Below are 61,249 nucleotides of genomic sequence, written 5' to 3'. Positions count from 1 at the left end.
GAAAAACATACCATCACAGGGCAAAATTAAATATATTTTTACTATTCATGTTTTTTCTTACAAGTTAATGATCATTTACATTGTAACTGTGTTTATGCTTTCTAGATGTACGCTGTACATGTAGTTGATTGTGCAGGTCTACCGGTATTCTACCATGCCCCACCAAAGTGTTTAATTTGTGATTGCAACGTGTGCCCAACTGTCCATTAATTTTGTTGAATGAGTATCGCTTAGTCTTGTAGCACTATGTCATACATCTCTTCGACATCTGTCCAATGGCATTGCTGTTTCCTGCACAGGGCTACTACAAGGTTCTCGGCAAGGGTGTCCTTCCCAAGCAGCCGGTCATCGTCAAGGCCAAGTTCTTCAGCCGACTAGCTGAGGAGAAGATCAAGAAGGCGGGAGGATGCTGCGTGCTGGTGGCTTGATTGCATCTTTGTTGTCATGGGAACTTGTACATGGAGCACTCCATGTGATACACTCTCCACCGTGTTACACCTTGTGTTCAGATTTCTTTGAATTCCATAAACGACAGGCTTTGGCTTTTATCACCAGATTCGGATGTGGAATAAGGAATTTGTGGGACGACACAAAATAAAGAAGCAAACATCGCCAGCATTCCATTTGAGTGAAAACTTTGTATTTTGTCATATTTGTTATGTTATTTATGCAAATTGTTTGGATGAAATGAGATTGGTGAGGTGAAACTATGTGGGGATTAAATGTCCTGAACCATTACTGTAAAAGTGGTTTCTTTCGCGTACAGATACTTTCGCGGTTTCCATCGGTGCCGACTTTTTCGCGTGTGTTTAAATTCGCGGACGGCAAAATCTGTGAATTCACAGTCGGCAAAAACTGTTTTATTTTGCACATGAAAATCCAAACTATAATCCAGTTATTCATTTCTTTTATTTATCAAATATAAATTAAAATTAAAGCCAAAATATAGTTCTGGTATGCCAGCAAAATTGTAACATTTCGCTCCAAAATGTACACGTATGCCTGAAAAATGAGTGGAATAATGCTGTAGTAACAAGATATTTGCTGGGTAATGAGGAAAATGTGAAATATTAACCAAAAATGTTCGCATCTCCGAACTTACCCGATCGGGGTCAGGCTAACTCGGACTCGGGGACAACTCGCCCTCACTTTTATGACGGGGCCGAGTTGTCCCTCTGTATTTTACAGTGTTGTATTATGGAAGCGCTTTGCGTTCTGGCTGGTCGCAGTTATGGGCAGAGTTAATACAAGGCGTGTATCAAAGAACCTCTGGTGTGCCTACAAAAATGAACAAGCGCCTATGTATAGAATAATGGCAATTACAACTGCGTATAAATTGTCTGAAATAGGGCTGAGTTGTCCCTGAGACCGAAATAACCTGGATCCTTCTGGAATAAAAGTTGGTATACCGACTTTTATTTTTCATCTCAAAATACTCCGAAAGAACTCATCATCTTGGCAAATGGCGTCAGCCAGGCAAGTTTCTTATAGACTTTATCGATATATTGCAAGCAAATATGAAATGGTGCAAGACGGGTTCACAGACCCTTACCAGAACTTTGTTTTTACTTTAAATGCAGGTTTACCTGAAATCCCGTCTCTCGAGTACTTTATAACATGCTTGTACCTACATTGCGCGGTAGCGCTGTGTGTGTGTTGACCATCAATACACTCAACGCGTGGAATCTTCGTGAGTGCATGTGCGCAATAGCGTTGTAACAAGCGGCGAGTTCAGAACATTTCCTTGCATGGTTAATTTCACGTGACTTTTCAAAACATTTTCATGTGATGTTAAATTCGCGGTTCAATCTCAAAGCGCGAAAATAAAACCACCGCAAAAGAAACCACTTTTACAGTAATTTATGCAGTGTGTGTTTTATCAAATGGACTGAAGCTATGAATGCACTCGAATCGTTCTTGCTCTTTGTGTGTGTAGTGTGTGTGTGTGTGGGGGGGGGGGATGGTCAGCGTGTGTGTAAATAACACAGACATACCAACTGTTATGTTTTTATGTGAGATTAATGAGCCACTTCAATGGGTTTACAACCTGCTCTCTCCACATGTAATGTACTGTGAGATACAAGTGAATCTCCGGAGTATGAATGCAATCTATGGGGGCCATAACACTTGAAAATGCACTGGTCATTATTGTTACCATGGCGACAGAAAGGAACAACCAATCAATTGCAAGCTTTCAGACTTGTAGGGTGTGGCAACAACTTGCAAATCAGTCTTTTGAAACTTCACTATCAATTCATGAACCCTTCGTTTCCACACATTTTTCACACAAGAAGAGGAGGATCAAAGCTTCATTATTATTAGTTAAGAGATAAGAAAGGTCCAGACTTTGTGAAGTTTTGCATATTTTTATTAGAAAAGGACATTGGTTGCACAATATGAAATACATGTACAAAATAAAATTATCTGAGTTGATTTCAACTTACAAGTCTCCTATGGTATCACATGCTAAAAAAAAAAATATCAATGAAAATCATATTTCTATGCAATCAAACAAGCCTTTACCCCTTGAAGTCTTTGCTGCCATATTGCCACACACCAACAAATTGATTTGATGGACTAAGTTTTATGTGTGTGTGTGTGTGTGTGTGTGTGTGATTTTTTTATCAGAAATTTGAAATCTAGTGAAGATTGGTGTGTTGTCTGCAATTGCAACTGTGAGTAAAGTTTGATATTAAAGTTAATATAGTTTAAATTCTAAATTGTTTTTGTTGTTATGATGTAAGCGGGAAATCTAGCATTTTTCGTATTGCAGCACATAGAAAGAGTATGTAAATAGTAGCTGTGCTATAGAAATGACGTTATTACTTCATTGTATTATTTTTATTACATGTATTATTATTATTATTACCAATGAACTTGTTTCACCATGAAATTATCTCCTCTTATGTTCATAGTATGTGTTTGCCACAAATGATATCGCTTTGTGCTAAAAAAAAAAAATGACAATTTTAGATTTCATACTTCACACCATTTCTATCCATTTCTATGACACCTCTGTCTTCTTATGGATTATTTTTTTTATCCATATATTTGTATTTGTGTGTATATATATATATATATATATATATTATATTGCCACGATAGTTTGATATCATGCTGTGTTCATCTCTCTCTATATTATATATACACCTGTATATAAACATTGTAGTTGCAGTACTAGAAATAGCAATAATGAAGTCACAACAGAGGAATGCAGGGAATGCATTGATAGCCAATCTTGATTTAATGAAGAACCTGTGTATATATATATATATATATATATATATATATATATATATAATATATATATATATATATATATATAATATATATATATATATATAATATATATATATATATATATATATATATATATATATAAAGAGTTCGTTCGCAAAAACCGATAAGTCCATATTTGGCAAATGGAGATAGTTGTGATTAAGGTCAAGAAAAATAGAGAGAATAATAAGAACATCTTTGCTTCTTGTTACCATAACTTCAAAAATGTACCATTGTATGTAGTGACCAATCATTTAAAAGGTATTATTTTGTACTTTATGGCAGAGACCGTAATTCAAAAATGGACCTATTGGTTTTTCGTAATTAAAAAATGAACCTATCGGTTTTTGCGAACAAACTCTTCATATATATATATATATATATATATATATATAGAGAGAGAGAGAGAGAGAGAGAGAGAGAGAGAGGGAGAGATGAACAGAGCGTGATATGCATACTTGCAAACACTGTACACGTGCTCAGATTTATTGTGCAGGTAGGTGAATTGGCATGGATGATAAGACAGCAATTCATTCATTTCATTTTTATTATTTGATTGACCCAGTTACTAAACTGTGTGGCTGAAACATTATATGATAATGACACTAAGTCTTTCATATGCCATATGGGGGCCAGTTTAATTAGCCTACTTGGGAATTCCCTTAAAAAAAAAAGAGAAGAAGGCAGCACAATTCATGATCGAACAGTTTTTGTACACAGACAGTAACAAAGAGAAATGGATAAACAGTAACCGTTTGTGCTGAATGTCCATATCACCTATGCAATGTATATGTAATATATATATATATATATATATATATATATGATTATTTCTTTAGAGAATTGAATTCGAAAGTGAGAATCACGATTGTTTTGTTATTGTTACCATTATTATAAAAATCACCACCAGCACCACCACCATCATCATTACCAATACTGATTCATTTTCAGTTTTAAGGAGGCACAAGAATGTGTAATCGTTCACATGTTTAGTGTAGATACTGAGCGTGGCTACTCTTTCACACCACGACCTACTTATATCTCTGTATGTTAATCAAGCCACTGCAAGTGGCACCTGTGTTTGACGCATGTTGAACGGGTTCCTGTTTGTACACCCTGATTTCCATTCAATATTTGTACAGTATTTTTTTCTTCGACGTGTCTTTTAATGGGTACTGAGTACATGGTTAAAAGTCTCGTATTTGATAGTCAATACAGAGATTGCAAGAAATGTACCTTCACTCCCCCTTTACTCCCCCCCCCCCCCCCTCCCCTCCCTAACTGGACAAGGGCCACGGTCCTTTGGTTTTCATATAAAGGAACTCTAAAGTTTGTAATGAATTTGTATAATGAATTTGTGTCAACCAATGATTTTATTCAGTTATTTCTGCAACGTAACCATAATTATATATAAAAAAACAAACAAATGTGTAGTCTTTATAGTTGTCCACACACGTCTAAAATATAGACACAGGGCGTGGCTCCCCTTCCTCACCACGGCAAAAATTAAATCTAATATTTTATATCGGTCTTTTGAGCCATTTTTCCTGTTCGTATGGAGGGGTCAAATACTTCGACACTTTGACTCTCATGATCAACTTGTATTGGTTTTATTGTGGCTAAGGATCATGTAAGGCACAATGGCGTCGGTTGAGTTAAAAAAAATAACAAATAAAGAAAAAAAATAATTTAACACATTAGCCACGAAAAGAATGTATGTTTGTCACTACCTTCCAGGAACCATTAAAAAGCTACCATACAGGAAGATTTTATTTGCCCTGTTGGATTTATCTGACGGGCATCGCCCTTTGACTCGTAAAAAAGTTACGTAATCTTTGATCGAAAACGGTTGCCTTCAATTGCCAAGTCCACCATTACTGGGAATGGGAATGTCAAAGCACATTCCCATCCGGAGCTCTTTGGTTGACAGTTTTCCTTTTTCTTACAACTTATTGTTATTGAGCAAGAACATCTGAAGTCAACCAATTGTCAACTAAGCTTCCATATATTTTTCCTTTTTCGATATTTAACCGTAGAACTCAATTGTACCTTGTAACATCACTACAAATATATGTGTTGTTAATTACGTGTCTTGTGCGTAAACCAATGTCAGGGCGAGGTTTCCCCTCCACGCCTCCGCTATCTGTCCTCCTTGTTGATCCACTGTGACTCCCAACGCTGTGTGTAATGAATGATAGAACCATGGTTTGTTTCAACCATTTTTATTTCCTATTATATACATTCATATGTACATATATATATATATATATATATATTTTTGTTTTGATGGCGGTTATCAAGAAAGTTTAACGGGAAAAAATCATCATTTTAGGGATACACGGTTCAATTTTGCAAGGTTATGCTCATCCACCACCTGGTCATTCTCCACAGTATGGTGACAGTTTATAGTACCTCATTTTTTCACGTATAGATTGAAGCCAGACATTTCTACCCACATATTTCACTTCATAGTTTCAAAATGTTTTTGAACCCATAACTTTAAATTTTTAAAGAAAGTCACTAATCTCTTTTAATTTATAACTGGTAGATGGTTCTTTTAAACCTCCCACACTTTTTGGTATTGAACTCCGATTTTTTTTATCATTATTATTATTTTTAGTACAGCACATCCCTCACTGCTTTGGCAGATATTTATCCTCCTGTGAACTGTCCGGGAAAAAAAAAAAATCCCTTTGTTCTACGAATCACCTGTTGAAACTCCGAACCCATTGATAAGACGTCCGTATACATGTACAGTAAGCAGTTTCCATGAATGTATAATCGTTCACATGTTGTGTGTCGACACGAGGCGTGGCTGCTTTTTCGCGCCACGGCCGACTGATCTCCAATGGTAATTAAGCCACTGCAAGTAGCACCTGCGTTTGACGCATGTTAAACGGGTTGCTATTAACACCCTGATTTCCATTCAGTATTTGTACTGTTTTTTTTTCTCTGATACGTGTGTTAATGGGTGCATGGTTAAAAGTCCCACATTCAATAGCCAATACAGATGTTGCAAGAAATGTACCTTTACTGTTTACTCCCCTTTATTCCCCCCCCCCCCCCCCTGTATACGGGAAAGTCTCCCTGAACTTTAACTGGGCAAGTGTCACGGTCCTTGAATTCTCTGTCTGTACGTGTTTTAAAACACAACACCTTTATACTGAGTGGTCCGGCTATACCCTGGTGATCTGTTGTAATTGCGTACTAGTAATTATTGTAAGTGTGACCAAGATGGGTCTAATTGTACCAAATTTTGTATTGTATATTGAAACCCCACACACATTTGCACTTTGCACACACACCTGCACAGTAGTATGCACTTGCAAAATGCACATTAGCACCTATGCAGTTGTTGTCTCTCAAATCTCCGGTAATTTACATCTCTGTATTACGGAATGGCGTCGTCACATGTGAATACCCCCGATATTCCTGCTGACATTATGCCTATGCGCGACAGTAAATATTACACACCCCTTGAATTCAATGATATTGTATCGTATAGTTCAGATAATATTTCACTTCTTCATATAAACTCTAGGAGTTTGAATAAAAATTTTGAATATATGGAAAATCTTTTGCACTCTTTAAACAATTTTGAATTTTCTGTTATTGGAATAAGTGAAACTTGGTTACATCAAAACTCCCCAGATATCTTTAATTTACCCAATCATAAATTAGTTAGGGCTGATCGTCAAGGAAAAAGGGGTGGCGGTGTTGCGTTTTATATTGCGCAAAATTTACAGTTCAAAATCCGTTCTGAAATCACGTTAAGATATGCAGAAACGTTATTTATTGAAATTGAGAACCCAATCTCTAAAAACGTTATTATAGGTTTAATTTATCGACCTCCTGATCTGAATTGTGAATTATTTTGTGATGAATTGGATTTATATCTCCATAAGATAGGTAATGAAAGCAAACATGTTTTTATTTTTGGTGATTTCAACATTAACTTTTCCCCCACATCCGATAACAATAATTCCCTTAATTTTATGCATTTAATGTATTCATATGGTTTTATGTCGATTATCAATAAACCCACCAGGATAAATCCACACTCGTCAACTCAGATTGATAATATATTTTCGAATGTGTATAATAATACAATTATGGGGGGTATATTATGTTCTGAAGTTTCTGATCATTTACCAATATTTTCAATTTGTGAATGTAAAGTGGGTCGCAATAAATTACATGATAAAATATGGTACTATAAAGAGTCAAAACGTAATGTGGAATTATTGAAACAGAATTTATTTTTAGAGGAATGGACAGATATTTATAGTATTAACAATGTTAATTTGGTATATAAATGTTTTAATGATAAATTGTTGTATTATTATGAAAATAATATTCCTTTATGCAGAATAAAAAGTAACCGAAATAAACCAAGAAATCCTTGGATTACAAAAGGTATTTTGAAATCCATAAACACTCGTAATTTTTTGTATAAGTTACATATTCGTAACCCAACTGAATCTAATTTGAATATGTATAAAGTTTATCGAAATAAATTGACAAAATTGATTCGTTTATCCCGCAGATTATATTTTTCTGATAGAATGAAAAAGGTTTCTTCGAATATTAATGCAACATGGAAAATTATTAAAGAGGTCCTAGGTAAAAAGCCTGATTCTCCGCCAACGGATGATATCACATTAAACGGTATTAAAATAAATGATCCTAATATGTATGCTAATTCATTTAACTCATTTTTCGTTAATATCGGTCCGGAACTTGCTACTAAAATTAGCAATACTTCTGCTCATTTTACAGATTATCTTTTTGACCAAAATCAAGAGTCTATTTATTTTAACCCAACAAGTCCCAGTGAAATCATTAGTATCACTAAATCTTTAAATAGCTCTAAATCTTGTGGTTCTGATAAAATAAGTATGATGTTATTGAAAGAAATAGTTTATCCACTCGCAGAACCGTTAAGTTATATATTTAATCTTTCTTTATCACAAGGTATTTTCCCTGACCTGCTGAAAATAGCGAAAGTTAATCCTGTACATAAAAAAGATGATCCTCATGAAATTAGCAATTATCGTCCTATTTCTTTATTGCCTAGTATATCCAAAATCTTAGAAAAAATTGTTTATAATAGACTTCTTAAATTTATTAATAAGTATGATTTACTTATTCCCAATCAATATGGTTTCAGAAAAAAATTATTCAACTGATTTAGCACTAATACAAATTTATGACAAAATCACGAGTGCTTTTGCAAACAAAGAACATGTTGCAGGTATATTTTGCGATTTGAGTAAAGCATTCGATACTCTTGATCATTCTATTTTACTCACCAAACTTAGTCATTACGGTATTCGAGGACAAGCACTTTTATGGCTTAAAGATTATCTAACTAATAGAAGACAATATGTTATTTTTAATGGTTGTGAATCTGACCCCCTTTTAATTAAATGTGGTGTTCCTCAAGGCTCAATTTTAGGCCCATTATTATTCCTTCTTTATGTTAATGATATCATAAATACATCCTCTCTTCTCTCTTTTGTTCTATTTGCTGATGATACGAATATATTTTATTCTCATAAAGATCTTAAGATTTTAAATGACACTTTAAATATTGAAATTAGTAAAGTATCAAATTGGTTTAAGTCTAATAAACTTTCTTTGAATATAAAAAAGACTCATTTTATTCATTTCAAACTTCATTCTCATAATGAAGATACGTTGATACATATTAACATTGATGATATCCCATTAGAAAAGAAAATGAATTCAAAATTTCTAGGAGTATATATAGATGAAAGTTTGACTTGGAATGAGCATTTACATTATGTTACAACGTGTATTTCTAGAAATATAGGGATAATTTCCAAGCTGAAGTTCTTTCTTCCTCGTTCAACTTTATTTCTATTATATAATTCCTTAATTCTCCCATATATAAGTTATTGCAATGTTGTATGGGGCACTTGCGGCTCTACCAAAATAAATTCTATATTTAAATTACAAAAGAAAGTTATACGTATTTGTACAGGATCGCATTTTCTGGCTCATACTGATTCTTTATTTCATGAGCTTAAAACATTGAAGGTTTTTGATTTGAATATTATTCAAGTAGCAGTAATTATGTTCAAATATATACATCATCAACTTCCATCATCGTTTGATAACATGTTTAGGTTCAATACTTCTGTCCATTCGTACCCTACTCGTATATGTAGAAATTTCCACCTTTTGAATCCCAAATTATTAGTGACACACAAATCTATAAGACATTCGGGTCCGGATATTTGGAATAATCTCCCGGATAATATAAAGTCTTGTTCAAGTATTTATTCTTTGAAAGCTTCACTTAAACGATATTTGATACAATTATATTCTCCAAACCAATTGAGCTAACAAATATTTATAGTATAGATTGTCATCTTATTGTCAATCTCAATTTTCTTCCTACAACTGCATCTTGCACTCTCACCTGCAACTGCACTGCACTCACCTGATCACCTTCCTCCAAGAGAGTTATGTCGTTGGATAGTCATTTTATGAGGCCTCCATCCATTTCAAGCTTAATCGCTTATGATGGTGGTCTCCTGCATTCAATTATCTCTGCTGTTTACTGAAAAATACTGTATATTTTATTTTATGTTTCTGTGTATCTACATTGCTCAATGCAATCACCTATGTGAATCTATTTATGTACTGTTATCGATTTATTTCACTGCACTTGTTATTCTTTGTCTTTGTACTTTTTGAAGTTTGCATTCAAATTGCATCTGATTGAATGCAGAAATAAAAGCAAACAAACAAACATTATACAAAGACTGAGCTATCGGCTTTACGCAGCCTTATAACCACCTTCGAGTGTAAACATACAAGTATGTATTTCTTGCTTTATACGTCTTTTGTTTACTATACTTTTAAAGGTATGGTTTTGTTTTAGTTGAGATGGGGATTCAGGTTTTACCTTCTTGAGAGATAATCAGAAATCACTTCTATGAAACAATAATTCTAAGAAAAATTAGGCGTTTATTCGATTGACATTAGTTTTGAAATGGCTGAGATATCAAAAAAAAAAAAGAAAGAAGTAAAACAGAGTGGTCCTGATAAAAGATTGGACCCACCATTTATTACTGTATTAGGACCTCTTTGTTTTGGGATATCTCAGCCATTTCAAACCCGATTTTCATCAATATAAACTTTAAATTCCTCTTAGAATATTTTTATACTCTTTTAATATGGCATAAAAGTGGTTTTTAATTATCTCCCAAAAAGTTAACAAGTCACCTTGTCTCACGTAGGTATACAGGAATTTCTGGGAAGCATTTTCCTTCTTTTTCATGTTTCCTTCTAGGCCAACACCAGGATATTTAATTACTCAGTATTCAAAATCTCAACTCAATTTCGTATTTCAATATAACATTGCACTTTTGAAGGAGTTACTATACCATGGATACTGGCAAAACCACAATCACAACTCATCTCTATACAAAGGAGAACACTTAAAAAAAACCAACAACAACAACGATTGAACAGCTCCTGCGGTATACCTATTTGTTTGAGCTTAATTGTCATGAACCCATAATAGTTTGATTAATTGCTATTCCAGGTGATTAGCTCATTTCCTCTTTCAGAATTTGCTTTTTGCTGCTTGGTATAAATCTGAAATGCGAGTTCTAAAAGTGCGTTATAAGGACCTATATATAATGATATATATACAAACATGCCAACTTTAATACGAAGTTGTGTAGGTGCATTCATGAAACACAAACTGCCACAAATCCCGCGTTTTTCATAAACGCAGTACAGGCCTATTGGTTCGCATCTGTTTGTATAAGACATTATGAAATGACCCACCTTTGTAAACATTACTTTTGCTACACTATATCTTAACTATTAATTGTTGTGACTTTGTTAACGATGTTTGTTTGTTTGTTTGGTAAATAAAAATCTCATTTCATTTCATTTTTCATTTCATTTCATTTCATTTCATTTCATTTCTTTAATCAGAGTGCTTAAATACCCGTAGATTTCCTCCTTTCTTCTTTTCTTTCCAGTTCCAGCATCCCTATAAGTCTTGCGTCTTTTGACCCTGTGTATGCCACATTGATTTCTTTTCCACAGGTTTGTGCATGATATTTGCACACATTTGACTCATATTGCCACAGAAAGGGTTAAATTGACTCAGGTTGGTTAATCTACGACGGAATTGAAAAAAAAATCTAAAGGCTATAATAGGGCCTAACTAAAAGAATTTTCATGCAAGGGTATGTTTTCTCATTTAAAGCACTAATAAATTGCATTGATACAAAAGAAATCATATCATTAACTTCCCACATGAACACCAACACAATGCATCGACCGACACAACCACAAGCGCAAGAAAGTTCAAGTGTTCTGGTTTTGATAAAACAAAAGTAGGTTCAATGACCTTTTTTGTTTCTACAGATAAATAGCACCATATAAATGTTGTTTCATCATCATCATCATCATGGGCATCATCATTGTCATCATCCGGCACGAAGGCTACGTTCATCATCAGATGCATTCTTACTCCAAACACCCAGAGTAAAACATGGGTATGGTGATCGTGCTTTTTCCGTTATGGGACCAAAATTGTGGGATCAGTTACCTCTTCAGTTAAGGGAACTGTCATCTACAGAGTCATTCAAATCCAAACTTAAAACTTATCTGTTCCTTTCATACTGAGGACTGTAATTGCTGTATGTTATTAATATTGGATCAATATTGTATTTTTAATTGGTATACGTTGTATTCTTTATTTGGTATATATTTGTTTTTGTTTACCATTTTCTTATTTGTTGAAATGTTTGAATATGTATATGCATGTAAATATTTGATATCTTTTCATTTTTGAAGCGCCATGAGCACTGAAAAGTGGACCTGTGCGCTATACAAGTAGCCACTATTATTATTATTATTATTATTATCATCATCATCATCATCATCATCATTCATTCATTCATTTCTTTATTGGTCTATGTCAGACATAGAAATTTGGCTTCCATTGGCATTACATTGCAACAAAATGATCATGACAATACAAACATATTTTACATCACAATTGCATAATTACGTCTATGACAAGCATCAGTTCTTTATAACCCTATATAAATCAAACTACTTCAACCCTTCTCAGCTCACAATTTTAAATTTACAAAATAACAATGTAATACTACAAACATCGAGTATCGGACGTGAAATATGAAGTGATAAAATCTTCAAGTTTTATTCAGTATCAAAGAGGAAATCCAGTCCAAATGTAAGGTAGTCTGATAAGAAAGATTGAATATTATGAGTTCAACTGTAAAACTTTGATTGAAATCGGGAGAAAAATAAGGAAGTTGACATTTCAAAGCTTCGTTATTTTTTCAGGAAACCGTTCTTGAACAGTCAATATGAATACAGGGGCGGATCCAGAAATTCTGTAAAGGGGGGGGGGGGCGTAACTAATATTTCTGGTGCCACTTCCGGGTTTCATTTCATTTTTTCTTTTTATTTCTTTTGATTTTAACAAAAAATAAGGGGGTGGCGTGCGCCGGTTGCGCCCCCCTCTGGATCCGCCACGGTGAATATGCAAATGGCAAAGAGAGCATTGTCATTCCCTCTCAACTTGCCATGTTTAGTTTGTACACAAAATTTTTAAATTTCCAGTTTTTCATTCAAACGCAGTTATACGCCCTAGGTTCATATCATGGTATATAACTGATCAGTATCCCGAACTTTCAACCAGGAATAACATCATGTTTCAGACTTCGATGACAGAAAGATTGAATTTTCGCCGTTGATCTTTTTTTTGTGGACACGATCAAAGGAAAATTGTGATTGTATGACATGGTTAGCTCACTCATTTGCATATTCATATCCACTGTCAGTACCAAGAACCTGTTTTTGCAGAAATGAGCAAAACTTCAAAATGTCATCAATTTCTTATTTTCTAACTGTAGTAATAATTTCTCACCCGCCAATGGCAACACCGAAACTTCAAAATCAATTCTTTTCAATGTGGCTCCTGATTTACTACAACTTCCACTGATCGATGCATTATACTCACATTATTCTTTAATTGCTACAAAATTCACTCAATTCACAAGTAAGCGCTATATTCTGGGTTCATTCGAATTTGATAGAATATCATAATGATTTAAAAAGTATTCATGAATAGAAATGTCATTATGAACATTATGAAAATGAGATGAGATAATCATCTCGCTAATCTCCCTTTGGTTTTGACACAGAAACGTATACAACTTTTTCTTGGTCCAGGATTTAGATACTGCATACATCACCAATATCTCAAAGTCGTAGTTGTTTATTGGTTGGTGACATCAACACAAGATAACGTTTCAAACTTTTCTACAGAGTAGATCACTTTTTATAAAACAACTAGTCACCATGTGCACCTGTGTTTATGACCATGCAGTAAAAGTTTATTCACTGGCGCAGGACCTCCAGTTTTGATATTCGAGATCGGGCAAGAGGACATCGATTTCACAATATGGAACGGGTGTCTTTCTGGCTGCTTGGGGTATATAGGGGAGGGGGTGGGGAGAGAGGGGGAAAAGATATTTATATGCATCGAATGTACATGCATGCTCTATCTACACGTATAACAAGACAAATCATTCCTATTGTTGTAAAGGGATTAAGAATAAGTGGAGGGTGGTGGTATGGGAAAATTGACTTGGATAAGAAAAAAAAAGGGGAGGGAGAAAAACCCCAATAAGCCATACAGGGAGGTAGGCAATGACTTTCGATGTACAATTACACTTGTAATACTATAACAGGTAGATCTATGCTATGAGCCACCGTTATTATTCCACGAAAAATGCGTCATGTGAAACAGAAAGTGTACCAATAATGATCTTCCGCATTCGGTTCTCAACACAACGATAGGCGGTGGGCTTTAAATGTGACGTCATTGCATTTACCTTATTCCTATGTATGGCGAAAAGATCTCCTTTGTGTATTACTTCCGGTCATTTATTCTGAGAGAGGTTCCAGTTTCAAACTCATCTTCTGTCGTTTTTGTTTATTGTGTATACCATGGGAGTCGAACAAATGACTCAATCAATTTTGTAAATGTTCAAATCTAGGTTTTGATTCTCTCTTCCCTACAGTGAAAATTTGCAGGCTTGGAGGATTGTGGGAAGGGTGAATGTAATCACAGGAATACGGTACATAGTGGGAAGCAAAGCTAGCTAACCACGTGAATGAATGCAAGAAACGTGAGAATCGCATCTTGCATGCGCGCATGCAGCAGGTATACAGCACACACATTAGGGCCATCAGTGGACAGTGCAACGGAAAATCGTGTCTATTGAGCATAAAATGCCCGCTGCTTCGTCAAAACCAGCGCCCCAAACCACCCCTTCCGAGGGCCAAGACACCCTCAAACTTCTTGTTGGGGTAGTTGAAAAGAAGATCCGGAACTTGGAAAAGAGAAAGGTGAATGTTTTATTTAGATTTTACGAAATAATCGGGATTTATTCTACGTTGTGAGCGTGGTAGGTAGGCGATCACGCTCACGATCGTACCTTTGAAAATTCCCTTGTTTCATTCATAACACACTGCACTGAAGGAAAGCATGCGTTGATAACCCGAAACAACCGTACTACTAGTAATTCGCAATCATTATTTTGCTTGTTGTGGCTTTCTCACTTCTTAAAGCGGAGAACATTTTAATACGAAAAGAAGTGCCAAAAAAGATTACTTTGTATTCATGCCCCAATAATTGAAAATAGTGAACAATTGTTGGTGAATTTAAATTAGATAAATTTAATTTGCAATTAAATTAGGCCTAGAATCTAGAATTTCACAGAATGCAATGTGTCCGATGCGATCAGGCTATGTTGACCCATTGAATCGATGAATGTCAATGACAATTGCCAATTAATTGGATTGAGCGAATGTTTGTGAAGTGTGATCACAGTGTGGCAAAATTGTGAAATACAACTAACACCGTTAGAACTAACAGAAGTTCAGAACAATCAACATGCTGCTATGTAAAAACTTGACCGAAAGATCGGTCTGTATCTGTCCGTCGGGGAATGTTCCGCGGAGACTGCGTCTGGCTTCACGAATCCCCTCCGTATACAGACCGAAGTCAATGATCCCAGCTCCTGTGTGGAGCAGCGCGCACAGATCAAACGTTACGATAAACCAAATTTCAGACAGCTTTTTTACATTCAAACAAGTTTGACATGACATGACAGTAGCGCGACACATTATGCAGCAATATTTGGGGTTAATTTCTCACATTGTGCATCGAAATACTCACAGTAACTCGGTTATAATGCAGAAATTTTATCCATATCGCAATATCGCCGTTCGCTAGGCGTAAGTCGCCATTTTGAACCTGTAAACCAATCACATGCGAGGTACGTGTTTTAGTGAAAAAAACACGTAGAAACTACCTCGCATGTGATTGGCTAATAGATTCATACTGTATGTTTCTGCAGTTTGAACGTGACGACGCGACGGGCTGGTAGATGTGTGTTTTACGTTGAAAATTCTACCGAAATGTTGGATTATTCATTAATCTAGTGAGTGAAGTCTATTCTTGAATAGTTGATGTAACTATTCAAGCTTAAATTTGCCGACCTAGGGCCGTGAATTAGACGCAATCGAGAAGGGTGAGGTACCTCACCCAATTTTCCATAGAGACAGTGGTTAAGAATATCCACACAGCAATGGGTACTGGTACCTTCCGTCTGTCTACGGAGGACAGCGTTAATGGCAAAATATAAATGAGTCCTCCGGACAGACGGATCTTTCTGTCTATGTAAAAACCTACTGAGTACTGTTATATGCCCCACCACGCCGCGACACGGCACAGGGTTGCAGGTAGAGTCCAGAGTTGACCGTAAGATCGGTCTGTATATCTGGTCGTCGGGGATATGTTCCACGGAGACTGCGTCTGGCTTCACGGATCCCCTCCTAATATCCGGAGCTAGGAGGAGAGCGATAACGTCAAAAAATAAAAGACTCCTCTAGTAGTCTGGACAGACGGATCTTTCTGTCTGAGCTGAGTCCAGAGATTGTCTAACGTTAGTGACGGTGTGTACATCCATACTCTATAACTATGCATTAGCAAACCAGTTTTATAGTTAGGGCAATGCAGACTTGTCTTTAGAATAATTTGTGTGATAAAATTTGTGGATGAACAGTTCGAAGTCTTTTTGAGAATGAAACTCTAAAATAAGAGGAAGAAAGAAAAAGATCAAAGGAAGGAAATGAAAGAAAAAAAAAAACAAAGGAAAGAAGGAAGAACAGAAAATGCTAAGTCTGTATGCTGCCAAAATTGGTCATGCTGCTGTATCGCTATCATCAGCAAGACTTCAACTCTCGACTCCTGCTCTAAACAGGACTCAGGAGATCTCCTGCCATAGCCAAAAGCCAATTTTTTGCAAAATCTCCCGTTCTCCCGCTTGAAATGATCATTCTCCCCCCCCCCCCCGAACACCTTTTCAAAGCCTGCAATTAGGTTTTCATACATTCAAGGTCGAGCGCTATAAAAACCTCTTTGATGGAGTGTCAATGTTGCAATCAAAGAGCAAGCTATTACATATTGCTGATGTAGTATACTACATGTTATTGTACATGTAGATGCTTTACAAGTTGTACAGGTACATGTACATGTGTACATGTAACCCCCCTACTATAACCATAATTGCTAACGCATTGCTAACTCATTATCAGTACACTGTTGTAATAGGTATAGTGTTTGTACATGTGTAGCTTGAAATTGGGTATGGCCATCTATGCCTAATTCTTATTAAAACTTGTATTTGTGAAGAAAATACCAATCAAGTACCAAGCACTTCTGAACACGGTCTCACTAATAATGCTTAATAGACACATTGAGAGGAATGCTGGGGATTAAAACATTTTTTTTTCTTTTTTTTTTTTTGCCCTGTGGTGTACCCCCTGAAGTTGTTAAACCCCTTCCTACAATTTGTACTGTACCTCCTGAACCCTGACAGTGACATGTTCTGCCTACATACATGTACCTGTAGCTGTACATTCAGTGTAGTTTACACATAGTACAGTTGAACCTCTATTATCCGGCCTCCCTTTATCCGGATCTCTCTATTATCCGGACGCAATCTCGCCGTGATTTTTTTTTTCAATAATTACGGGAAGAAAGGGGGATTCCCAACTCCTTGAGAACTCCTACCCAAGCACGCATGAATTACATATTACTTCCAATATGATTAACATACATTGCATCAAATTTCCTTCCAAAATGCTTACCTTCAGACTTTTCAACATCCCGAAACATCCCCAAATGTAATAATGAAAAGGTTGCAGTATACACATTACTACCTGTACATGTGGTACATTGTACTACAATGGGCTACATCAGTACATTTGTATGTATATGTACATGTATAAAGCATTGAGTCTCCCGTATCCTGCCAAATCCCTTATCCGGATGAGCCCCGGTCCCGACTTGTCCGGATACGAGAGGTTCAACTGTACTGTACCCCCTGGCTGGGGCATGTCCTGGTATAGGGAATTCATACTAGTAGTACAGACTTTGTTGGCATACTTGGAATAATTTCTGTCCTTCATGTGGTTCCAGTGATACTCATTATATGTCCACAACAGCTACAAAAGTATACAGCGCCTTCTGAAGATCTCTTCAATACTTTTGGCCACTGCTACATTTCAAATGTGTGTGAGAGAGCATACTATTGTGTGGACCGGGATGTGTGAAAATGTACATAGGCCTAATATTACCTAATATTACTTTCTCTGCTTGATTTTCAAATGGGGAAAAATCTATTAATTCACAAGCAATATATTATAATGCAATAGGAGAAGAAAAGTAACAAAAATAGATGCAGAACACTATTAAAGAACGACAACAAGAAAAGCTTGTACCCACTCGGTATGTAGACATTCAGTACATTATATAATGCCCTGTTCGTACTACCAGACAAATGGCCATTTTACTCCCCAGACACAGAGTTTGATATGCCATATATACTTCAGGAGGATACATGTAATCCTTTGCCAAGTCGGACTTTGTCGGGCCTTGAATTCCATTATTTAAGTTCGGTCATGGCCAGTTTAGCCTTGACTCAGATTTTTGGAGGAGGCATCAGGGCCAAAATTAATGTTTTTTACTTTTATGGACTTCTTTGTCTGCATGCCAACAAATCCTACCACTATTGTTTTAGGGTGTGATACTGTACATGTAAACAGTGAGTACAATATTACCCTGATATGAATGCTATCAAGCCAGCTACTTACAGATAGCTCACAGCTGAACTGAAGTTGAACTTTGAGTTGTAGGTGTACAACCTAACCTTAGCATAATGGTATTTGATACTCTTGTGGTATTCAAGTTGTCCATCTACCGGTACATCCCTGGATATTTTTTTTGTGTGTGTGTTTGACTGAGAGATGACACAGATTCTGTTCGTAACACAGATTACAATGCACATGTACTTTCACTATCATCATACACATTTAAAATATTGTGTTCGTCTAAGTGTGTAACATGTGAGAATGTGCACATAATGACAAATTGTATGCCATGCACATGTGGTAGTGTGCAGCACTGTTACAGTACTTCAGAATGCAGTTTGAAAATGAGTGAAGTGCCTAGCCAACTGAGAAAAAAAGAAAACTCATTTGTACCAATGTCTATGAGCTACACTGTAATTATGAAATATGGCTTACCATGTATTCTCCCTGCATGGTAAACAGGCCTCACACATGTGCAAGCATCTGTTTATTTGGGTGCATGCTTCATTCTGATGGTTGTTTACAAACTTATTCTCTTATCAAGTAGTACAACATACTTAACATTGTGGAAGACACACGTTTATGCTGTACAATGAGTCATGCTGTTTGTCAAGGTTCTCTATATTTACGCATGAAAGCAACAGTGGGGGGGGGGGGGGGGATAACAAACACACAAAAAAGGTATGATTGTACTGTGCTGTTTTGTTAGTCACAGTTTTGTTAGGGGCAACATTCATGGCAAATAATCTGTCCTTGAATTAGTCACTATATTTCTGACTTTGCAGATTGCTAGGTATTTAGTATCTGGGTCATTCCATGGGGTTGGGTCTTCTCTAGATTTTCATGTTGTGTAGGGAATAAAAGTCATATTCTGAAAAATTTATCAAATAATTGTCCGTGGTTTGCAGTTATTCTTGGAGAGAAATGTGTGAAGAATTATTTGATGAAAAAAAAACAAGCCTGTGTACAAATGTATTTTGTCTATGACTGTTTCACTAATGATGTCCCATGTTTTTTTGTGGTTTATGTTGTGACATAAATATATGCCATTTTCATGGCAATGTAAAACAGGAATATACAACCTTTCAGCATTATGCCTATCATAATTAAGAGAGGCAAGGTGACTTCTACAAAGACTATAAGGCACATAAACATTTGTAACAAAATAAGAACACCAGAGCATCTTCAAGCAACCTCATACCTATGTTACAAACGATGTCCATGGCAATTTTTGTTGTAACATAGGTATAGCATGGTTTTACATACACTTCCAACCATAATATGATTAGAAACTTTATTTCTATAATGAGATTTATATTTCAGGAGTATTCTCATCCAAAAATTAGCATCAAAATCCTCCAAATAAACGAGAAAATACGGAACATATCACTGTACTTCAGTGCGATGTCCGGCCTCTTCGTGTAACGTAGGTAAGGAAAGACGCGTCTCGCGATAAAAAGAAGAGCTACTAACTTCAGCAATCATATTCATGTCACTGGCAGTCCTCCCCCAATGGCAGAAAAACTACTCACAGCCAATATACACCTACCTGGACAGCACAAGATCTGTTTTTATGCCGTTGTCCATGTAACATAGGTACAGGAGTTTTAATGTTTCTGATGTCAATTGGTAAGCTTTTACGCTATTTTACAAAAATAATAACATTTGTCATATTCTGTAACTCTATTAGAGGAAAAAAACGACATCTAAACCTCTGAACTGGCCAAAAATACTGTGGACGATGATACTGTAGTCCCACATACTGAGATATTTGTTACAGGTTCATGTTCATAATTTTGATTGCCAAATTTTCCGTCCATGCCGGTCTCTGCAAAAGGAGCATATATTCCTCTCTTAGAAAACCATACAAAAGTATATCAGTGTATCTTCACTGCAATATAAAATTGTTTTACCTCCCGATTATTGTGAATTTTTGGACCCTTTTGTCATTAGGTATCTACCAAGGTAGACGTGCTAGAGTTAGTATTAATCACTATATACTAGTTGGAAAACGTAGATGTCCAGACTGCATCTGAACTAGAGAAATAGAGTTTGCCTTATTTTGCTGGTGATATTGAGGGAACTAGGAGCTGTGAAATTCTTTCTCTTTAACAGATTTACTTCGAAAATGTCAATGTTTTCCTTCCAAGATTTCACTGACCTGTTAGATGCTCTGATGAAGTTGTTAACATTTCACAAGGATTCACCATTTCCATTCCATGTTCACCCACTGTGAAGTCTCAAAGCTAAAATGCCAGTGTCCTATTCAGTTTGGGTGGGTAGTGGGTATGAAAGGCTTCAATAAAATTAAGAACCCCAATCAAAATTGGACTATTATTGCTCTACACTATCATTCAAAAAGAGGGCGACAATTTCGATGGGGGATGAATATAAAATAGGGCCTAGTATTATTTTGGGAGTCTATTAAGGACCATAACCGTAAACGTAACCCTGACCCTAGCCCTAACCTTAGCTAGGACACTGGGGGCAGCGACCTGCCCTTCCTACAGTGTAGCTTGCATCTGAAAACAAGTTTTTAGCATAGAGTATGAAAATGATATTTTCCTATGTTTTACATGCTATATTATTATTATTAATATTTACATCATTTTAAGCATAACCCATTTTTTTTTTCAATTTTGGTGGGAGGTACACATGGAACTCTAGCTAATGGGTATGCCAAGAGGTAGAAATGTAAGCAAAATTGTTAACATTATTTAATTCCATTCATAAACACACAGATACATCAACAGGAATATATAGTCAACCCCGACAAAAATTTTCTTTTAATTTTTTTATTCTATTTCTCTTTACACCTTTTGTTCAGTTTTTTGATGAATCTGCCATGGCTCCTCCTCTACCACCGCTACGTGTTAAACTACATGAAAGAGTGAAAAGGACACATCCACAGCACTCCACAAACAGAGAGGAAGCCGACAAAGCAACACCCAAGAAGAGCGAATGTAACAAACTAGACAAGAAGAAAACTGCACAGAGGGAAAATGGACAGAAGAAAAACAAAAATCGAGGGCTAAATGGACATTGGACAAAAGAGCAGAAATTAATTTCAAACAAAGAACATGGAAAAGACAAGAAGACTTGTCTGATTTCTCTTTATTAGTTTTCTTAGTTAGTTGACAACTAGTTGATGATGTTGTTAGTGTATATTAGGTCAAATTGTGTAAAGCTTCACTTTCTTCTTCTTCTTCTGATTAAGTCTGCCTTCTTTCATATCAGAGTTACAAAGAATTGAAGTCTGTGTAACATAGGTATTGTTCCACAGGTGTGCAGTAGATATAATTCCAAAGAACTGTTACAATAGTGTTATTTGTGGGAACATACATAAAGTCTATATGTGTAGGTTTTAACATCTCACACCACAATAAAGGAAATCAGTTGATATGTCGTAGTGTACCTATGTTACAAAGACATACTGTCCGTGTAACATAGGTAGTACACCGTGGGCGAGGTTGTTGTCTGAAAACCCCTGATTATAACAATAAAATCATGTTTTTACTTGAATACCCATACAAATCACTTGCTTCAATTGTGGTGCTTTTAAGAATATTGTCATTGTATCACTCTTGATGAAAAAGTTAAACCTTTGATTGAAAGTGTTAATGGTTTGTAGAAAAAAACATGTTAATAAAAGTGGCTTGCAGTTGACATCAGAACATACAATCTTACTGATAATGATCTCATGCGCCTGTTAAATAACATGTTGATGTGCTATGGACGAAAAAAACGTGGATGTGTTCATTGTTATCATTTCAGAACACAAAATGATGAAGGATGTCAACAAATGAAGTCCGTGTAACATAGGTGTTTTGCCATACCTGTTTACCCATGCTGACTGAAAGTGTGCGAAGTGATAAACAGATTTCTAGTGGAATATGTTGAAGAATGGGAGTAACAAATCAGGGGGAAAAAGGAAATTTCAATTTACCCAACTTGAATTTTCAACTTGTATGTCACAATTTCAGTCCCAACCCCATGGAATTGCCCATCTAGAAATAAAGATTTTTTTCTTTTTTTGAATGTAATTGTTTGTGCTTATGATAGTGCAGTGAGAGAGGGGGAGAGAGAGAGAGAGAGATAGAAAGAGAGAGCCAGCAAAATATTAACACGAAATTCCAAAACTTCAAAATCGATTAGAACTTTTCAATCTTCGATGATCCCAGCTGACCAGTAGTCTATCCCAAGTCTACAGTCATAAAATGTAGGTGGGCACTTCCGCAGTTAGGTGGACATGACATGGATAAAAGAAATGTGCCTCTTTATCTTACTCCTTGATTTAGGTATCAACTAATGCCATGGATGTTAATCAATCATTAAGGTCTTTCAAAATCAGTAGATTTTATTTTTCGTATTTATTGATTTTGCGAGATCTAAAACCATCATCTAAAATGTACATGTGGGACTGGGGATGCTGAAATTCACTTAAATGCAAATTACAGTGGGTTCCTTTGAAATTTTTTCCTCCAAGCTTTGCTAAAGGGTAAAAGATGAATACATTTAAATACTCCAGAAGTCATGTGACATTTTGTCAATTACAAAAGGGTGAAATGACCTGCGGAATTACTCCGGACAAATGTAACGTTACTAACCGTAACGTTACTAACCGTAACGTTACTAACCATGCTTTTGGGGGTCTAGCTAAAAAATCATTGGTCGAACTGCTAAAAAAATTTGCATGAACATTTGTCATGATGCAATAATTGAAATTAATGCAACACTTTGTTTGAAGTAACTTGAATTTTTGCACACTTTTTGTTACAAGACATTGATTTTTTTGTCATGTCCTTTTTTCGTAACGTTACTAACCAGCCCTTTAAGTTGCCATAGCAATTCTAACATTTCTTGGATTGTATTCATTCTTTTCTATATCATAAACATGGGAAGGATGAATATGTTTTTGACATAATTTTGACTTGAAATGAATAAATGGTAATTTTGTAGTAATAACAAATATCTAAATTTGTTCAAATGTAACGTTACTAACCGCGGAATTGCCCAGGTGCACTTGAAAGTTTAATAGTTAATCCAAAAGATTACATGTAGTTGATGATTAGAACCATGTGATATTTAAGATTTTTAACTGTATCCACAAGGCACTGGGGTCCCCATTCGTAGCGTAGTGTTGCATGATAATCCACAAACTCAAAAGTTTGCATGACCGTTCTGTAAATTCCATATTCCTCCTCCATTTCCAAGCCAACCTCCAATGTACACACATCTTGTACCTTTCCTGTATCATTGCACATTGTCAGGTTTATCCAGATTAGTACTCGTATTAGTAGCAGACATTTGTATTTTTTCTGATTCTATAGTTCAGTTGTCAGGTGATAATTGTGCTAAAAAAAATAAAGTCTTTACGATTCAAAGGTGTCATGTGGACGCACATCGTAGTTGCAAGATAATCACTGAAGTTAAAAAAAAACAACTTTGAAGATTGTGTACAAACATCATGTGAATGTAATTAGCAGAGAGAGGGGTAGAGAACAAGAGGTCAAACGTTCAAAGGTCAGCAATATATGTATGCATTCAAAGAGCTTACATTGTATTAGTCACATGTGATGAATAGCTTTTAATTACAGTTGAACCTCTATTATCCGGCCTCCCTTTATCCGGATCTCTCTATTATCCGGACGCAATCTTGCCGTGATTTTTTTTTAATAATTACGGGAAGAAAGGGGGATTCCCAACTCCTTGAGAACTCCTACCCAAACACACATGAATTACATATTACTTCCAATATGATTCACATACATTGCATCAAATTTCCTTCCAAATTGCTTACCTTCAGACATTTCAACATCCCGAAACATCCCCAAATGTAACAATGAAAAGGTTGCAGTATACACATTACTACATGTGGTACTACAATGGGCTACATCAGTACATGTGTATATGTATAAAGCATGGAGTCTCCCGTATCCGGCCAAATCCCTTATCCGGATGAGCCCCGGTCCCGACTTGTCCGGATACGAGAGGTTCAACTGTACAAGGTTCTCATGTGTACCACTGGATTATGATGTAAAAGCACAGTACCTGTACTGGTGTTATACACAGCCTGCATTTTGGCAGCGCACTGATTGTGAAGTGACGCAGCAGGGCAGTTACTCAGGGCTGCCAACACTGGAAACTAGTTGAGAGTGAGACTCCCATAGGCCAATGCTATAATTTAGGAGTCAAAATGAGTGAGATCAATAGAAATGCATGCAAATGAAATAAAGTTTTAGAGTGAGAAAGGACCAAAATGAGTGAGTCTCACGCTCAATGTGTGAGAGTTGGCAGCCCTGAGTTACTTCCTTTTGCCACACCTGAGGATGTGTGCATCTGACCTTTGCCCCGTGTGCGAGTATCGCTAACATTGTATTCAGTCCCAATAGAAAGCTCTGGACATATGTGATTGTTGATGGCGCCCTGACAGCAGCTCTCATGATCAAGTAATTGACACCAAAGTGTAGCATGTACGTATTTGTACACTTGGCCCTTTACATTTCAGAGAATACAAACAATGTTCTTCTCGTGTGCCCATGATGGGCATTCAAGCAAGGGCCGTACACTTTATATCTAATTTAGAGATCTTTTAGGCAAGTACCAGTTCATTTCACTTGCCTATAGTGGTTGTTTGTTTTGTTTTGTTTTTGTTTTTTTTGCCTGTTGAGGACGGACTGATTTTACTACAACACGCATTTGCCATTAGATAGACACCTGCCCGAGTATACTCGGAACTTGTCCTCAACGGGTTAATAGTTACCCCCAACAAGTGGTTTGAATGTGTTTGTGGTACCCAGCTTCTACCATGGTACAAGTGTGTTGAAAACTGTTAGTGCTTGCAACTCCCTTCCATGATTAGTCATTCATATTGATACGGCATGTTCTTTGTGCTGAATTCATGTAGTCAATCACGTTCATGATTCAAGAATAATACCTTGATCATCATCATAACTTGACTCAGCGAGGAGACTAACGCAGGAAAGTAGTTTGGCCCGAAGGAACTAGACAACCACAAAGGGGAAAAAATTTGGCAGGGTTCCATAAAATACATACATGTATACAGCTCCATACAGGTATTGTGTTGAGTAAGCTACAGTAGGGCTTGCAGTCCATAGAGGCTTCCATTACACACACATGATGATTCTGGCCCAGTGCTACATGTCCTCTGCATGAAAATCAACCAGTTCGTACCGGTACAAAAAATATTTTGTAGTTCCACTTTGCGCATGAGCAGAAAAAGGTCATTTGTGACAACAGGCATGTTGGTTTGTTAATTCACTGAGATAAGCATCTGTGATGTACATGTGATGATCATTCATTCCTGATGTACGTAGACTAGATGGTGCTTGCCAGCACGTCCACCTGACAGCAAGCCTGCATGGTATTTGGCAATATATCAAAAGAAAATGTTATTCATGCATTCAATACAAAACAATGAAATGGATGCCTCCTGAAATGTCAATTGGCCATTCGGGTCACCTGGTCTAACGCAAGTTCACTCTTTCTTTGATATGAATTCCATAAATTGTTACATCGGGCAAACTTATGCATTATGTCGCTTTGAAAACGAGTGAAGTGCCTAACCAACTGAGAAAAAAGAAAGGTCAATTTGTCCCAATGTGCGCATGAGCTAATTACGAACTGGCTTATCATACACACTGGTTTTCCCTTGCCTCTATCCCTACATTTCCAACACCTTTTGTACGAGGACACTCTAATGAGTACAGTGTGTTCCTGCTTAAGTTAAATGTAAGGAGAACAAATTGCTTTTTAACACGCAACCAAATATTTGTAGAACTGTTTCATCAGTGTTATAATGATTTTTACACCTACAGATGCAGAGACTCCAACCCCATGCACCTTCCGATCTGGAGATTCTCCCGCCTGAAACCCCCATGTAGCAAACGGGAGACTCCAACTTAATGTGCGCACATCACTGGCGCGAAGCGCGAAGCTCCTTGCGGCCGGGGTCCAGCTCTAGGGTTCGAGACGCTCTCTCGTGCCATCTCAGGCTTATTTTTGGACATACGATGACACTAAGTAAGAGATCATTTCAAGCGGGAGACACAGAGCCAGGGTGGAGAGATTGCATTTCAAGCGGGAGAATGGGAGATTTTGCAAATATTGGCTCTCGGCGGGAGATCTCCCGTCGAAAGCAGGAGAGTTTGAGTCTCTAACAGATGTACAGTGTTTTGACGTGTCTATTATGTGATATATGATTTCTGTGGTGTACGTGTACAGTGTACTTGTTGAATGCAATAAGTGGCGCAAGTGCTTCTGGCGTGATAGTTGGGATTTGCTTTGACAATTTTACATGAGCTTGTGTCATTGAGGGAAAGAGAACAGTCAAAGCAATGAATAAAATTATTTAACAGCGGAGGACTGATCTGATAGCTCAGTCAACAGTGAAAACAGTATCAGGGCTTGACACAAACTTTTTTCTTTGGTGACCCGTTCTGGCGACAAAAATCTTGAAATCTGAAATGTTGTTGGCCTGAAAAAAGAAGTAAAGTGCCCCCCCCCCCCTCGAAAAGTCAATTTCAATTTTAATCTTTTTTTGCCCAATCGGGCCACCGAAAGATAGCTGTCTCCAAAATTTGATGGCCCAACATCCACCTTTATTGGCCCCAGGCCACCAATGATGTTAGCCCCAGTGTGTGTACATTGTAGCATTAAGCTACCTGGTAGGCCTACTGAGCATCCCCGATTCTTTGGGACTAGTCTCCCGGAAAACTGAAATTTCTTTTCAGGTCCTGATGAGACAATAGAAATGCTTCCCCAATTTCAGAATCGCATTAAAAAGTAAAGTAAGCTTGTAAGCTTGTTAGCCTGTTGAGATGTGTGTACATTGTAGCACAGTTCAAGTACCGTTACAGTAGGCGTATCTCCCTGATGTGAATGTTTGAATGCTGGACGCCCCCTGTGAAGGTGTTGTATAGCCATTTTGAGTACCGGTAGGATTTCCTCACGATGTCTGCATTTCCTTCTCTTTCCAGTTTTTACTTTTAATAATAGTAGCTCAAAGATTGAAACATGTGAATTGCTTCCTGTGCGCTGCGGTAGCCTTACTGTGAAGCGTACAGTAAACGCTGGGCATCATGGAGTATCGCTGTCTGCAAAGAGAGTAAATAGTGGTGGGCCCTTGGGGTGCAAGGAATGATATGCTGTAGTATTGCTGTCTGTTCCTTCACTTTAAATGGTCAGAGATATACTGTATACTCTGGTAATTATAGCAGCTTTGCAGAGCTCTAGATTGTAGGGCAATAAGTGGCCCCTGTAGGGTTCCACATCACAAACCTCGACATATTCAACCAGTGTCTGATGGGGACCTACAGTTCATGTACAATAGCTCTACCTGTTTACCATGCTGGTATGAATTTAGACCTGCTATATGATGCTCTGTATAAAACTGTTGGGAACAGAGAAGGAGAAAAAAGATTGTGTGTTTATAATTATCTTATGTTTTGTTTAAAATCTATCTGTTTTTTTGTCTCTGTTTGTTTGCGTGTTTGTGTGTAATGTGTGAATGCCTTCCTTTGTATCAGTATAAACTAAAGAGTATATATTGGTAACTTGGGTCTATGAGCACTGAGAATATTATGGTGTTCACACTCGTCATGGCTGATCAAGCTGTTCTGGCGCGGCCAAGTTGATGAGTTTATCTTGAATTAATTGCCCACTTTCAGCGTAAATAGGAATTTGTCAAGTATAAAAATACATGGGAAAATGGAAATATAATATTTCATACATTGTAGTATGTGTAGGCTCATGCGTAGGCAAGTGTATGGTGCACGAGACAAAAGTAGATCGTAAATCGGATCTCTTGACAAAATGTTACTAGCTGGCGGAAAATGGGGGGGGGGAAGCAAACAATGGGGTACGTTTTGTAGATCATGAATATGGGATTCTTAATGGAACAAAATACAAGAGCCTTTGTATGATATCAAGGTATAGAGTGCTATTCAAAGACCATGAGCCATCAATTATTAATCGACATGGACTTAAAGTTTGTATGTATTCCTGTTTAATGTTATGAAATCTACTCTTTCTTGGAGGAGGGAGGTTCTTTTTCTTTTCTTTTCTTTTTTGGTGTGCATGTGTAAACAGCTTCTAACTACATGCTGTTGTTGCTTTATCAAGAAAAGTTCAACAGTTTTCATCAACATCATTGCTCTTATAGGAACCTTTCTAGTTAAAAAAAAAACAACCAAGGACTCTATGAAATGTACTGATACTGTTATCATTCATAATTCTTTTGTTACATTTACAATTAACATGTAGATTTAGAATGATTGGTTTTTCAAACCGAACTATAATTGTGAATGTACACTTTAATAATCGCTACCATCTATGTAACAAAACGTGTTTCATAATGTTGCTAGTGCTATTTGTTAAAAGACTATGAATGGGAGATGCTGAATTGTAGATGTTTTGCTATTAGGATTATTGGTGTGTAGGGAAAAGATGGCACACATAACAAAGGTCACTTTACACATCCTCCTTGTGTGTGGCAAACGGAAGTACAAAAAGTACCAAGGTATACTACAGTTGTAGGGTGGTCCACGAGGGGTTTCAGCATGTTGCTGCATCATGCTCAAATTCTTGTGCAACATCCTCAACTCTTGTGTAAAACATCCTCAAGAGTCAGCAATATCCTCAACGACAAGCTCAAAACAAAATGTAATTCAAACATGTGAAAAACATGTCCAAAATGTAAACATCAAACTACCTGGTACTTTAATACATTGTAGATATTTGTGTGCAAAACATGAGAGAGAACATTGAATGTCAGCATCGCAAAGACGGATAAGCTGCAAAATATTTCATATTATAAAATGGGTTCAAGAATGTAGCCAATAGGAAGCGCTGAAATGAGACACACCTCCTTCCTTTACTTCAGTACAATTGCACTGCCTGTAATCCTATGGTAGATTGCCGATCGTCTGTGCGCGCGGCGGCTCCTTTGATGAATTGCATGCATACGCGCTGTCAATCCTGTAAACAACTTCTAGTTCGGGCTGCCGGCCGGCCGGCCTGTCTTCCCTTGTGCATAACATGTGTGGCGTACGTACGTATACTCTACTATACGTACACTTTGTACAGTACAGTAGACCAAGCGTTATGGGACCGGACGCGTACATGGAGTCACTTTGAAGAGCAAATCCAACGATTTAGCAGGTTAATTCTCACGCCGTTTTCAGAGTATGTTGTCTAGTAGGCCTATATGAGGAGTCTATATCAAGTCTTTAAGGTAAAGGGTGCATATTCTATGTAAAATAAGTAAGTTTTCATGCGGGAACTTAAGTGTCCGGAAACCCAACCCCCCATTATACTTATACTGTATGTGCGGGACTTCCGCGAGTGCGACGTGCGTAAATGTTTGGGACGAACATCTTCGGACGTATTGACCCACAAAGGTACGTGAAAAACGCTGAAAAATGATGTTAGTTTTTTCGACCCATTTTATAAAACAAATGATGCACAGGATTATTTCGTGGCGTTAGTGGAGGCGTAGCTCACTCTCGGGTATTTACAATGTAGTGCAACATGCACTCGGCTTCGCCTCGTGCATGTTTCACAATTGTAAATACCTTCGAGTGCACCACGCCTATACTAACACACTCTATCCTGTGCATCATTTGTATATTACATAACATGTGCCCATGATGTACGCTCTGCGCATGGTGTACAGTGTATGCAATTTCTGCAATGTTCTCAGATTCTGAGCTTACAGCATGCTGAAATTTCAAGTTGTGGACCTACCCTGAAGTGACGTACTGTACCTATTACCAACTGAGTAGTTACCATGCACAGATAATATTACTAACACAGGCACATTGCAGTCTACCAGTACAATTCACATTTAGTGTACAGTGAGAATGAGAAAATTGTGTCACAACTGCATTGTACATGGTATGTCACAATGTTGATTTTCTATGCAGACATTTTGGCTGTAAAACTCTTATCACTGTGAATCAGTTTGTCTGTACCATGTCTGTAATTTCACAAGTGAAGTACATGGTGTACCTACAGTGTATCACTTACACTTGTATCTTCTTGTGTATGGCACAATATGCCTGGTTGATACCGCTTGCCAACTATTGCTATATCATAGTCACCTGGGGCGATCCACGAGGGGTCGGCATTATTCGCCCATTTTCTGGTGTGGGTGTATGGTATAGACCACTTCACCGGGTTGGCCCCCTCCTCTCTGCAATGAATGAATGAAGTGGGATCTTTTCTATGCATGAGAAGTGATTACCGGTACCTCACCCACGGGACCTCCATTAAAATGGGTTATCCCAGAGACAGAGTGTCTTTGCCTCTTACTGGAGGGGACAGCATACACACAACATTGCTCAGCTAAACTTGATATGTAATGAACCTGAGTCATATGGACTGCGAGGCAGATCAATGCACTAGTGACTGCACCACATTACGGTACCACCCCCCTCCCCCATCACCGTTATTTCGTGCATCCCTTAGATACATGTACGTGTCACACAGAAGGTGGAGGTCCCCTGCTGCATGGTGCATGACAGAGTCACAACTCATGCATGTAAAAGATCCCGCTTCATCCATTCATCGCAAAGAGCATGGGCACATAACCCGGTAAAGTGGTCCCACCTCACATCCAACTGGAGCCCATGGTAGACCAGATAGTGCAGCTGAATATGGGCTATCCATCCATCTCAGGGTGGTCCACGAGGGATTTCAGCATGTCGCTGCAACATGCTCAAATTCTTGCGCAACATCCTCAAAAGCCAGCAACATGCTACTGTATGCAACATCCTCAGACTTTGTAACTAGCTCAAAATGAAGTGTATTCAAACATGTGAAAAACATGTGCAAAACATATTATATTAAAGAAACATCAAGCTACAGTCGATGTACCTGGTACTTACCTTCGATATTTGTGTGCAAAACATGAGAGATAATATTGAATGTAAATATTGCGTACTACGCGCTTGTGGTGAGCGCTCTGCGCTCATACAATTTCTGTAATATTCTCAGATCGTGAGCTTGCAACATGCTCAAATTTCAAGTTGTGGACCACCCCGCATCTTATCTGGTGGAAAAATGAAGCAAACAAATTTTTCTCTCCTCGTTTTGTCCTCAGACCAAACTTGATGGCTACCGAGCGACAGTGTCCAGTGGGAAGGCCCTCAACAAGGACCAGGAGGAGGCGGTCTCGCACTTCGAGGAGGTCAGCGCGTCGCTAGAGTTTGCCAAGGAGCTCTCAAAACAGTTCACCAGCATCCTCAATGAGGTACAGTACATGCAGACATCTCATTTCTCCCTTTAAATCAAAACAAGGCTAGAAAAACAACAACAACAAAAAAACTTCCTCAGCATGACACCGTGAAAGCATCATTTTCGATTACCAGCATTATCTTGATTTTAGTGTAAAGGTTCATGTATCTCAGGGGGAAGATGAAATCTTATATTCCACTTCTTGTATTATGAACAATTATAAACAATTTCCTGTATAAAGTTTTCTCTCATTTTAGTTATCTTTTTTTAATAGGGGCAAGGGTAGGTGGGATTATAAGTTGTCATGTTTTAAACTGATGAATGTAAATGTGGCATGTACAGCAAGTGTAGCATAGATTCGAAGGTCATAATGTCCAGCTTGAAAGCAATAAATTGTGGAAATTTCACATTTTGAAATGGAACCTTTGATTCAGAAGCCATTGGCTTGATGCCATAAAGGGGGAGGGGGAGGGAATGGCTCGATGAAATCAACACACCAAATTGTTGCATGGGCCAGTGCCAGTTGTAGAGATTCTTTGACATCAGTACACCAAGATGTTTGTGGAATGTAATGATGATATGAAGTTCACCGTGAATAATGTATTTGATAAGAGAGAACAAAATTTTTAGACATTAATTATACTTTTTTACAATTTTTGTCGGTGCCTTTTTGCATGTGATGTTTTGGTTGTTGTAAATGTGTCCATATGTGTTTTCTATTGTTGTGGTATCCAGGCAACACGTGCGCAGAAGAAGGAGGCCAAGCGGGAGAAACAACAGAGGCATGAGCAAGACCTGGGCCGGATCACTGAGGTCCTGCTCCTGCAGGATGTCCTCTCCCACATGGGCCAGGACCATGTCAGGGCCGATTTCCTGGCGGGGACCAACGGTGCCGTGGTAGGTCCGACTGGGGCTTTGGTTGAAAGTGGACATAGGGATAGGTTTTTTGCAGGGGATGGGGTGGGGTTTGTTGTTGAGCAGGTGGAATGGTCCATTAGATGATGCTCAGAGCGGAATGAAACCTAAACATTCATGTAGATTGAGAGGAGGACCAGTGGTGCCGTGGTACATGTAGGTCTAACTGGGGCTTTGGTTGAAAGTGGGCATTGGGATAGATTTTTTTGAGTGGATTGAGGGGGGGGGGGGGGGGGGGGGGGGGAGTTGTTGAGCAGGTGGAATGGTCCATTGGTTGATGCTCAGAGCGGAATGAAACCCAAACATTCATGTGGATTGATTGACTGCAACAATTTTGGGAAGAACACATCAGCGAAGTTTGAAGAAAATTAGACTGTCTGTGCAAAAGTTACATATTTTTAAAGGTTCGGTGCCGCCTTTCTGCGTGAGAAGACTGCGTAGTACTACAACAGTTTGTGATGTTACATATTTACAATGATATAGAGAAAACAAAGATAATCCTCACCCCTTTTTGTTTTTTGTTATTTGGTAAAAAGTGCCCTTTTCTCAACATGTAACTGACATGTCTTATGTAACAAATTGCATACTAATTTACACGTTCTCAAGCTCCTGTGCTTGTGTTGACAACTGGCTCTGCTTTCATTTTTTGTTGGGTTCTCCATACCTTGAAAATTACTCACTGCATAAACTTATAAACGGGTCAAAAAGTCAAGTAAAAATCCTCAAATCCACAAATACCTGCACTCTATAGACAATTTATCCATTCATCCAATTAAACGTAGTTCAAGGAAAGTGAACATTCAGCACATTTGTGATAAATCTGTCATTTCAATATTTTGCCAGTTATGTGAAACTGTCATCACACATTCTAGTTTTTGCTGTATGTGTATTGACATGCACAGATTCTTTATGCCTTCAACAGTGTGTCTCAACTATCCTCTGTATCTAGAACTAACTCATTGGTGTTCCCTCTTTTCCCCCGCCCCCCTCTCTCTGTTGCAGAGGCTCGAGGAAGACGATCTGACTCACCTGGACGAGTTCTACAAGATGGTCAGCCCCAGCAGAGAGGCGGAGGAGGATGGTGAACAGGAGGCAGAAAATGGCGACGTTAGGTCAGTGAGAACATGGTAATGCTGTACGTTTACAGTTGAACCTCTCTTATCCGGCCTCCCTTTATCCGGATCTCTCTATTATACGGACGCAATCTCGCCGTGATTTTTTAAAAAATAATTACGGTAGGAAAGGGGGATTCCCAACTCCTTGAGAACTCCTACACAAACAGACATGAATGACATATACTTGATACATTTCTTAATAATTATTTAGTTAAATCATCCCAAGAATTTATAAAAGAAAATGATTTCATTCTTGCAAACACGAACCTCTATTTTGGGGTCTGTTACTGAGTGTAACAATGAAAAGGTTGCAGTATACACATTACTACATGTGGTACTACATTGGGCTACATCAGTACATGTGTATGTATATGTACATGTATAAAGCATTGAGTCTCCCGTATCCGGCCAAATCCCTTATCAGGATGAGCCCCGGTCCGTACTTGTCCGGATACGAGAGGTTCAACTGTACTTCATATTCCCGGCAGCCACGGCAATGAGGTTGTACTTCAATGTATTAAAGGGACTGTATAGTACTTCTTGAGGGTGGGGATTCATGTTTTGAACATTCCTAAGTGAGATAATGAGAAACCTCTTATGAAATATGAAAGAGCATGTAATTTTAAGAAGGATTCAATGTTTATTTGATGAAAATTGCTTTTCAAATGGCTGATATATCCAAAAAAGTGATAATAATAAAAGGCGACCGGCCACGCCTTTCATTAGAATCTCTTTGTTTCACCTTGTTTTTGGATATCTCAGCCATTTCAAAACCGATTTTCATCAAATAACCTTTTTGATACCCCTTAGAATTGCATGCCCTTTGACATCTCATAGAGTGGTTTCTGAATATCTCACAAAACGTTGAAAGCTAAATCCTCACCTCAACCAGAACTGTACACACCCTTTAAAACCAGTGCCCTGTCTGTCATGACAGCAAAAAAACTTAGCTGTTCAGTCCACCTGAGGGTATTTCTAAATTTCTAGAGTTTTAGAATGCAAATAAGTCTGTTTTTTCTTTATTTCTTTCTTTTTGAATCCAAATTGTGTCATTACTTCTTTCAAAAAGGATTTTTAGATTCAAAATCCAAAGTTTGTCTGAAATGTGCCTGACATTCACCCAGTGAAGCAGCAAGCATTTTTTGCAGACCAAGTTCATCACCAGGAGATTATAGATTGTATCGGTACATTCAAGCAACAGGTTGAAGGAATTAAGTGTCTACTAAACAATTTTGCCATGAACATGCATGAATTTGATTGCATTATGAAATCAGCATGGTGCTAACACTTGAATGTACTCTTACTGCCATTTTATAATTTGCTGTGTCAGGCAAAAATATGTTTGGCAAAGCAATGTAGATTTTGTCATGTACAATGTATGTTGTGACTTGCCTGGGAATTACAGGAAATGCTTGCAAAGTGGGGCCATGATCCCTAGAAAATGGTGACGCGGGTACTCTTTGCCAATAATAAAACAATGCGAAAGACCACTCTTCAATGGGCACACACACACACACACACACACACACACACACACACACACACACTTCAAACAGACATGCCAGCATTTGGCTTGAGCTAGCCCAGAGACTACAGGGCCTGGGCAAGGATGGGATTACAGCTGCAACCATGTATAAACTTATTTCTTCTCCACAACACATTCTTTTTTTTTCCAGTTGTATTATGTGCAAAGAAGTTTATCCATCCATGTTCTTGACTCAATGGCAAATGTTTGATCGTTTTACATCCGACGTCTCACCTCTCAGCTCGTTTCCTCTACTGGACATGTTTTGTTGCCAAGTTTGTTACCCTTGGTATTCAAACGTTCTCTCGTACCCCCCGCTGCAGCTTTGACAAGAAGTTGGAGCTGGCCACGAACCACCTGAACAGCTACGTACGGGAGGAAGAGAAGGAAGTGTGCAGTACAACATGTATCCTCTTTACCTTGAGCTTGCCTTGGTGTGCTGCCATGCAGTAGTCTCAGTTCCAGGCAGTTGAGACTTTTGTCTAATATAACTAGCTTGTCTGAGCCTTCTGCTTGAGTGAACCATTGTGATGATCACTGCATTTGTCTGTGCTTTTATTTTATCTGGTATGTGCAAACTTTTTTTGAATATGAATCAGCCTTCTTCTAGAAGATGGCAAATGGGATAAAATTTTGCAGAGTCACTGTCCTTATTAAGGTCATTTCATTGAGAATAGCATAGTTTCTTTGTTTATCCCTCTTCAGAGAAAATTGATGTGTAGGTATGTCGCATTATTACACAAGGTTCAGTTGACTGTGAGTACAGATTTCCTTAGCTGTATCTAAAACCCCACCCCAGACAAAGACCTCTTCCATGTGGTACAGAGGATTCACAAGTGCGGCTATCTAGACAACATCCCGCCCGCTCCCGTTGAGGCCCAGCCAGCAGCGGCAGAAGAAACCGTCGCAGCCGCCGCCTCCTTCGAGCCCCTGGAGCAGTCCCCTCCGCAGCAGCAGCAGCAACAGCAGCAGCAGGTCCAAGAGGAAGAGGCGTTCGAGGAGAACTTCGAGGACGGTGTGCAGAGCTTCAAGGACACAGCGCTGAGCGACGCCCCCTCGGAGAGCTACTACAGCGGGGCGGGGCAGGAACAGATGCAGCCCCCTCCCATGCAGCAGGCCCCTGTTGAGGTAACGATGTGACCCACCACTACAAATTTAAAAGTCGAGGGAGGTCGTTTTTATGAAAATGACTTGACATTATTCCCTTACTCTTCCGCTTTAATCTCATGTGTAACACAACTCATAAAAGTACTCGTTTGCAGGGATATTGATGATTTTATGAGACCATGTCAAGTGGTCTAGGAAATCAGCGTTTGGAGAAAACCGCCTGCAAAGTATTCTTTCCGACGCAATTGTGTCACCTCCTTTTCACCTCTTGACAATAGGTCTGCTCATAGCAACCTCCGTAATGTTCATTCAAGCTTAGTGCCAGTGGTCTACACATGACCAATCAGTATACCAGGATGCCACGCACTGACCACTCTCAATGCCTATTCCTGTTGCCACGTTTGATGTTTTTTAAACCCGTTGAGGACGAGTCCCGAGTATTCTCGGGCAGGTGTCTATGGGAAATGCGTGTTGTGGCAAAATCAGTCCGTCCTCAACAGGTTAAAAAGTAATGTTACCAAGGACAAGCTTTGACAGGTCAAGGGCATTTGCTGGTCTCCTACACCTGCCGCATTCATTGGGTGGTGGTGTTTGTGTGCCATTGCACTTATTTGTATGTAGTTATACTTTGTGATGTCATGTATTTTTTTAAGAGATGTGAAATAAATGTGAATTGATTCAAATTTGTGTGCCCGACAGGTCGCACAAATGTCCAGTAGCATGCAGTCGTCGGAGCCCCAGCAGCAGACGCTGGCCGAGATGACCGCCCCGTCCCGGGTCCTGGACGTGCCCCAAGCCCCCGAACCTATCGAGATGCCACCGTCATCGAAGCAGCCGCCGCAACCAGCGCCGCAGCAACAGCGCGACGTCAATGAGGTGCTCGCTCCCGTACTCGGCAACTTCAACTTTGTCCAGGACTCGGTGCTCGACTACGACTGTGAGTAGATCTTTCATCGTCCCCTATTTGTTGCTAAACCCTAATAAGACTGAGCTCTTTTGGCTTTGCTTACTGTCATCCGCTGTATATTTCGGGATGTTTTCATTTTTCGTGAGTGTCGGCAAGGTTGATGCTTAATTGCTGATCTATTAAAGACATGCAAACATATCGATTCTGATCCCGACATGAATGTTGATGTGCATGCATGCATTGCTCCGTTCATTGCTGTACTTCAAGACGGTGTACAACGTTGTATTTAACCACTCATGAAATCGTCCGGAAGTCCCGATTCGCTAAAATTGTGGCACATTATGATATAAAGTAAATTGGGGGGGGGGGGGAAGGGGGTGAGTATTTGTGTGTGTATGTCTGTGCTTGCATCTTTGGGTGCATTCCAACAATCTAAAGTGAACCAAAGCGAACTGAACCAAAGCGTACCGTACCGAACTGTGCCATATTTGAAGCGTTCAAGCGCTCTGTTGAGAAAGCGTACCTCATGAGTTATTTTTTAAAAAGGTCATGCATTTTTGTAGTAAGAATGCCATCCACCTGTAGCTTGAACTACTTACAGCTGTCCCAAACAAAGAGAATAATGTCTTTGCATTGTGACGTATGCGCATGATATGCGCATGATACGCGCATGCTTTACAGTGAACTTTTGTTATGCTTTTGGTACGTTTTTGGAGCACATCAGGAAGTGGTCCACTTTTGGCTCGGTACAGTACGGTACGGTACACTTTAGGAGCATTCAAGTGCTCCTCTGGAGCGGGTACGGTACAATACAGTTTGCTTTAGGAGAGCGCTTGAACGCACCCTATATTATGTGAAAGAATTAGTTGTTTATTACTCTCTCTCCCCATCTCGCTGCATAATTTCCTTACAGCACCTCACATGGACCCAGCAGTGGTGGCCGTATCACAACCTTTCATCCCCTCCTCAACATTCACAAGTAGCGTACAATCATCAACAAACTCGGCAGGTAAGGCATTAGACCCTGCCCTCTGCTCGGGAGATATGCTTGGTAGAGTTGTGTGGACACAGAGCTGTTTTTCGCTTGGTATAGTTGTGTGGACATAAAGCTGTTTTGTGGGGTTTTGGGGTTGTTGTTTTTTTCAGGGAAACCCCACATAATGAAGTCGCCAAGAGAGCCAATTTTACCTTTTGTTATCAGCTGTTCCGTGATGTAAATGTACCAAAAAAAAGATAAGCCATACAGTGCAATAGAAAAAATGAGCAGCCAAATTCATCTTAAAAGTGATACCTCACTAAAAGAGGTACCCAATTGTAAATGAGCTCGTTTTAATGGGGTTTCTCTGTACATGCTTGTTTTTGTAGTGTCTGTTTGTTATTTTTAGTTAGTTTGAAGATGTCTGGCTGTACAAGACTTGAAAGGGATCATGTAGTGATGATGATTGTAATTGCTCAGGGATGCAAGTATCAATGTGGGGCTTGGAACCTGGGACCTTCTCATCAAAGTGCAGTGCACACCCACTAGATCACGTTTGTATTGAATGAAATTCAGATAAATGCCTTAGGCCATGGCAAAGTGAAGTGCTTTCCAATTGTTTGTCAGGAGAATGTGCGTTAATATCTACCTGCTGTAAAAGTGGAAATTTTTGTGCATTTTTTGCTTGTTATATGTAAGACTATTTTATGTTATGATTCCAGAAAATATGCAAAATTGCCCATCCGAGGGCGAAATAATAATTTAAACAAAAATGTCCACTTATATCGCATATTGTCCTTAACCAGTTGACCTGGATAATTTGCCATTAACCATCTTTGCATTTTTTTTCTTGCATTTTTTTTCCCCTGTGGCATGAAGGGAGTTTCATGAGAACAACTTTCTTTTACATCTCGTTTTCTTGTCCGTCTCCACCCGCATCCAGAAATCTCACAGACAGAGCAGTCCTCACGAGACCACCAGACGTTACCGGACGCTCAGCTAAGCACAGAGCAAGCCTACCAGACGCAGTCGAGATACGACGGCTCGCAGCAGGCGTACAGCTCGCAGGGCCTGGCGGACACGACGCCTTACCCCGGCCAGACATTAGAGGGCACCAGCTCGGGCTTTGGTGCACAGACAGACCTCTCGAGTACGAGTAGCGTGCAGGTCGAGTACGGCTCGTCGCAAACATCAACGAGTACGAAGATGAACGAGCTCCCCGAGTTTCCCAGCCCACCTGTTGATACGCAATTACTAAAGCAACAGGTGCGTCAAATGAGCATGTTTTGATTTGGGTTTCTCTTGGCTCTCTTCAGTATTCTCTGCTTCTGAGTATGCACAGGTTGAGAATGATTGACTGATTGGCCCAAATTCAAGAAGGTGGGACAAATGACACCATGGTTTAAACCATGGACAAAAACCATGGAGCGCCAAGTGTCGCATGGAATATTTCATTAGGGATTCGGTCATTTCGTCTTTTGAAATGATTATTTTGTAATGAAATGACAACATTTTGTAACTTAATGAACATTTTGTCCACGACATAATTTCGTTAACGAAAGAGTCATTTTGTCGACAAAATGACCAATTTTGTAGCAAAATATTCTGTGCGACACTTGGCACTCCATGGTTTTTGTGTTTTTTTTGTGAATTTGAGCCATTGAGTAAGATTATACATCAATCTACAAAATGGAGTAACACAGAATGGTACAGTACAAAACAGAGTGGTAAAGTAGGCGCAGATGATTACAAACTCTTTGAGGCAGATACACTATGTAACAAGATTTATATATCGAGCCAGATTCGAACCTACGACCTACTGATCATCAGACACTTGTCTTCTCCACTAGACCACCAAGCTTCTGCCCAGCAGCCGGTGCTGACAGTTTTTCCTTGAGTTTGTACAAGCCTATGATTCTTTTGTCATGGCTACCACTAAGACACTGATCAGTTCAGTGTTTATTTGTGTTGATGTAGGGGAATTTGTCAATCAGTTGCAATAAAAACAACTCGACGGAAGAATTTCATCTATTTGAATAATTGCACAGTATCCTCTGCATGCTACAAGAATTAGAACAAATGCTGGATGTCAGGCGGAAGCTCTGTGGTCTATTGGAGAAGACGCCAGTCTAGAGATCAGGAAGTCGTAGGTTCAAATCCTGAGCGAGCATGTATGCTCATGATTCTTTTGTTATGGCTACTACTAAAACACTGATCAATTTATTACTTATTTACATGGATGTAGGGCAATTAGTCAATCAGTTGAAACAATGATTATGTTGACTGTAATCTCCAGACCTGGTGTAGAAAAGAATTGAATTTGACATTGACTCTTTGACTTTGTGTTATTTCCTGATGTTTTTCTGTCTTTTCCCCCTTCCTTCCCGCTCTAGGACCAGTCAGTTTTACAATCCGCCATCCTGAATCAACCGTCCCTCTCACACACGTCGTCACAGTACAGCTCACCCGGCCTAGGCGGCACCGAGGGTGGCTACTCTTCGTTAGGTGAGGAGGCCATCTGTGAGGTGGCCTGCGAAAGTCTCAAACTGCGTTCTCACCGTCGTGAGATCCTTTATGAATGCCACGATAGGCCATACGTAGCTGATTGTAGAACTTTTTTTGCATGTTTATCACAATTTGTGATAAATTGAAATTGTGGTCTTAATCTGGAGTAATCAAAAAGTATTTGAAAAATTTTCAACAGTCGAAAAATGTTATAGATCAATGTGATTGACATGGTTGACCTCAAGATCTGATAAAATCTGATAAGATCCGATATGAGATCACTGATTACTCCTTGATAAAGGCCATAATTTCAATCATGGTGCAAATTGTGATAGATATAAAGGAAAATTCCACAATCAGCTACTAATGGCCAACCCTGGTGTGCGTAGCTGATCATACCACAGTTGATAACAAATCCAACTGCTCGCGAAATTATCTGACAGGTCACAATTCATGAATTATTTCACTAAAAAAAATGCAGTAAAAATTGATGTTTTTGTGTGCTTGAAACTTTTGCGAATTTCATGAGGAGCCAAGATTTGTGAAAGTAAACTGCACGCAAAAATTATTCCATAGGGTAGAGGCGATAAATCAAATGTTTGTTCTCTGTTGATATGCAATATTTTCTGTCTGGTCTCATCCCTAATATTTCATGTGGTCCCTTCCCTCAGGCGGTGGTCAGCTGCCCAGCGACACTGTCTCATCGGGCCTGTCATCACAAATGGCCCAGGGTTCATCATCCAGTCCCCTGACCATCACAGACCCCTCCCAGGCCACCATTCCCCTCCCCGGGGAACAACCGTCATCGGACACATCACAGGGTAAGCCGTCTGGTGAAACAAACGGACAGACTGACAGACAGCTAGTCGATCAACATGTTGATGTTTTTGATATTTCTAAGATTTGTCTTTTTTTTCACATTCTTCATAGTGGTAGATTTTATTTATGCTTGCACTCTATTCATTTTTTGCTTTAAAGAAATTCAGTTCAGTTTATTTTGTTTGCATAAAGGAAATAGAAAAGCGTCCACAGTTGCAGTCATTAGAATTGAAACATAAAAAATATTGAATATGTACATAAAAATACAAATGCGTAAATTAGATCAAAAGACATAGGGGAAGCAGTCGAAAAAGGCCATCAGGCTCATCAACAAAGATACAATGTATGTACAGAGGTAGTTGCAGTATACTCTATCCAGTGAAAGCAGTGAAATAAAGACACTGACAGGTAGCACAGAAGACCATACAACTTGCAGGCTGGAAACCGCAATAATGTAAAACAGGGAATGTTCTTGTGCATTTCAATCTCGTGAATTTCACGAGAGTCAAGATTTGTGAAATTAAAATGCACATGAAAGTTCTTATCTATACTATATGCATTTAATGTTAAAAGCAACTCGCGAAAAAGGCTGTTGGCTCCAATTCGAGAAAACTTCATGCCGTAAAAATATTGTGTTTTACAGTAACAGTGAGACTGTGTCAGTGCTGTGTGTGCTGTAACACTGCTCTAATCAAAGATATGGTCAGTGCTCAGTGGTAGTTGATCTACAGTAGTTATGATGAAAACTTGCATTCTGCCACTCCAGGCTCCATACCACCACCAAAGTCGCAGATGAACGCCAGCGCCCCGCCCTTCCAGATGACCACCACGATGCGGTCCTCGCCCCAGATGCAGGCCATGCAGTCCTCCCCGCCGGGCCAGGTGGGCCCGTCCCAAGACCTTGGCGGCTACCAGGGTGCACTCGACCAGGCCCAGGACTACAACCATGCCGGGGGCCGCGACGGGGCTCGCACCCAGTCCCCGACGCAGGACGGCAAGCTGGGACATTCAGGGGTACAGGCCAATGACTCCCCAGGTGAGGAGAGGGTGGAGTGTTAAATGCAAAAAAAATATTGTCTTATTGTCCACACCCTCTGTTGAGCCCTCTCTGACATTCAATGTGACGTAACATCCATGGATGCATCAGCATAATGGTACAGTGCAATCCCATTGTAATGAACACAGTTATAAACAAATTCTCCTAACAACAAAATGAACATTCAGGTCCCAAAATTATCATCTATATATTTTTATACCACTATACTGTTCAGTTTTATGATAAAATTCCATTATAATGAAAGAAAACAGCTTGTTCCACAGATACCTCATTCCACCTTTTGGTGAAATTTTGGTGATATTGTGAGAGCTCTCATATTAACAGTGACTCGACAATGACATTTCTCATTCTTTGCATCCCATGTCACCAGTGTGGGGTATTAGAGAGGGTCATGTACTGTCTATGCCGAATATCTCACGAGGTTTTTATTTTCACGGATTTTGCGAGTCTGGTGCTATACGCGAAATTAAAGACGTGGAAATATTGACGCTAATCCCGATGTGAATGTTACGTACGCCTGTACATCTCTTTGTGTAGTACAGGACTCCACGATCGCGAATTTAACCACTCGCGAAATCTTCAGGAATTCCCAAATCGCGAAAATGTAGACTCGCGAAATAAATGGCGTATGTACAGTATATACCCTTTAGAAGGAAAGAGATCAGAAGTGAGTTTGATATCATCCTCTCTCAGCAGGCTATCATCAACTCCTCGAAGGAAAATTTGTTATAACAAAACTCTCGTCATAAATGGAAATTGATGTTTTGCCCGAAAGTTTGAGGGTTATTCAAATTCATGAACTTCTTCAGTCAAGATGTTTTCATTGCAAGTGATTGACAAATTGCCCTACATGGACGTAAATAAGCAATGAATTAATCAGTGTTTTAGTATTAGCCATGATAAAAGAAATCATGGGTGTACCTAGGGTTGTCGTAATTCTATTCTTGTAAATCTCAATATAAGTGTGGAAATTTTGGCATGAATAAAGTGAATTTGCTGATTCTGTGGAACTCTGTGGAGCAATTGTCCACTGTTTGTAACCCTTAGCAACTGAAGATTCTGTACATAATGATCTATTGTTCCTAGAAGGTACAAAGTGACAGCAATTTTACTCTCATATCGACAACTTTCTAAATTATGCAAAATGAATCACTGCATGTTTATATTTTTTTATATTATAAGTTGCATTTATTTGAAAGCCTTTTAAGACTTTCCCTCAAGAATGATGTGTCACGGAAATAATTCTGACATACTTTTGTTGACCTTCAACCTCTTTCAAATTATGTTATTATACGTTCTATATGAAGACATTAAAAATGGTAAAGCATAAGAGTATGAAAAAGCGGACGGGCAGTTTCAGGTGTTTTAGGGAGTACTAAGAGGGATGGTTTCAGGCGGTTCGTGGGTTAATGAGAGCTATTAAGCTCTTTTGTGTTCAAACTGACGGGAAAAGATTATGTGGCAAGTGGAGTGCCCACAAAGTTGATTTTATGTTATGTGAAATCATTGACTTTAATTCTGAATATCGTCTTTCCCTCATCTTTTGTTTTCAGTTAACTCTTATGGCAGCTACCAGCCGTACTACAGTAGAAATGGTCGCGGCGGTGCCAAACCGCGTGGCACCAACACCAACTTCCGTGCGAGGGGTGGCGCCCCCTTCATACGAGGCGGACCGCCCCGGTACAACTCGCCCCAGCCACCCAGAGGTAGCCGTTTTTTCTCTCTCCCTCTTACTCCTCTTTCATTGTTGCTTTATTTCTCAGTCGTCTCGTCATTTAGGGTGGTATTTTGAAAATCTTCCTAAGTTTCTTCCTAAGTTGGAAACTTAGGAAGTGCCTAGGAAAGACAGAAATGGTATTCTGAAATTTCTTCCCGCAGACTTCTTGATGCAAATTAGGCCATCCTTATCCCCGAGAACGTCCTTTCTTAAGCCAGTACAAAATGCCGTATCATAAGGAGCCAACCACTGACAATCATGTATTATTATGATGTAGGGTTAAATACATGTGTGAGCGGCATGTCCCCTTTCTCATGCCCATTGCGCGCATCAAAGTACATGTTGCACGCTGTGAATGACAAGCACCTATCACAATGTTTTGCAGCTTGCTATATCTTAGCAACATACTTAGGGCATGGGTGGGTTTTCCTAAATATCTTCCTAAAATCCTTTCCTATTGTGCATTCTAGAATACCAGTTCTTCTTCCTCAGTCAGAAATTTGCATATATCATCCTCATTAATGTATCTTCCCAAGTTTAGGAAAAAAGTTAGGAAGACGCAATGAATAAACTTAAAAAGATTTTCAGAATACCACTTAGGAAAAAATCATGTCTTTTCTTCCTAGGAAGGATTTCAGAATACCACCCTTAGTCTGTACCTTTGTATGTGCTGGGGATACTCCACGAGATCTCTGACAACTTTCATTGATGATGTTCGTTGATAGCTTTCTATTTTACTGTCTATGAGTAGGAAAATGATATGTGTAACCTGAGCAGTATTTCATGAAATTTGTCAGTCACTGTCGACTGTTATAAGCCGCTTAAATCCTTGCATCTAATTGGCTGAGGGCAAATTTGTCAGTGAAAATCGCTAACAAAACACTTCAATGAAATGACCACCTATTTTGGCACAATTCAATCTTTATTCTCGTTGACTTTCTGTCAGTCCATGATAAAAATCACTTGTGAGGACTTCTACTTTGATTAAAAAAAGATTCAATCAAACTTACCTAAGTCGGGTATCAACCAATCAGAATTGAGTATTCCCAGATCTATGTTTGATTGTCTTCCTTATGTTTGATCTCAACTTTTATGCAACAGGCTACAGGTGTATTATTTGTTTACTATCATAATTGTGACCCATAACGAGGCCATTATGGAAAGCTATAGTGCAATGACATTATCCTCAATGACCCAGGCTATTAATGCAGAAAAGTGTCAGTGGTATAATGCAGGGTTGCCCATCTAGTGTGTTTTCTCACCATCCAACATTACGTCATCGAGAAATGCTTTTCAGATGAAAAAACTTCCTTTTTTTTTTAGAACTTGACCAAGCATGTGCGATGTGTGTAATTTCCCCATTTTTGATGCAAAATGGGATTTTGTAATCAGAATTAGATGCTATTCTAATGTGCTTCAGGTTGTCTTTTGCATTTGTGGAAGTAAGAAGCTCTGATTATAATATGAAAGGAAACATTGTTTGTTACAGAAGTTAATCTCAGCTGTGTTCCACCTCTCATGTCCTGCCATCAGGAATGTGCCACCATTGTCGGATGGGTTCCCATTTATACAAACTTGGGGCTAAGTGAGACATTGATTGAAACAAAGCCCCGTCTTAGGAAAAAAAAACTCTTTCACCGACCTCCCGTGAAACTTTTCGATGTCTTTTATTTGCAGGTCCCGGAAACTTCAACACGTTTGTGCACCGCGAGCCGTTCCCACCGACGCGCGGGCCCGACATGAGCTACAACCCCAACGCCCGCTACGGCGGCTTCACCCAGATGCAGGACCCAAACTACTACCAGCGACGAGGGATGCAGCGCGGAGGCCAGAGAGGGGGTGAGTATCCTTTGTGTTCCCCCATGACTTGATGCTGATCTTCCATCCTTGCTTATGAGGACAAGCTTGTCTCCCAAACATATTTCTTGTCAGTGCCAACTTGGTATCTGTACCGTATGCCCCCAAAAAACTTTGAGCCGGACTTTCCAAAACAATAACTTTAGGAATAATGAATCAATCTTAATGCAATTTCAAGGTATGAAACTATAATTTATCACCTACATATTACAGAAATCCCCATCCAATTTTGCTTCAGTGGTCAAAGAGAAATGAGGGTCTTTGTGGAGCATATTAGGAATCCCCTCCCTCCAAATTTTGTCCATTGTGTTCACAGTTCCAAGAGCATCAAAGTGCTGAACTTGGAAGGAACGGACCCCATGACATGCTTTACAACAATGCACATTTCTCTGTGACCACTTAACCAAATTGAATGGGGTTTTCTGTAAAATGTAGGTGAGAATTATAGTTTCATTCTCTGAAATAAAATTCAGATTGTTTAATCATTTTGAAAGTTATCAATGAGGAAATCAGATGTAATTTTTTTGTGGGGGGGGGGTGGGAGGGTTGACATCCTCCATATCTGACAGCATGTTAATGCTTTGTATGGTGTTGCATTGTAGTATATACTTTGTATCCTGTGTACAGTGTATATGCTACATATTTAAAGTAAAAGAGGGAAAACAATCCAATCTCAGGCAACTCATGTTATGACAAAGTCCTTGGGACCAGCAGTGTTCTTTAGTTATAGTGAAATTTTGTTATAGCCAAAGAGTAAAGTTTCAAAAGATATATATGATAATTTTAGGACTTAGAATTGTTCTCAGGTAAACAAACTTTAACATTTAGTTCATCAACTTGATTGACATACTGTAAAACACGATATATTCGCGGCATCAAAATTTCACGAATTGCAACTGGCATCCAATGCATATTGTGTAAGAACTTTTGTGTGTACTTTAATTTCGCGAATGTCGGCGCTTGCGAAATTCGCGAAATTAAAGAAATCAAAATGCACATGAACATTCCTTGTTTTTATGCCTCCGCCACGAAGTGGTGCCGGAGGCATTATGTTTTCGGGTTGTCCGTCCGTCCGTCCTTCCGTCCGTCCGTCCTTCCGTCCGTCCGTCCTTCCGTCCGTCCGTCCGTCCGTCCGTCCTTCCGTCCGTCCGTAATGAATTTTGTGGACAGGGTAACTACCAAAACCTTTTGAGGTATCCTAATGAAACTTGGCATGTATGTGTATTAGGGGGTGAAGTTGTGCCTATCAACTTTTGGGTGCACATGCTCAAGGTCAAAGGTCAAAAGGTCAAGGTCAAATGCTTAAAATTTTACTATTTCCCTCATATCTATGCAATGCCTGAAGATATTTTCTTGAAACTTAGTGTATACATGTACTACCCAATTAAGATTCTCTGGTGAAAGTTTGGGGTCATGAGGTCAAAAGGTCAAAGGTCAAAAGGTCAAGTAAAATGTTAAAATTTTACTTTTTTCTCTGTATCTTGGAAATTGTTCAAGGTATCTTCATGGAACATAGTGTATATGCATCTACTGACTGGCAGTGGTTATCTAGGGAATTTAGGGTTCATGGGGTCAAAGGTCAGGGGTCAAAGGTCAAGGGCAATACTTCAAAATCTTACTATTTTCCTTATATTTATGCAATGCCAGCAGGATATATTTTTTTTTTAAACTTGATGTATGCCTGTTTAACCCAATAGAGATTCTCTGGGATTTTTTTTTTTTGCCAAGAAGGTCAAAGGTCAAAAGGTCAAAGATCAAGTGAAAGTGCTGAACTTACTTTCATCTCCATATCTCGGAAGTGGCTCAAGTTATCTTGAAACTTAGCACATGCTGAATTTATGTATGTTCTGCCTGACAGTGCTTCTCTTATAAATCAAAGGCCAGATGAAAATGATAACAATTTACTGTTCAATACAGAAATTGCGCTTTTTCTCCATACCTTGAAAATTACTCAGTGCATAAACTTATGAAATGGTCAAAGTCAAGTTAAAGTTCTTAAATCCCCAAATACATGCTCTCCTATTCATCCAATTAAACATAGGTCAAGGAAGGTAAACATTCAATACATTTGTGACAAACATGTCATTTTAATATTTTGCCAATTTTGTGAAAATGTAATCACACATTGTCCACATGTACTATAGACCTATTAGGAGAATCATGCATTATGGCGGAGGCATACCAGTCGCCATAGCGACATTTCTAGTTCAGTATTTTGGTCCATTACAGAAAATCCTATTAATCTAAGACTGTTTGAGAGTTTTGAGCAGGGTGGTCACAAATGTGTGTTTAAATTCCACTTCAATTCCTGCAGCCGAAAGTGTTTAATTTGGTCCTCCTTTCCCCCATTGTTCTCCGTTCGTGGTGCACAGGACGAGGTGCCCCAGGTGGACCGCGTAACCAGGCGCCGTACCGCGGGTCAAGAGGCAGCTTCGGCAAGCCTTCACCGCAGGTCTCGGCGTAGGGCCGACTCCCCCCTGTGTGAGGAGTTTGTTGCTCCAACTGCAAGAGAATTTGCACCACACCTGCAGTATCACTACGTACCAGCACGTCCACCCAACCCCCCAATCTATCAAATAGATGCATATTTGTTTGAAAACAAGAGAAAGAAAAAAAGGTTTTAGCATCATCACCTTTGTTTATTTCTTGTGTCTGTTGCGACTCCCAAAGAGGGGTCATGAACAAATTTTCTAGTCAGATTGAGTCAATTCTCCGAGAATCTTAGCCGAGGTTTTTGTTAAAATGTTGTGATACCGAGTTTTGTTACTTTTCAATTATTTTCTACATTTGTGTAGGAGTGTTCTTTTTCAATAGACAAAACGTGTGTGCGTGTGTGTCACCCAGGTTGATTGTATTTTCTAGTGTGCTGCAGGTGAAAAAAAAAAGGAGAGGAAAAAAATCACAAAAAAATAGTAAAATACAGAGGTAAAAAAAAAAAAAAAAAATGAGGTGTGGTTTGGAGTTGCCAATTTGACGAAGCATGGCACATGACCGATCGCTCCCAAGAGCACAATTATTGTAACGTGGATTGAGACAGTTGTTGACACCAATACCCAATAATCTTGTAGTTATTTCTTATGTAGCATTTATGAAATAATATATAGTGTTTATTTTTTTTTTTCATTTTTTAAATATTTTGCATCTGCATGCAAATTCGGAGAAAAGAGTTGTTGACTATTTATCTCAATGCAAATCTCATACAGAGTAATAAGAGGAAGGGGGGAGGGAGGGATTTTTTTTTTTTTTTTCAGGGACAAAGAATGTTGGTTCATAACTATCACAGTTCTTTCAGTCTGTTGTCAGAAATCCGAGTGACACAACCCTACTTGAATATAGGGATGTATGCAGTGCATTGTGGGTAACTGGGATTAACCAGTTTGCTCTCCTCCTTTAGTTTTTTTTTTTTTTTAAGTATTCGATTCTGAAATAGAACCTTGTGTCTGGAACGCTCATGAAAAGATGAAGGATGAATGCTGCAAGAGAGTTCAAAGAGATCTAGCATCGTAGAAATTATGTTGAGAGGAAAGGAATATATAGTGCTGGCTTCAAAAGCATGTTTTGTTTTGTTTTTCAATACAAGCTTTCCATAATGGGAAAGAAATCCATTGATGTGTCGCCATGGGAAAGTATTACCCACAATGCATTGCACGGTTCCTGACACGATGACACAGGAGCTGTCCGTCGTTCGATTTCAGAGCACTCGTCAACACCAGAGATCATGATAAATTGTCTTTGATATATGATATGATTTCAACATTTTTTGGTTGTTTTTTTGTTCTGACATTGTTTGCAAATAATAAGACTCGTCATATACTTCAAGTGATTAGTGTACATGCCTTGTTTGTTGTGTGGTATTCACTGCGTGGTGTGAAACTACTCCTGTGATCAGCGTCCCCCATTCTTACACCTGAAATGTTGCATTCAGGACGGGAGGATGTACAAGTATTACTCCTTTCTACAATTAAATTCACTTATATTTTGCCACTCATTCTATTAGACTGCCAAAGTGAAAAAACCGTCTGGTTCTGTTAGGTTTAGTTGAGATGGAGATTCAGGTTTTGACTGTGTGAGATGCAAATTGTAATTTTATTTCGTAATTCTCGCTTTCGAGAATTCATGTGAGATCCCGCTCATGCGCATGTGCAGATGTCACTACGTTCAACGCATTCGGACTCGTGTGATACACGAGGAAATTCGTGAGAAAAATTGTCTTTCCGTCCAATTTCGGGGAAGGTTAGATCAGATTTCACCTTCAATCTTCGTGAAATTAGTTTGTGATTTGTCTCGAAGTTATTGAACTCATAATGAGCGAAAAAGCGATCACAAACGACAAAATTTGATGAATATCGGACTTGAAATGACCGACTTATCAAAAAAGAGAAAAAAAAACGAAGCAATCCTCATAAAAGATGGGTCTCACCTTTTACTAGGATTTCCTTGACACTCGGCCATTTCAAAACCAATTTTCATTGAAGAATCTTTGAATTCCTCATAGAATTGTACACTCTTTTATATTTCATAAATTTCTCATTATCTCAGAAAAAACAGTTGGAGACCTGAAGCTCCATCTCAACCCAAACCATATCAGTTAATGTTCACTAACCGATGTTGTCTGTAGCTTGTTCCATGTTTGAGATAATTATTTTAAAGGACAAGTTCACCTTCATATACATGTGAATTGAGAAAATGCAGCAATATTAATATACCATGTACTTTGTACATAGAACACATCAGTGAAAGTTTGAGGAAAATCGGACAATCCACTCAAAAGTCATTAATTTTTAAACTTAAATGTCGCCATTGTTGGATGAGAAGACCACTAACAGCTTATGGCACATGTTTAGAACGATACAAAGAAAAAAAGAAAATTCAACATATTTTCACCTTTCTTGCCTTTTCAAAGAACCCTTGACTTGCTTCTTTCAGAAGGCAGTGACAAATAATAGAGAGAATGTGTACTTTTTCAAAAAAATTAAATTATGTCAAATTCCCTTTGTATTTCCCTTACTGTTCTGTGCATGTGACATAAACTGTAGTAGTCTTCTCATTAAGCAGTGACTATGCAGAAACTTTTGAAATTTATAACTTTTTGAATGGATTGTGTGATTTGCCTCAAATTTTCACTGATGTGTTCTACTAAGATTGCTCCATGCACTCAATTCACATGTATAAAGGTGAACTTTTCCTTTACAATTCTAAATGTTGAATTTCAATTAAAGAGATGATACAGTTTTGGTTTAGATGGGGCTGCAGGTTTCCAACTTCTCTGTATGGGTGCTTGTGAGATAATGAGAAACCTTTATGAAATAATTATTATGAAAAAACATATGATTATAATTCTTTTAAGAGGAATTCAGTTTATTTGATGAAAATGCATGGTCTTTAAATGACTGAGATAACCAAAAAAGCGATCCTAGTAAAATGCGACATGCCACAATTTTTACATGGATCTCTTTGTTTTACCTTGTTTTTGGATATCTCATTTATTTTTGATTTTCATCAAACTTTTAATATCCCTTAGAATTGTATGCTCTTTGACATTTCATAGAGTGGTGTCTAAATGTCTCCCCAAAAGTTATAAGATTAATCCTCACCTCAGCCAGTTTTGAATACTACCCCATCCCTTTAAAATTCCAAATGAAGAATTTCAAAGGATGAAAGTAAGGGAAGGTTTGACAAATGACCAACTGGAATCACAGCATTTCATACATGGCAGAAATTCAGTTTACAGGTCACAAGTTCAACACCCACAAGACTCATATAGCCCACAAGTCATACAGTCCACAAATTGTACAGCCAATGAGTCATACAGCCCATATGAGTTTGATGCTAAGCAAATAAGACCGACGTGTCCAACACCAGGCAAACGAGGCCCACGAGTTTGACATTACTGTACGCAAACAAAGCCCAGGAGTTCGAGACTAAGCAAGAAAGACCCAGGGGCTCAACACAGCAAGCCCTGTGATGTAGTGTCAAAATCGTGGGCCTTGTTTGCCTAGTGTCGAACTCATGGGCTCTATGACTCGTGAATGTGTATATACTCATGGACCTTTTTTCAATATCCAATTCGTGAGCCGTATGACCTATTGGTGTCGGTCTCTTGGGATGACTCTGAAATTCAAGGGCTCTCTGTATTCAAGCATGAAGCTTTAAAGGTTTTGTCAACTATTAAAAACAATTATCTGTTTAAAAATTCCTGACTCTTTGAAGTGTCAGTAACAAGTCTTTGTGCATGACAAGGGGGGTATGACCATATTACATGTACATTGTATTAGGTATATATTGCGCCCCTGAAGACCTCTGTTAAAATTTGAACGTAAAAACTCATGCACTCAATACTTCCTCACAATCTTCACTTGCTCAATCACAGCATTGCCAGTTCAATGCGAGTTTATTTCACCAACCAATGAAAAGATAGTTCCGTGATAACAGGCAAGACACACCATAAAAATTGGGTGCATGCCACGAGACCGACACCCCGAGTCATACAGCCCATCAGTCGTACAGCCCATTGCCAATACAGCTCACGAGTCATACAGGCCATGAGTTCGACACTGAGCAAACAAGGCCCACGGGACCAAAACATTAAGCCCTGTGTTGTATATATCGACCTCGTGGGCTGCCTTTAACTAGTGTCAAACTCATATGCCACATGGGCTTTATTTGCCCAGTGTCAAACTCGTGGGCTCTACGACTCGTGAGCTGCATGACTAGGATCATGGACCCGTTTTCTGTCGATTTCGTGGGCTGTATGAATCGTGGTTGTTGGTCTCGAGGGATGACCCCTAAAAATTGACATCTGATAGACAAATACCATGACAAAGGTGCAAGTATGACTTCTAATGACTCAAATTCATATTCATTCAGATCTATCTTTATTGATCTATGAAAGAACAGAGAAATGTTTTGCTTTTATTGACATTTTGTACACAAACACACATTGACATCACAGCTACTTGTTTCCATGACAGTTACAATGACCGTTATAACACAAATAAATCAACTAAAAAAATCCCTATGATTAGTACTGTATACGCCATATATTTCGCGAGTATAAATTTTCGCGAATCGGGAATTCCCAACGATTTTGCGAGTGGTTAAATTCGCGATCATGGAGTCCTGTACTGAACGGAGAAGTATATGCATACGTCACATTCACATCGGGGTCAGAGTCAATATTTTCGCGCGTCTTTAATTTCGCGAATAGCACCTGAGTCGCGAAATTCGCGAAAGTAAAAACCTCGCGAAATATTTGGCGTATACAGTATAATGTGCCTCCGCTGTGTTACATTATTTTCTGAACATATTCCCAGTACATCCCAACAACAACAAATACAACAAATTGATATCACATTGAAAGGATGAAACTCAAAATGTCTGCCATTTTTTGCTGGAAATCATGAACTCTAAAAATACAAGAAAAACAAAAATATAAATTGGTTTAATCATTGAAATGATGTGTGTACAAATATCATAATAATGATAACAATAATAATAATAATTCTTGTTTTTCATGGTACATTCATGTGATTTATTGGTAGGCCTACTACATATATATGGGAGTGAGAGCTAATTATGTATTACCAGCATAACATGAACACTGGTAGTTTTGGTGAACAGAGGAAAATCATACCTTACAGTAAATAAATCCAATTAAATCAAACATCATTACCAGAGGTGAGTCCTGAAATTCATGAAAAGGATTATTGTACAAACTTTTGAGTGTACACTCGTATTGTGAATTTCAAAATCTATTCACAAAATGGTAAAGAATTTAAGTAAAATATTATATCTACATTGTAGGGTAAGTGTAGGGAATTGGAGACAGTAGGGAATTGGAGACCACCAAGCTTGAGCCAACCCCTGTCTGTCCGTGCTGGCTGCAATATTGCCTCTAACACTAGTGCTTACATGCGATTAATTTTGACGACTTCCAAGCCATATTTCTCCCAGAAAACTGCCCAAATTTACCAAGGTAAGCCATTTTGATCATAAAATTTTGCTCTGATATAAAAATCACATTTTCAATGAATGTTGTGGTGTATTAACATAGTTAAGGGATGGCTCGTAAAAATAGTTTTAAACAAGGTAAGCCATTTTGATCATAAAATTTTGCTCTGTTATAAAAATCACATTTTCAATGAATGTTGTGGTGTATCAATTAGTTTAAAGGGGTGGCTCATAAAAATAGTTTTAAACAAGGTACCGGTAAGCCATTTTGATCATAAAATTTTGCTGTGATATAAAAATCATATTTTCAATGAATGTTGTGGTGTATTAACATAGCTAAGGGGTGGCTCGTAAAAATAGTTTTAAACAAGGTAAGCCATTTTGATCATAAAATTTTGCTCTGATATAAAAATCACATTTTCAATGAATGTTGTGTATTAACATAGCTAAGGGGTGGCTCGTAAAAATAGTTTTAAACAAGGTAAGCCATTTTGATCATAAAATTTTGCTCTGTTATAAAAATCACATTTTCAATGAATGTTGTGGTGTATCAATTAGTTTAAAGGGGTGGCTCATAAAAATAGTTTTAAACAAGGTACCGGTAAGCCATTTTGATCATAAAATTTTGCTGTGATATAAAAATCACATTTTCAATGAATGTTGTGGTGTAATTAACATAGTTAAAGGGGAAGGCTAGTAGCTGATCAGTGGGAATCAGTGGAAATGCTGGGAGATGATTGTTCCAATCCTTATGGGATTCATTCAAGAGTCCATTGTATATCTATTGTTGTGTGAAAATGATTTGCTTCAGAACGGTCTCATATTCAAGTAATGTGCAGATTAATGCTCCGTCACTGACCAGGGACGCTAACCTGGCAGCATTAAACTGCACATTACTTGAATATGAGACCATTCTGAAGCAAATCATTTTCACACAACAATAGATATACAATGGACTCTTGAATGAATCCCATAAGGATTGGAACAATCATCTCCCAGCATTTCCACTGATTCCCACTGATCAGTTACTAGCCTTCCCCTTTAAGGGGTGGCTCGTAAAAATAGTTTTAAATGAAAGTTTATGAAGTGGGCTATAACCACCACAGACAACTTACTGCCATTGTGTGTAGTGAATGGGTGATGCAATGCACATTATGAATGGTGACTGATCAATAATGTGTGTTGGTAATGGGGGACACCAAGATGGCGGCCATTTGTTGTGAATATAGAGTATGCTGTGGACAGTCGGTGACCTGATGTTGTTGGTTAATTGTCCATGTGTGAAATAAAAAACCCTAATTTTGTTTAAACAATTGTACACAACTCCACATATTGTTATTGGTTTATTTGTTATGTAAATAATAAGTAAATTTTAATATAACGTAAAGCTATCTTTTATTAAAATTGATATTTGAGTAAAAACAGATTACTGACACTTATTTAGTTTCTAGTTGTACGGTAGAAGGCGTAATCTGAGTCTGAATGTGTAAACTAAAGCTGAATAATTAGAGAATATAAATACTAAAGACCATAATAGCCTACTTATGTACATTTGCTTTTTAATCAGTGAGATATATTGCACAATAAGCATATCAGTGAATAGCTGAGTCAATAACTAATTTGTAATATATTTTAAATCCTGCTGTTCCAATGGTATTATAATGGCCTTCCTTCCACTACCGAGTAGTCGAGTACACATGTAGGCATACATGTAAAATATGGTATGGCTTTAAGCATGTCTTTGTATTTTATCTAACATTTTTATATGTATGTAATTATCTATGTTGATGTTTATCAATTTCTATTGTTTTATTTGTTGTTTATACAGATGCCAATGTTCTACCTGCGAAAGACAGACAAAGCAGCATACTCTCCAGAGCAGATGCAGGAAGCAGTAGCTTCTTGTAAGAATGGCGAGATGGGTGTATGTCGTGCTTCAAAACAATTTCATGTCCCTAAATCAACTCTTGCAAAGAAGGTTAAGCTGGCTAAGAATGGGACCTGAGTTTATGAGAAATACAAGCACACCAATGCATCTTGCAGTAGCTCACAGGCCAGGATATACACCAGAAGACAAGTATATGCAGAATGTGAGGTCACTTTAATAACTTTGAACAACAGAGAGTATATGACCACACTCTCAACTGGTGCCAGCAGACAGTAAAGAGTAAGAAGGCAGGTTGCAGACCAGATCCTATGCACATTTTTGTCACAGGAGGCGCTGGAACAGGGAAGTCATATTTGATATCGGCAATATATCAAATGGCACTGAGAACACTTCAAACAGAAGGGAGTAATCCTGAAGTGAGGAAAGTCCTGCTGACTGCCCCTATTGGAACTGCAGCCTTTAACATCAACACTACTACTCTACACTCAACCTTCTTCCTGCCATTGGGACAATCCAATTCTTACAAGAAACTCGGCGATGACAAGCGGAACACCCTACGGGCACATCTCTATGAGTTTGAGATATTGATCATAGATGAAGTGTCAATGGTAGGGTCTCAGATGATGATGACAGTGGATCAACGCCTCCGTGAAATCAAAGGCATAGATGAACCCTTTGGCAGAACAAGTGTCCTGGCTTTTGGAGACTTCTACCCACTGGCGCCTGTTTGTCAAAGATTTGTGTTTGAAGAATCTGTTGACATCTTTACACGCTTAGCAGGCTCCCTGTGGGAAGATCACTTCCACATTGCAGAGTTAACTGAGATCATGCGACAAAAAGATGACAAGCTCTTTGCCCAACTCCTGAACCTAGTACGGGAAGGGCTGCATACCAAAGATGATGTTATGACCTTGATGGAACGTACAGTCGACCCAAATACAGATGGCTATCCAACCTGTGCTCTTCATGTCTTTACAACAAAGAGTCGAGTGGATGAATACAACAAGAGTAAATTGGCAGACCTTCCAGCACCCACCAGACTGCTAAAGGCTGTAGACAAAAAGCCAAATGTTCTGAGAGACTATGCAGTAAAGGATGACCCCAGGTTTACTGGTGGACTGCCAGGAGAGCTGCATCTTGCAGTTGGAGCAAGAGTGATGCTAACAAGGAACTTGGATGTGCAGGATGGTTTGGTGAATGGAGCTCTTGGAACTGTAGTGGGATTTTGTGGAGACACAGCCAGCCAACAGCCAAAGGCAGTGATGGTTGACTTTGATAATGAAAATGTTGGTAGCAACTCCCGACAATCCACATCAGAGTATAACACCTATTCAAAAGCTGTAGCAATAACACCAATAGATACTTAATTCACAGTTTCTGGAAAGAAGGCAGGCCTAGAGATAACAAGGCGGCATTTTCCTCTCAGACTCTGCTGGGCTACCACCATTCACAAAGTCCAGGGATTAACTGTCAAAGAAATTATAGTAGTTTCCCTGCAAGGAAGGTTTGCTGATGGTCAGTGCTATGTAGCTTTTAGCAGAGTACCCTCAATTACTAGCCTGTTTCTGAGAGACTACAATGAAAGCAAGATGAAATCCAGCACATCTGTAAAGCTGGAAATTGAACGAATGAGGACAGACAGGCTTCTACAGACACATCACACCGCAGTACAGATAGCTCTCAATGCTGATCCCAAACCACTCCTGCTTGCTGTGCAGAATGTGAGATCTCTTCATGCCCACCACACAGATGTCGCTCATCAGCCATTAATCAATGACTGTATGGCAGTATGCCTCACTGAAACATGGTTATCATGCGAGAACTCAGCTGTGCTGAATGCTCTTCCACACCACAAACTTCTTCATAAGGGCAGACACAGAGGACCTAGCTTAAGAGGGTCAAGATAAGTCACTACATGCGTATGTACCAGTTCCATATTTGCTAGATCCAGTCTTGAGTTATCTCGTAAACTGATACAATTTCATGATTTGACCTTGACCTTTGTCCATTGGCCGATTTCACCCAAAATCTAATCAAGTAATTGCCCCATCATACTTTACACTTGGACCAAGTTTGGTAAAATTCCAGCCAATATTACTCAAGTTATCGCGTAAACAAATGCGGACGGACGGACGTACGGACGCACGAACAGACGGACGGACAACACAAAAACGAAGTGGTGGCGGAGGCATAAAAATTTGAGGTAAAAATCAACAATTATTGGTTACATAAAGCAGTTAAAACAATACCTACCGAGAAAGGTACTGATGATGTTGTATAACAATCTCATATTCCGACAGGTTATCTATATACGGTCTGGTAATCTTCTTGAAAAATCAAAGACGATTTTCATGAAATTTGATGGAAATGATTATGAATGATCTTATTTTGTTAAAATGAACCCCACCTCCACCTACCGTCGATGTTCGTTGTTCCCTTCCTCCTCTTTCCCTCCCTTCCCCTCTCTGCGCTTGACCATGTGCCTCATGGCTGTGAAAGTGAGAGAGGTGGACATCAGACAATCAGTGGGCTGCATGCATCCGATAAGCTGCAAGTTAAGCTATCCTGTTTCTTCGGAGGAGCTATGTTACCATGATTCTTTCATGAGTATAGGGATGGATCATGTTATATTAAGGATAAATGAATATTCCATTGCTGAATGTATGTATAATCGCAGGAGACAATTATTATTAGTACAGCCCGGCCCCTACCCTGAGTAACGTTAGATCTAACGACAACATCAGTAACCTCACCACGCAGCGCCCGCGCCTGTGCCCGGGGTTAACTTATTTTTACCTTGAATTTACCTCATCTCACTACTCCTAACCCTAGAACACACCTTGCTACTAGAACAGTTACTAGTAACGGTCGGTCATGTTAGTACATTGCTTGGCATTAGTCATGACATTACTGTAGATAGTGTGGTGTGGCAGGGTTAAAGGGAGTCCCATGCATATATATATATATATATATAGGTCCCGTTCAAAAATTAGATAAAAACCCAGTTTTGATAATTGTTTTTAGAAGTTTATGAGTTTGGGGGTAGCCTGGGCCTGGGGGTAGCCTGGGCCTGGGGGTACATGTAGATAGGCAGGCTATGGCATATCTAACTTGTTGTTAAACTGAAGTCTAACATACAATGTAGATCTAGAACAGTAGAAGTCTTATGACATCTTTATTCTATTTCTAGATTGAGCTGTCGTACTATCACTAGTGTTGAGTCACCCAACCGATGATATAAACTGTTTCTTCTCGTCCAAAACACAGCGCTGTTCTGATCAGCGAGTGAGCATGACCTGGTGTGGGGTGCGCGATGCTCGCACGCACTTGTACTTGTTGTTTTGAAATACGTTGCTGTGACACTGCGTTTTTTGGAAGATCTGCGAGATCTATCCTTTTGCATAAAAAAACAAGAATTTTTTGGATTAATTAATAAAATGGGAAAACCAGCCATACGTATAGTGCATGTCTAGATATTCCACTAGAGGGTTGATTTAGTGAGGCTGAAATACCCCTTTGTTTGGCTTTAGGGCTTTTTTAGCTGCATTTTTTTGTTTACATCATGTATCGTAATTATTTGCGTGGCACAAGGACCTTGTCCTTTGCTTCATGTAGAAGCTTGAAATCAATGTTTTTTGTTATCACTCACTGACTCAGTCTTTGATAGGGTGGAAATTGAAAATGAGATTTATAACTTTTATTGTCAACAACATCATCATCAACAACATCTGGTATATGGGAGTGTGGTAGTCCTGCACTGCTGTAGTTTCCCTGTCGTTTCAGAAAAAAATGAATGGTTGAATGATTTCTTGACTGCTTTTTAAAAATGTAGTGGTTTGCAGTATACATGGATGTCACGATATATCAAAAATGTCTGTTGTGTCAAATTTTATTTACTCCAGTTTTCAAAGTTTCAAGCTAGAAGTAGTGACAAGAGATGCTGGTAAAATTGAAAAAGAAAAAAATAAATAGCTTCTGACATTTAACTTGCGATGGGTATTGAATAACTTCAGGGAAAGCACGCGTCTGTGTGTAGAAACAAGCTTCTTTCAATTGGCTCTCTAATATTAGTAATGCTGACATTTTCTTTATCTTGTCATTCCATGCCAGCTGAACATCGATCACTATGTCCAGAATCGGAGAGTATCATGCTCACAAGGTAAGTTACTTAGGTTTCCAGAAATACCATCATGCCATGAATTTGGGTGATTGAAGATTAAGGTTACCGAAATGTCATTTTCATTGTTTTTAAGTCGAGATGAGACAAAAAAAAATGGCCTAGATATCCCATCCCTGCATGGATTCGTAGATCCACCCCTCAGGTGATTTGTCAGTCACTGTGACCTAATCTCTGGGTTTGCCAGTTGGCATCAATTTTGAAAAAGCCAGCATGACTGATGTAATAATTACAAAGTGCTATATTATTTCAGGGCTTGCATTGACTGAGAAATTGCATGATCACTTCAAGGGGGGATTCAGAAATTTCGTAAAGGGGGGGGGGGGGGGGGGTGCCTTTTCAAAATTAATGGGGGGGGGGGTGAATGCGCCCCCAAATGTTTTTATTTCTATTGTTTTAACCAAAATGTAAGGTGGCACACGTTCGGTGCACTCTACCTGGATTCGCGGCTGTTAACATATTTATGAAAGATATTTTCCCAAATATATAGTCAATAAAATGAAGTCTGAATGAGGTCAAAGAAATTTAATAAGAGCAATATCACAGACGTATATCATACAATTTTAGTCCATTAGAAATCTTGATGCAAGATTACCGTTGTTACGAGTGTACGTACCTAACTTAATTAAGCTCACTTGTTTCATGGGATTCATGGTCAAAAGGTGGCTTCTATGAATGTGAATCCTTGGGGTAAGTGATGAAAAATAGACTAGATTGCATACAGATTATGCGCATGCATAATTTTAAAGCAATGAACACAGTCTTCTTTCATTTTTAATCAACAGAAAGAATCAAGAAAACGACAACAAAATTACAGTCGGGAGGAGAAGCTGCAAATAGTGGATTTTGTGAAAAGACGACGTGAGGATTTATTCGGAAAAGCAGGGTACTGCGGTGTGAAGGTGCAGTATTAAATTGTTTTTCTGTACTTCTTCTGTTACTGCCAATG

At 38.7% G+C, this 61,249-nt stretch overlaps 3 protein-coding genes across 3 annotated transcripts in view; all 3 read left to right on the top strand.

Annotated features, from left to right (window-relative positions):
* Positions 1-558, top strand: part of LOC139723966 (large ribosomal subunit protein uL15-like) — a 17,285-nt gene extending 16,727 nt beyond the window's left edge. Inside the window, exon 4 of the mRNA XM_071635166.1 lies at positions 300-558. Within this exon, the coding sequence (XP_071491267.1) occupies positions 300-428 (129 nt within the window). The 3' untranslated portion in view covers positions 429-558. The remainder of the gene's footprint in view (positions 1-299) is intronic.
* Positions 559-14,574: 14,016 nt separating this feature from the next.
* On the top strand, positions 14,575-49,173 carry LOC139723983 (uncharacterized). Its single transcript, XM_071635182.1, has 15 exons — positions 14,575-14,718; positions 31,652-31,801; positions 32,521-32,682; positions 33,703-33,812; positions 35,664-35,746; positions 36,140-36,468; positions 37,147-37,384; positions 38,268-38,363; positions 39,274-39,596; positions 40,724-40,835; positions 41,507-41,656; positions 42,421-42,690; positions 44,265-44,417; positions 46,106-46,267; positions 48,658-49,173. Exons 1-15 carry the CDS (start codon positions 14,602-14,604, stop codon positions 48,747-48,749), a joined length of 2,547 nt encoding a protein of 848 aa, XP_071491283.1. The 5' UTR covers positions 14,575-14,601; the 3' UTR covers positions 48,750-49,173.
* A 7,324-nt stretch (positions 49,174-56,497) lies between these two features.
* Positions 56,498-57,490, top strand: LOC139723965 (ATP-dependent DNA helicase PIF1-like). The gene has a single exon (XM_071635164.1). It carries the CDS (start codon positions 56,498-56,500, stop codon positions 57,488-57,490), a length of 993 nt encoding a protein of 330 aa, XP_071491265.1.
* Positions 57,491-61,249: the final 3,759 nt, after the last annotated feature.

This window comes from Diadema antillarum, unplaced genomic scaffold, assembly GCF_040938485.1.
Source record: "Diadema antillarum isolate AM-2024a unplaced genomic scaffold, OU_Dant_1.0 scf00000204, whole genome shotgun sequence".
In the NCBI taxonomy this organism is placed as follows: domain Eukaryota; kingdom Metazoa; phylum Echinodermata; class Echinoidea; order Diadematoida; family Diadematidae; genus Diadema; species Diadema antillarum.
The sequence above is the reverse complement of the archived record's forward strand: the minus strand, read 5'-3'. Positions and strand labels throughout refer to the sequence as shown.

Coding starts and splice junctions, on each gene's coding strand:
- LOC139723983 (XM_071635182.1), top strand. CDS start 14,602: ATGCCCGCTGCTTCGTCAAAACCAGCGCCCCAAACCACCCCTTCCGAG. Junction 33,813..35,663: donor GCAGAAAATGGCGACGTTAG/GTCAGTGAGAAC, acceptor CCCCCGCTGCAG/CTTTGACAAGAAGTTGGAGC. Junction 46,268..48,657: donor GCGCGGAGGCCAGAGAGGGG/GTGAGTATCCTT, acceptor CGTGGTGCACAG/GACGAGGTGCCCCAGGTGGA.
- LOC139723965 (XM_071635164.1), top strand. CDS start 56,498: ATGGCACTGAGAACACTTCAAACAGAAGGGAGTAATCCTGAAGTGAGG.